The 72089-nt window shown below is 40.0% G+C and overlaps 1 protein-coding gene across 1 annotated transcript; it reads right to left on the bottom strand.

The window, feature by feature from the left end:
• Nucleotides 1-14883: 14883 nt before the first annotated feature.
• Nucleotides 14884-70515, bottom strand: LOC115458168 (vomeronasal type-2 receptor 26-like). The gene is made up of 5 exons (XM_030188026.1): nucleotides 70000-70515; nucleotides 49777-50598; nucleotides 34443-34670; nucleotides 33563-33686; nucleotides 14884-15800 (listed from the first exon to the last, which is right to left on the bottom strand). The coding sequence occupies exons 1-5, from the start codon at nucleotides 70513-70515 to the stop codon at nucleotides 14884-14886; spliced, it is 2607 nt and encodes an 868-aa protein (XP_030043886.1).
• Between the last annotated feature and the right edge of the window lie 1574 nt (nucleotides 70516-72089).

The following is a 72089-nucleotide window of genomic DNA, read 5'->3' as shown; positions in this document are numbered from 1 at the left end:
CAATAAACCACCATATATAATCCAGGTCAGCACAATACGGAAAGGAGAAACAAATACAACAAAATCTTAGAGAATATATAGTGAGACTGGCTCTTTCAGTACCTGTGGATATCTATAGACCCCTGTGAGTATGGAAATTTCATGTGATATCTCTGAAGAGAGGCTTCCAATGAAACCTGCAACATGGCCCTGACGATGACATGTATAGCCAGGAACTGCTTCTTCTTTTCCAGATAATATACTCAGAACACCAGACAGTGAAAAACAAGCATCAGAGCAGGAGTCATAGATATGAAAACCCAGCGTGATATTGGGTAAGATGTCCGCATTTTGGTTGATCTCCTCAATGGCAAAAAAAAAGGCCAAGAGATGCTGAAAGTATTGTAGGGTGGTAGATCTGTGAGAAATCAAGCATATATTTAAAACATATTAATTCAATATAATCCTTATCTGCAGGAACCCATCCTTCTCCACTATCAAAACCTACCAGTCAGTTCTGTCACTGAATCTTAGCTACACCCTGCAGTACTTTATGTTTTTGTGCTTCTGAGAGCCCCCAAAGATCTGCTGAGGCAAATTCATTCTGAAAAATGTATCTGAATTCAGAAAAGCTTAGAACAGGTATATCACCCTTCAATTTCAACAATCCCAGGTCTTATTCTTCCAACCTCCTTTTTTCACACATTACAATTTTTCAATAAATCTTCAAGACTTTTAAATTCTTGCCTCAGTAGTGCAAAATTGCCCAAACTTAATTTTATGGCAATTCTAAACTGCACTTGAATCTTCATCGGCTTCTATTGTTCATATATCATCTTAAGACACTTATCTTAAATACATTCGGACTGGGGGCTCAAGTGTGTCCGACATGCATGTTTCGCCTCCCGGCTGTATCAAAGACCTTCCCCTTACGCCGATCTAGCGCCAGCTTGACCCATTTATCAAAGGAACAATTGTTTGGGCAATTTTGCACTACTGAGGCAAGAATTTAAACGTCTTGAAGATTTATTGAAAAATTGTAATGTGTGAAGAAAGGAGGTTGGAAGAATAAGACCTGGGATTGTTGAAATTGAAGGGTGATATATTAATTTTCCCAGTAAGTGACTGATTTAGAATACTGCCGTTATTTGGTATAGAACAGGTATATAACATCTCTAAGAAAGAGGAAGAGATAGTAGATGGCATGGATTGGAAAACTGGATAGGCCATATGATCTTGATCTGCCTTCATTTTTCTATGGGGTTGTTATTGAGACCACAGGAGGGAACCAGGCTAACCCACGCAGTCGGCAGCAAACCTGGAAATTCAATGCCGGGGCTGTATGATCCAGTGGTGTGCTGGAGCAGGCTTTCACAGGCTCTCGAGAGCCGTTTGTTAAGTTTTTAAGAATTTTGGGAGCCGGTTCTCCATGGCTACTTTAACAAATGAATCCCAAAATGTGGGCTTGGGCCCCTCCTGAATTCTCTTTTACTTTGCTGGCGAGAGAGAGCCCCCTGTTAACAATTTACCAGCACACCCCTGGCTGTATCCGACCACATGCATTGAATTTCTGTTTGTTTGGTGGGGGGGCTTGGGGGGGGTTGGCTGCTAAAAGAATAACCTGTTAAACTGATATTCATCATCTGACTGGCTAAGTCAAAGATAGACCTGCTATTTATGGGGGTCTATCTCACCACTAAACTCAGCCAGTCAGCAAGTGAATGTTGATATTAACCAGCAATGCCGTGCGACATCAGCTGTGACCAGGCTAGCTGCTAAGCGGTAATATTCAGCCAAGAAAATAGGCTATCTCATGCTGAATATTAGTGCTTAGCAGGCTTTAGGCTATTTAACCAGCCAGGAGCCGCTCTTGGCCAGTTAAATAGTTTTAAATATTGGCCAGTACGTTTTTTAAATATTTGTACTGCTTTACTCCAGGTTATTCCATTATGGTGACTCATAAATTCATATGCAAGCATGTGCTGTCCTAACCTGCAACAATGTTTGCTGTTTCCATGATGGACCTTAAACAACTCTTTGTTTCATACTGTCAGTTCCATTGCCTTCAGTAGGACATCAGAAACCAGGCTGTGTTGGGAACTGAGGTTTACAAACAAAGCTAGATCTCATGAAAGCTGAAATTCAGATTGATAATCAGCCCAAGTGTTCCAATATGATCGAAAGATGAATGCTCTGATTGGGACAGATATAGAGGACAATAATTACAACGGCTTGAGAGTAAAGGGATGTGATATGGGATAGAGGCCTTTAGGGTGCAATTTTATAAATTCTATTTCATGTTTGTGGCAACATATGTGAATAAATGGCATGCTGGAGTATCAAAATGTGCATTTACATGATGGCTTGTCCCTTTCTGGTGGCTGTGTGCACAGGTGGAGTTTTGGCAGAGTGTGATCAGAATTTCCAAGTTTACATGTTGATCATAAAACGTGCTATGTGCTAGGGGTAGACATTTATACTAGCACTCAAACAGGTATAAATGCTTGCACCTCCAATTCAGATGTGATTTCTGCTACATAAAAGCTTCATCAACCTTTAACTTCTTGTGAGGAGAACAGTTTTTATTCAGGCCACTTTGACCATACTAAAAAAAAAATAACCAAGGTCACTGTTTTCCTAGAACAATATATCACCCAGTTCTTTTGGTATCTTGTTTCTTGTTTTATTTCTTTTTGACCAGTTGATATATTGCTCTAATTAGCTACTAACCAGTGATTCACAAGTACAGTCTTGCAGAATAATCATATCAGAATAATTTGGACTTTCATACACTAGTTAGAACTTGGTTATTTTCAATTGCATGTTTGTAATATTTTTGGGAGAAACATGTAGAGTTTGTCTTTGCATGAGTCCTAAATATAGAATGCTAATTACTTTGGAGGAGTGGACTAGAAACCAAAATGAATATATTTCTAACCAATTTGGATTTGAAGAGGTTGGCTGGAGATCACTATCGCTACCACCAGTTGCCATCAGGATAATATTTTCCAAGTTTATTTATTTTTTAATTATTTATTTATAACTTTACATATATAATATCCAAGTAACACTAAAATATTGGAATATAAATGAAATCAGAAAACATAAAGGAAAAAAGGAAGTGTTAGAAATAATTATAACATTTTCTGTCCACAAAGCAGGAAATATGATCTAAGAGTAAGAAAACATAACAAACAAAAATAAAACTATAAGAAAACCCATCCAAAAGAACTACTAACCAAAGATTGCTTCTCAGCCCACCGTAAGAAGTGAACATGTGGGTTACATGGTTACATTTATCTCCTCTTTAGGTTTCAGAAAATCATCTAGTTGTTTGGGATCAAAAAAATTGAAGTTGATTACTTTTCCCAAGTTTATTTAGCACTTATGGGTCATTTTAATAAACCACAGCAAAAAGTGGCCTGCAGTACTGTGTGTATGTGTTTTTGGTGTATACAAACAAAGCAGATCAATCAGTGATATGGTTCAAAACTTTATTTTCAGAGATTCGCCCGACACAGACTGTGTTTTGCCCACAAGGGCTGCGTCAGGGGCTAATAGTCCAAGCAGGACATGAGGTTGAAACGTAAAAAACCAGCAGGGTGCTTTCCTCAATCAAGGTGAGCACACCAGTGTTTCCATCTCCCATCTCCCTGCTGGTTTTTCACGTTTCAATCTCATGTCCTGCTTGGACTATTAGACCCTGACGCAGCCCTTGTGGGCAAAACACAGTCTGTGTCGGGCGAATCTCTGAAAATAAAGTTTTGAACCATATCACTGATTGATCTGCTTTGTTTGTCTCCACGTTGGATTTTGCAGATCACTTGCCATCTTGTTTCTTAGGACTGTCTTTTTGGTGTATGCCAGGCATTTGGGGAAAAAGGGCTTTGTTTTAAAGGGCTGGAGAAAGTCCTGCTGTAAAACTGAAACCAACGCGTGCCTAATTCTGGCCTGAGCCCTTAAACCCACCCGTTGATCTAGCAGTAAGGGCTCACGTGCCATATCTGGCCGCTCGGAGCTCGCCAACTGCTGATTTACAGCAGAAATGCCGTGTGTGGTAGGAAATAAATAAATAAATCATCCAGCCAGGACGGGTGCACCGCAAATCTGAAATTACCACCAGGGGGCTTAGTGTTACACCCCCTCACCTCTGGGTAAGATGCATGTTAAGCTCTGGGTTCTATTCCGCCTATTGTGTGTAGTCGTGGCTCAAAAACCCAGCACCCAGACGTGGAGGGAGAACAAATACACTAACCTCGTCTTGTGCCCTCAAAGGACACAAGAGGAAAGTAATCTAAATGTAGGGATTTTTCTCAGATTTTGATGGAACACACCAGTCAAATCTTCAGTTAATTAAAGAACATTTAATGATGTGATATTTAACTTTGTACATAAATTTGGTACCTCTGCAAACTCTAGCATATAACATGGAACAGTAACTGTACAACAATGTTTCTAAATTTTAACTAATATTCAGCGTATATTAGTGAAGATTCTAAATATAACCATACTCATTTGATCTCATATATTCTTTTCTTTTCCACAGGATTCAACTCAACCTTTCATCCCCATCGGATAAGTGCTGTTTTAAATAATACATATTTTCCATTTATTTCCTCAGACTTAGAACCACAGCTCTTTTGATTTCTCTCTATAAAGAATTTGATTCTTTGTTATTAACTTTCTGTTTTCCAGATATTCAGTTTCTCATCTGAAAACTCCGAACTCGGACCAGGAAACCCCAGTAAGTATGTTTTGGTTTCTCTCCTCTCTCTTTCACACTGCAACCTACTTGTAGCTTTAGTATACACCCCCTAACCCACTTCAGTCTCTTTTAGCTTTGGTGGGTCAAATGCCACTTAGCTGAGGAAGCTTGACTCCAGCCTTGCTTGCGTGGGGGCCCAGTTGTCCAGGTGGGTTGTCCTCCGGATTTTTCTTCTCCCTAAACCTTCCTTAAGCAACTAAAATGGGAGGCAAAATCCTTACTCCCTATTTACACGAAATGCCTTTTACCTGGTGACATTACTTTTAATTTTATCAACACTGTGGGCTGGTTTTAGCTGAAACAAAATTTAAACAATTTCCTATCTCTTACAAACCTAGGCTATTTTACTGGGACCCTACTCTGAGGAGCGGTCCTGCAGCTCATCCGCTCAGTTCCTGCAGCCACTCTCTCATTCCATCTGTTCACTGAACAGTCTACCATTCAAACTTATGTCACTTGCTATCCTTTGCATTACTTTATAGATCTATATGGCACTGATTTTCTCTCTATCCTCTCCAGGGTCACAACTTTCCCCTCACAAAAGTAAATCCTATCTGGTTCACTCACACTTTCACATTTTTATTACAAAACCCAGGAGGCTATTCCCTTTTTGGGTCAATAAATACTTTAGCTTTCAACAGGCCATGACACACACACTTTAAAACCCACTTTAACGTATTCCCCACTATTTTAAACCCTTCTCATTCCTTAATAAGAATAAAAACCCAATTTCTCTATCACACAGACTCTGCCATCCAGCCTCTCACATCCTCACTCTTCACAGCTGCTGCTCCATCTCCCAACTGCCAGCCAGAGAGCCTCTCTGTAACAGTCAGCAAAGCTCAGCTCTCAGCTAATTCTAAAGACCTGCGCTGCTGGCCACAATGGAACTCTGGGACAACTTGGGTAATTTTATTTCTTTTATTAACCCCTAGGTTACATTAGTAGCCTGGCGGTAGTCTCATTTTGGTGCAGGCTGCATGTGCGTAGAGCCTAACGCCTTTGTAAAAGGGTCCCTTAGTATCCTGTACATCATATATAATATCTGAGTGGCTAACAAATCTACCCCCCGTTTACTAAGCCTCACAAGTAGCTGCCGAGTGCTAATGCCGACACAGTCCATTCACTTCGAATGGGTTGTGCCGGCATTGCTGTGTGGCTTAGTATACAAGGGGCTAAAGTATAGGAAAGATTCTAAAAAGAGAAAAAAAAAGAAGAAAGGGGGAAGGGGGAAGCAGTATACGGAGGGAGGGAGGGCGGGAAAGGAACTAAAATAATTGATAGGAAAGAAGGGTTAGTAGGTGTAAAAACTAGGGGTAGTTATAGTGGTAAGAAGGCTCATATCAAGGGCAGCCCCAAGTTCAGCAAATTCAACAGCTATTGGGGAAGGCATCTTCAAAGAGGAATGTTTTAAGGTCACTTTCATTTTTATCAAAGAGGTTTGTGATCTGATTTTCTCTGTTGTCTACCAATAATCAAAGCTACAAATTTGAGAACTTCATAGGCAGCAGCAGAGCCCACTCTGTTGAATAATTTACAACAGAAAGTTACAGAAAATGTTAGATGATACGTGTGTTTATAAAAGATTAAAATGCTGTTCTTTAAGATAGTTCTTAATTAAGCGTAACATAGGATTGTAGAATATTAACTAAAATATATGGGATGTGACAATTCAGTATTCTGAAGGAGTTTACTTTGTGAAGTGTGTATTTTCTAGGTAGAAACGATATGTTGTCATATACAATTGTGAAATTTGACCTTTGTTTCATGTGATTGATGAATTTTAATCTTTGCACAGTACTGATGGACAGTTGCCTTGGATTTGTGGTTTAGAAGACTATGGGCAAAAAAAGGGAAATGAATACAGTACTTACGGAACACAGAAACTGATCTCACTGCTACTTGTAAAGCTTAAGGTCCGAGTCCACATAGATTTAGTGATTGCAATTATTCCGCCCAATATCAGGTCTCCTTCCTTAAAGTAGCTCTGAAATTCACCATAGGTAGGTCTCTGGCATCGACTAACTACTGCAGAAACCATCATCAAGATCCCACTTGGTCCCAGAAATAGAAAGCAGAGAATCATTTTCTCGTTCAAAAGTCTTCTATACCAGATCCAGTTTCACCTCCTTCACAGTTTAATCATAGCTTTCTTTGCCTTCACACAGACACAGTCATCCTTTAGTGTGAGAAGAAGGAATGCAGAGCTTCTCCTTAAAATAATGTGCTCTCCTGCTGTCTCCCTTGACTCCATGGGTTTGTTGTTTGATTTGAATGGACACCTATTTCAGGAAATTGCTATTAATGCCACTGTCCTTGGTCCCTGCTGCACTCTAATTGTAGGTCAAATGTAAATAATTAGTCCAGCTCTCCAGTGGAATGGCTTCTGATAGACTAATATAATTATCAATCTCAACAAATTCAACAGAGGAAAAAACGAACTTTTGATGTTATTGGTATAAAATCTAATTAAAATTCTGTGTTCCTACAACTATGAGAGATGAATGTCTCTTTGACCTTGAAAGTAGAGGAAAACAAGTCACAGAAAAGGACGTCATTCTGGATTTTACCACTAGGTTACTTTACAGAGTTAAGAGTAAGAAATAAAGGTATTTCAGTTTAATTTTCTTTTCATTCACATCTTTGTTCCTCTTCTCCTCTCCCTCGTGCACATTTAGTCACATCTCACACTTATATTTTTTTACATACTACTCATTTTGTTGGTAACTTTTCAACACTTAAGAGCGTAGGTAAAGTCACCCTCCAAAAGATATTTAGCTACCTGAATATTCCCACTTTGAAAGCAGACTTCTACCAAACCCTACATTTACTGGATTGAAAATTCAGGAAGAAAATGTAAATTTTTATATGAATAAAACTGTCTGATATTCAAAAGCAAATAGTTTGGGACCAATTAAAAAAAACAGCAAGGATATAAGTTAACCAGATAAAGTTATGAGTATATCTGTCAGTGAGAATTATGAACATTAGTCTATCAATTGATATCTCTGCCTAAAGAGATGCATGCTAGTTTAGAAGGTGAACTTAGGACTTCCTTATCCATGAACAGTTTTATGTACATAAATTTATAAAAAGAACATGGAATGCTTCCAGCCCTGCTTTTATTAACGCATTAAGGAAACACACCTTGATTTTGAAGCATATTTATTTGGTCTTCAATAGTTCCTATCACATCAGGGGCGTAGCCAGACAACAGATTTTGGGTGGGCCTAGGCAAGAAGTGGGTGGGCACCAAGTGTTCTCTCCCCCTCCCCTCAACCACCACCCAAAAAATATCTCAGCTGGTGAGAAAATGCTTCTTTCCATCTTGGCAGTCTACAGCAGGCATGCACTGAAAACTGAGCATGTGCAGGTGCCGTTATCGTGCAGAGTAGCGTTTTTGTTACCATCAGGGGGAAGTTCTTCAGCTGGCGGATCTTGGGATCCCCACCAGCTACTACTAAACATGTGCTACTGTTGGGTGGGCCTGAGCCCTATGTGGGTGGGCCCCTGCCCACCCAGGCCCACCCGTGGCTACGCCACTGTATCACATAAGTACATTTTTTAAATTCTTTGTAATTAAACATACAGTTTTGGATGCATATAATTATATAACCGCAGTTACCAATCCAAAAATGGGAGTTGGACTTGGGGCATTCTGGGAGCAGCATCACTTAGAAATATATCAATCAATTTTCTTCTGGCAGCAGCCAGTGTTTATAAGAACCACTTGCTAAATTCACTGGAAATTCAGTGACAGCCCTATCTAGATACCAGAATTGAATATCAGGGTCTCTGATGGCACCCAAAATCCATCCTGTTATGGCTGATATTCAGTGTTATACCTGCATAGATAAATGGGCATAGTTAGGACTGCTATTTGTGCAAAATTCCCAGTTAGCTGTGCAGGCACTGGTACTGAACATTATGGTTCCTGCATAACTCTTGGATCCACCCTGACTCCATGCCTGGTCCACTCCAGCACTAACCAGAGAGGGCTGTAGCTCTCAGAGAGGTTAAATAGCAGGTCCTGGGCCAGCCAGTGTGATTTATCCTGGCAGAAGCCCCGCCTGCCTGGTTACATCACATTGAATATCAACCACATTAGCTTAATAAGCCAATCAGTGCTGATAATATCCACTTAACAAGCAGTTTTTGACATTAATTGGCTTTAATTAGAATTTACATGCACGACTTGCTAAGCATATTCTATAAAGTGGCGCCTGTAAGTTCCACCATGCGGATCTCAAAAGTGGGCATGAACATGGGAGGAACATGGGTGGCACATGGGCATTCCTAAAATTTACACGTGGAGGGGCATAATTGAACAGCGCTGGTCATCTCCATGGCCAGCCATCCCCGGGGCCGGCTCCGCAACTGGCAGGAGGCAACTGTAGTTTCGAAAAAGATGGTCGTCCATCTTTGTTTTCGATAATACGGTTCGGGATGGCCAAATGTCAGAGATGGCTGGGTTTGCGATGGCCAGCATCAGTTTTTGTCCATAATGGAAACCGAAGCTGGCGATGTCAAATCTGGCCAAATCCAAGGCATTTGGTTGTGGGAGGGGCCAGGATTCATAGTGCACTGGTCTCCCTCGCACTTCTAAAAAGTAAAAAAAATGTTTTAAATAGCTCCCAGGTGCATAGCTCCCTTACCTTGGGTGCTGAGCCCCCCAACCCCCCCCCAAAACCCACTCCCCACAGCTATACATCACTACCATAGCCCTAAGGGGTGAAGGGGGGGCACCTAGATGTGGGTACAGTGGGTTTCGGGAGGGTTTTGGAGGGCTCCCATTTTCCACCATAAATGTAAAAGGTAGGGGGGATGGGCCTGGGTCCGCCTGCCTGAAGTCCACTGCACCCACTAAAACTGCTCCAAGGACCTGCATACTGATGCGATGTACCTGAGTATGACATTTGAGGCTGGCATAGAGGCTGGCAAAAAAAGTTTTTAAAGTTGTATTTTTGAGGATGGGAGGGGGTTAGTGACCACTTGGGGAGTCAGGAGAGGTGATCCCCGAATCCCTCCGGTGGTCATCTGGTCAGTTCAGGCACATATTTGCGACTTGGACCTGAAAAAAAGGGGCCAAATAAAGTGGACCAAATTCTCGTTACGGCCGGCTTTCTTTTTTCCATTATCAGGCGAAGCCGGCCATCTGGTAGCCACGCCCATGGCCGCCCATTTCCCACCTTTGCTACGCCACCAACACGCCCCCTTGAACTTTCGCCGGCTCGGCAACGGGAAAGCGGCAATGGTGTCAAAAAAGCAGCTTTCGATTTATGTCAGAAGATGGCCGGCAATCACTTTCGAAAATAAGCTAGACAGTGTTATAGAATACACCCGCTCATAGGAGCCGACTCTGTGGGTGCTGTGGGTACTTGAGCACCCCCAATAATTGAGAAAATTCCTTGTATGTGTCCAGGGAGGGGTTATTTCCACTGGGCTTAGCACCCCCAATAATTTTGAAAAGTTGGCTCCTATGCACCCGCTCCATGCCTAACTTAGGAGTGGGAATTTACAACAAGTTTTACTTGGTGTAAATGTCCATGCCTACATTTAGTCGCCACTAGGTATATTCTATAAACTACACCTAAAGTGAACTACAGTTTATAGAGTAAGACTAGGCATATTTTATCTGAGCCAAATGGAATCTAGTTCTAAGTGGGCAATTTTATATGTGGTCACCTCCTTATATATCCCTCAATGCTTTGAGTGAGGACCAATTCTCTGGCATCATTTGGGCGCCCAGGTTCTGTTAAAGAATAAGTACATAAGTAATGCCATACTGCGAAAAGACCAAAGGTCCATCCAGCCCAGCATCCTGTCCCCAACAGCGGCCAATCCAGGTCAAGGGCACCTGGCAAGCTACCCAAATGTACAAACATTTTATAGAAGTTATTCCTCGAAATTGTGGATTTTTCCTAAGTCCATTTAGTAGCGGTATATGGACTTGTCCTTTAGGAAACCGTCCAACCCCTTTTTAAACTCTGCCAAGCTAACCACCTTCACTACGTTCTCTGGCAACGAATTCCAGAGTTTAATTATGCGTTGGGTGAAGAAACGTTTTCTCCTATTTGTTTTAAATTTACTACACTGTAGTTTCATCGCATGCCCCCTAGTCCTAGTATTTTTGGAAAGCGTGAACAGACGCTTCACATCCACCTGTTCCACTCCACTCATTATTTTATATACCTCTATCATGTCTCCCCTCAGCCGTCTCTAACATTTACATTCTTGCAGTTATACCAGCCATAGACCTGGTATAATTGTGGGCCCATAAATGAGCAGGGCATGCCTTACTTACAGTATTCTGTAACACTGACTTTTGTCGGCAAAATTAGCCCAGGATATGAAGTGCTGAGCCACATCAGCACCAGCACTGAATATTTGGTGTTAATTTAAGCGGGGCTTGCCATGGAGCTCATGTGGGTCCCAGCCTATATTTAGCCAGGGCCACAAAAGAAAGCTATGTGGGCCCTGGCTCAATATTGGCCAGGAAACACATTACCTTTTTAAAGTCAGCAGTCGTTGTGATCTCCCACCAGAACATCTCCCCGTTCTGATTCCACTCCCACCCACTTGAAACAGTCACCATCCTTTGGATCCCCCCTCCACTGATCTCCTACCCCCTCCCTTGACAAGGAAGGAAAACAAAGTACAGCAAGGCTCCTGCTAGAGGTTGCAACAGCCACTTTGCTGTGGCTGCAGCAATGGCAGGATCGAGTGGGTTTCATTTCTGCCTTCACCATTCCCACTCCCACTGAATAAAAGGGATCCCAGATAGGCCCAGGGTGTGGAAGAAGGGTATCCTTTACAAACATAAATGAATGGCATCAATGTTTCAAAATGAACATTTTCAAACAGGACTCCAAATTATAATCTTTAGGTTTCACCGCAAGAATTCTTATATAATCCTCTGGATTGCAGAACTGGATGCTACAGTTGTATACTCTTGGCAAAGTCTTTCACAGCAAACAGATCTGGGGTTAAGATTTAGATGGCAGATAGAGTGACTTCTTCAGCTTCCCTCCCTTCCTTTCCCATCTACTCACTTCCCCCTTTCCATAAAATTTAAGATCTATTTATATTTTATATATTTTAGGGCTCATTTTCAATTGATGGTTTTTCTCCATACAATGCATGCCTAAAGGAGCAGTCAATATTTGTTTATTAAGTCTGCTTTTGTGTTCTGTTAAGTGAGTTTTGATCTGTCTTTTGGTACGTCCCACATACCATGGGCATACAATTGCATATATAGCATATGTAGACTCACATGTAGTGTTAGTCTTCTGTCTATAGATTTTCTCATTTCTCAAAGGATGATGCCATTGAGTGCCCACAATCGTTTGAGCACAATACTGGCAATGTCCCTATGCTTTATGCCCTGTTAACACAACTTCCTGATGGATAGGAATTTGATACATAGAATGAACCAATTTATCTCGCAGATTTTGACCTCTACGATATGCTATACAGGGACGCTGTTGGAAACCAGAGAGAAATGAAAGCACATCTCAATATTGGTTGATGGTGCATGCTATTTGGGCAGCAAGGTCAGTATAGGTCAGGACACAAACAAATTTATCCAATGCTTCTTCAGGCTTATCCAATAATAATAAAGGGCGCTGTGCAAAACCAAGCTTCTGTCAAGATACCCTCTCTCTTTTAAGCGTTCAGATAAATATGTAGCCTAATACCGGAATGTTTCTTCAGAAGAGCAGGTGCACCGTAAGCATAAAAACTGTCCCACAGGTAAGGAATCCTTCATACGCCAAGGATGATGGCTATTATACAGAAGAAGAGAATTGCGATCAGTGGTTTTTCAAAATACAGTTACTGCTATCTTCGCCTCAGTCTTGTATACCAAAGTATGCAAAAAAGAAATGCTTTCATTACTGCACTGCATGGTAAATTTGAGATGTATATCAAGAGAATTCAACCATGCTATAAACTGTTATAGAGAATGGTGAGACGCTATCCAAAAGAATAAAATTTTGTCAATAAAACAATGCCAAATTTTAATGTGTTGAAACCAGACAGAAGTACATTGATGGATTTCTTCAAAAGTACTCATATATAAGTTCACTATACTCAGAGCTGCAGCTGTACCCATGGCGACTTCGTGTACTTGTATGTAATATGTAGATTCAAACAGAAAATTGTTCCTCAATAGAACCATCTTGGTCAACTGCATCAAAAAGGGTGTAGGCACACGATCTTGTAGTTGGTCTTTGTGATAAGGTTCTATGTACTATTTCCAAAGTTGAAGGGGGCATGTCGGAGGCATAGCGAAGGCGAGACTTGGGCATGCCTAACATTTGGACGTCCTTGACCTATAATCGAAAAAACCAAGGACGTCCCTGACGAACATTTGGACGTTTTCACTTGGACCTGTTTCTCTTATGACTAAGGCACAAAAAGGTGCATGAAATGACCAGATGACCACTGGAGAGAATCGGGGATGACCTCCCCTTACTCTCCCAGTGGTCACTAGCCCCCTCCCACCCTCATTAAACATCTTTAAAAACATTTTGTGCCAGCCTCTATGCCATCCTCAGATGTCATACTCAGGTCCATGACAGTGCATGCAGGTCCCTGGAGTAGTTTTGTAGTTTTGCACTTCAGACATGTGGACCCAGGCCCATACCCCCCCTACCTTTTACATTTGTGAAGGAAACAGCGAGCCCTCCAAAACCCACCACAAACCCACTGTACCCACATCTAGGTGCCCTCCTTCACCCATAAGGGCTATGTTAGTGGTGTACAGTTGTGGGCAGTGGGTTTGGGAGCTCAGCACACAAGGTAAGGGAGCTATGTACCTGGGAGTAATTTATGAAGTCCACTGCAGTGCCCCCTAGGATGCCCGGTTGGTGTCCTGGCATGTCAGGGGGACCAGTGTACTTCAAATGCTGGCTCCTCCCACGACCAAATGGCTTGCATTTGGCCGTTTTTGACATGGACGTCTTTTGTTTTGAAAATCGCCGAAACATCCATGACTAGGGACGACCAAATCAAGGGATGTCCAAATTTAAGGATTTAGATGTCTTTGATGGTATTTTCGAAACGAAAGATGGATGTCCATTTTCAATGGCCTTCTCTGTACATTTTCTAATTGCAGTATATCTTTTTTGAGATGTGGTGACCAAAATTGCACACAATATTCGAGGCGGAGTCAAACTGTTTACTAAGCAGCGTTTCAGGCGCGTTAACATTTTTAATGCGCGTTAACCATGTACGTGCCTATAATATCCCTATAGGCGCCTACATGGTTAGCATGCGTGCTAAGTGTAGGCACGCTAAAAACATTAGCACACCTTAGTAAACAGGACCCTATGTTTGTTGTTCCTATTTACATCTTACTTTGCAGTTGATGGTGTTAATTTTCAATCTTTTGTCTGATTTTTATTTAAAGACACTTGGTATACTATGGTCTCTATTGCAACCTCACTATCGGGATATCATGTCTTCCTGTTTTGGTGATATCTTTGAAACATACCTTGTTCCGAAACATGTGCTTTTGAACGACTGTCAGCCTTCCCCCAGTTTCTATTTTTAAAAGCTGCTCTATCTCCTTTTTAAATGTCGATGCCAGCAGCCTTGTCCCACCCTGGTTAAGGTGGAGCCCATCACTCAAGAATAGACTTCCCCTTCCCCAGAATGTTGCCCAGTTCCTTACAAATCTAAACCCCTCCTCCCTGTATCATTGCCTCATCCATGCATTGAGTCTCTGGAGCTCTACCTGTCTCTTGGGCCCTGCGCATGGAATGGGGAGAAGTTCAGAAAGTGCTACTCTGAGGTTCTGGGTTTGAACCCACTTCTTTGACTGTCTTAATCCCCTTTGCAGTCTACAAGTGACACAATCACAGAATATAATCAAAGGACTAAGAATGTCATATTTCTCAATGTATTAAGAGCTGTTTGATGTGAAATTAGAAAGAAAAATTCACTACAACTATAACCGGTTGGGCAGATTCAATTGAGCCAATTAGATTATATTGAGCCTTATACTATTTGTATAATGAATGAAAATGTATGGATAAAGAATTCATAAGCATTCAGATTATAAAATTCAATCACTTTAAATAATATCAAAAGAAAAGTTCATCTTTCCACCAATGAAAAGTGGAAGAAATCCTCTCTCATGTGGTATTTGTTGGATGTGGTTTTCCAATTAAATGCCCCCTTGTGTTCAGGTCAGGCCTGAGCAGCATAATGTAGCACTTGGGGGTGAATATACAGCCCAGAAGCCCAGCACTAGAAGCCAGGATAGCAAATATCTCTACAGCCACCATGTATTTGCCTTTGGTGCTCAGATAGGCTGGAATGAAAGATACCCAGACACTGCAGAACACCAGCATGCTGAAAGTGATATGCTGAGCCTCATTAAAACAATCCGGCACCTTCCTTACTAGGAAAGCCACAGTGAAACTTAGAAGAGACAAAAAGCCCATGTACCCAATCACACTATAAAATGCAGTGGTAGACCCCTCATTACACTGCAGTATTATCTTCCCTTTTTCTGACTCTGTATCATATTCAGGGAATGGAGGAGAGATGAGCAGCCATACAATACATATCATTATTTCACCAGAGGTGGAGAGAAGGACTATATAGCTGGACACTCTTGTCCCAATCCACTTTCTTAACTTGCTGCTGGGCTTAGTGGCACTGAAGGCAATGACAACTGTAACAGTTTTTGCCAATACAGAAGAAACAGCAATGGTAAATAATATCCCAAATACAGATTGCCTGAGAAGACAGGTCACTGCTCCAGGCTCACCAATGAATAACAAAATACAGAGAAAAGACAACATGAGTGATATGAGGAGGATGTAGCTGAGATTCCTGTTATTGGCTTTCACCACAGCTGTGTCCTGATATTTAACAAAGATTCCCAACAATAGGGCAGTGATGATGAATAAGAGAATAGAAATGGATGACAAAGTTGCACCCAAGTTATCGTCATAGGACAAGAATTCAATGACTCGTGGGAGACATTCATTCTTCTTCTCATTAGGCCATTGATCTTCAGGGCATTTCATACAGTCATTGGCATCTATGGAATATAACATATCTTTATTATTACTTTGTAAATATTTTTATACCAAACAAACCAGGTTTTTTTTAGAAGAAGGAAACAATAGCTTATATAGATGGGTCTGACTGGCAGGCTACATGTACCATCTGTGAAGGATGCAAGTACCTAGATCAGTTGTTGGTGTGAAAGGTAATGGATGTCAATTTTTTTAAGGCAAAAGGTCTGCCCTCAGAAAACAAACAAAGCAGATCAGTAATAAAAAAATGAAGTGATTTATTAATAGTTACCCAATATGGTCATATTTCACCCACAGGCTATGTCATTGGTAAAACTGAAACTAAAAACATACATAAAATACAATTTAAATAATATAATATTAATGATAATAAATAAAACACATTTAAAAAATCATATATTAAAAAAAAAGGTTAGAAAAGAGAAACTACTTACATATATAGGACATGTATGTTCAGGGTGAATGTATGTGCATAAGAAGAATGAAACAGTCAAGTTTAATCAATGATAACATGCATCTGTGCTCATGTGAAAAATGCCAATCCATTTAAAATGCATAGGTATAGTGTGAAATAAAGCCTATTTTTGTGTAATCGTGCACAGTATAGAAGGAAACAACTTCATAAAATATCTCAAACTTGACTATAACAAAGCGCTATTTCAATGTGACTGTGCTCTGTGGAGGATGAGATTTTTAAAAAAAACTTCCATAAAAAAATTAAAAAGATGCCTACCTAAAAGGGGGTAAAAATCAATATACCCCTAATAGTCAAACTATTTCAACCACCTGCAAATATAAAACATTCTTCTTTTGAGAATTCCAAAGAAAAGGTGGCTTGATCAAAACATTTAAGACATGATAGTTGCAAAAACGAATGCAAATGAAAAAGTAGGGATTACTTACATATAGCACTTCTCTCCAAAAGACCAAAGAAAGCAAACATTTGGCCTTCAGGATTGAGAAAAATGTAGTTCTTTATTTATTTCTCAATCCTGAAGGCCCAGTGTTTGCTTTGTTTGGTTGTTTGGTTGTTCTTGTATACTGTATTCCCTCTCTTTTGTGACTTCTCTCCAATAGGCCAGACAAAGCAACGTGGATTTGCCATACCTATTACATTGGTCTTTCCAATGTATATTAGTTTATATGGACACATGACCATATTCACCACATGTGTTATTCTACAGTTGGAGAATTGTCTCAGCTGATACCGATCTCCTGAGTCAGGTTGTACAAAACATTTTGTCTTCAAATTTACATGACAAACAGAGCATTGTAAACAGAGTTCATGTCCTCAAATCCTTTTTTTTGTGTGCGGTATGGGAAGTGCATGCAAATGTGGTATAAGCAGTCATTTGCCCCATGTAAGACCATGGAAAGACCACGAGAGCACTAAAAAAATGAATATTGAATATAGAAGTGCTATAAGAAGAAAAATGTATGAAAACCTACTAGTTGAGCATATGAATGAACAGCAGCAAAAATTTGATGATTATGTTTCATAGTGATATTAAAAATTCATCAACACTGGAGAGGAGGGGATATCAATAGGGCATTATTGCAGGCTGAACAGAGATTCATTTCAGGTTTGACATTGTGAAACCCAAAGGATTGAACCAAGAGAGAGAGATTTGTCAGTGTTTATATGATACTAGCAAAACATGCCCATTTCTGGAGGAAATGAAACGGGCGCTAGCAAGGTTTTCCTCCAGAACCCCCCCCCCCCCCCTCCTTACCAACCCCTTCGGCATTGAAAGGTTTTCCTCCCGAACTCCCCCCCCTCCCTACCCACCCCTTCGGCGTTGTGAAGCCACTGACCGCCGTTGGTCCGCTGACACCATTGCTCCGCCCTCGATGTCATCACGTTTGACGCGAGGGCGGGGCCCGGTGGCTTCACCACCACGAACCTTCGAACCCAAAGGAACTGACGTCAGTGTCCTCAGAACGTTGAGGGTGAGTTTTATTATATAGGATGTTCGGCCATTAAAATATTTTCAGATTTTTAATGGTTACGAGATTTTTTATGATTGTCTATGGGGCTCATTTTCAAACGAGAAAAACCTCTAAAAAGTGGTATAAAGAAGCAATTGGATGTTTCTCTCACAAAAACATCCAAATCAGTATTTTCAAAACCTATTTTTACATGGTTTTCTATGAAGTCCATCAGAAGTACATTCAAATCACAAGTGGGTGTATCAGAGGTGTGATAAGGGCAGGATATGGTGGTTCCTAGCACTTGGACGTTTTTCAGAAATAATGGAATAAAATAAAAATGTCCAGGACTAAAACCAAGACGTTTTGGTCTGGATCTGTTTTCAGAACAAATAAGGCACAAAAAGGTGCCCTAACTGACCACATGACCACTGAAGGGAATCAGGGATAATCCCCAAATACCATCCCAGTGGTCACTGACCCCCCCCCCCCCCCCCCCAAAATATGAATAAAAATATGACTTACCAGCCTCTGTGACAGCTGCAGATGTTAAAGTCAGGTCTATTAGAGCAGCATTCAGGTCCCTGGAGTAGTGTTATGGTCTCACTTGTGGTGGAAACTGTGACCCCTCCCAAGGTCACCAAAACCCTACTGTATCTATATATAGGTGCCCCCTTCACCCATAGGGGCTAATGTAATGGGGGACAGTGGATTTTGGGTGGGTTTTGGAGGGCTCAAATAAGGAATAAAATGAGATAAGATATGGGAGAAAAGGTGAGATGTGTACCTGGGAGCATTTGTATTAAGTGCACGGAAATGCTGTCCAGGGTCCTCCATTGCTCTCCTGGGATGTCTGTGAGACCAGTCTACTAAAAATGCTAGCTCCTCCTACATCCCAATGACATGAATCTCTATGTTTTGCACCTATTCATTTTCTTTTTAAATGGACCAAAAAACAAAATGTTCAAATCACAAATCCTTGTTCAAAACAGTATTTTTAGAACAAAAAACCATAGTTGTTTGTCTATTTTGAAAATGAACTTCTTTCCTATTCAGACTTAGACATCATATCAAAAATGCCCCTCCACATCACTGTTTTGGGTGCAGTTAGGGACCCTTTTACCAAGCTGTGAAAAAAGGGGGCCTGTGCTGGCTTTGGCACGAAGTGGGTAAAAGGTAGGTCTTTCTTTTTTTGAGACATTTTGGGGGGTGAGCCCTTACCATCACCCACTGAGGTGGCAGTAACCAGGCAGTGTGAGGCACTACCCAATTACCATTGGTGCTACAAAAATAAATATATTTTTGTAGCACTGGCTATGACATTGCGCTGGGCTTGGGAACTCCCGCCGAGCTACTGCTTTTTAGTGAGTGGTAAGTCTGCGTTGGGCTTACCGATGCTTTGTAAATGGGGTCCCTATTGATTTGACTTTTATTAGTTGCTAGAACATTTTTGTGTTTCCAAGTATGTATGTTATGTATGTAAGCATGTATGCCCCGCCAGCATTGTCCGCCTCCAGCTGCTGTCGTCTGCCTCTGGTGATCACTACCACTCTCCTGGCCGCATACTGCTGTTTCTTCTGCGCTTCATCTGCACTTCCTGGGTATTGCTACAGTTTCCCAATTATGGTCGCCTTGCCGAGAACTGCTCGAGCCACTCTGGTCCATCTCAGCATCTGGATTTCCACCGTCTATCTTAGTCTCTCTTCCCTTTTCCTTTTCCTTCTTACCCTGTTCTTTCTCCCCTATCTAATGCAATTGTAATTGATTCTTCTGTGCATTGTAAGCCACTTTGAGTCTGCTTCAAGTGGAAAAAAGTGGGGTATAAATGTTCATAAATAAATATACATAATTTGTATTTTTAAGTTTGAATATTTATTGATGTTTTATTTATGATAGTATCTATTTCCTCATTTATGAATTTATTGTTCATATTTAATACTTAATCATTTGTTTTATATGGGCTTTAATGTGGGGTCTTGTAAGTTTTGTGATTAGTTTTAATAATTTTGGATGTTTGGGGTCTTGGACTAACATTTTAACCATCTTTTTATACATTAAGATACTCTGATGATGTCGCTAGATTGCATAAAAAGATGGCTACTGGAAAACATTGATTTTACAGCATTTTTAAAGCTCTTTTCATGATCCAGCAGTAATTTCAGTCATTTTTGAGTGATTATCGATTGTGCATTTGCCTACTTTTGGATTTTAGCATTTCTGTAAGACTGACATTTTTAAGGACCCATTTTGAGCTTAGATGTTTGTCATAGTTTGGGGGGATTTGGTTTACATTTCTTTTATTGCGTGGCAGTTTATTTTGACCTTTGACCCAAGCAAATGGATATAAAAGCAGCTAATAGAAGTAAGTATGGGAAATCCACATTGCTTTGTCTATGGAGAAAGAGTTCTATCCTTTTGGAGAGACAGTCTGTATGTAACTCCTTCTTTTTCATTTGTATTCATTTTTGTAATTATCGTATCTTAAATGTTTTGTCCAAGTCCCCTATTCTTTGGAATTCTCAATGGAAGTATGTTTTGTATTTATAGGTGGCTGAAATAAGATCTTATGTATGATCTATATTTTTGTCCTGTCTAGATTTAGTTTAGGTGAATGGTTTAGTTGTTATGTAATTGTCACGACTGTGACTTTATTCCATGCCTACGCTCACCTTGCCTCCAGGTGACCGGGTCCTGTGGTTGCTCTGGACTGTTTTTTTCCCGTTTCCCAGATGTTTTCCAGGTTCTATTCCGGTCCTGATGTTCCAGCTTTCCAGACTTGCCCCGGTGGTTCTGCTGTCAAGCCTCACCGGTGACATCATCCCCCCCAAACCCACCTCCCCGCTCCCCCCGTTTTTGATTTCTGTTGATGGCTCTCTCATTCTCCCTGTCTCCTCAGCTCGAAACCTTGGGCTCATCTTTGACTCTTCTCTCTCCTTCTCTGTTCATATCCAGCAGATCGCCAAGACCCGTCGTTTCTTTCTTTACAACATCCGTAAAATCCGCCCCTTTCTTTCCGAGCACTCTACCAAAACCCTCATCCACACCCTTGTCATCTCTCATTTAGACTACTGCAATCTGCTTCTTGCTGGCCTCCCACTTAGTCACCTCTCCCCTCTCCAATCGGTTCAAAACTCTGCTGCCCGTCTCATCTTCTGCCAGGGTCGCTTTACTCATACTACCCCTCTCTTCAAGTCGCTTCACTGGCTCCCTATCCGTTTTCGCATCCTGTTCAAACTTCTTCTACTAACCTATAAATGTACTCACTCTGCTGCTCCCCAGTATCTCTCCACACTCGTCCTTCCCTACACCCCTTCCCGTGCACTCCGCTCCATGGATAAATCCTTCTTATCTGTTCCCTTCTCCACTACTGCCAACTCCAGACTTCGCGCCTTCTGTCTCGCTGCACCCTACGCCTGGAATAAGCTTCCTGAGCCCCTATGTCTTGCCCCATCCTTGGCCACCTTTAAATCTAGACTGAAAGCCCACCTCTTTAACATTGCTTTTGACTCGTAACCACTTGTAACCACTCGCCTCCACCTACCCTCCTCTCCTCCTTCCTGTACACATTAATTGATTTGATTTGCTTACTTTATTTTTTGTCTATTAGATTGTAAGCTCTTTGAGCAGGGACTGTCTTTCTTCTATGTTTGTGCAGCGCTGCGTATGCCTTGTAGCGCTATAGAAATGCTAAATAGTAGTAGTAGTAATTGCCTTATTAAGCACCTGGGAACTTTCAGGCTTTGCCTTTGCAACAGAGGTCTTCAGATGTGCTTTTGTCTGAGAGTGTTTGTTGCTGCTCTAGCTCTGCTAGTATCTGCTTTGTGTGTCCTTAGCTTTAGTTTCTTCTGTTTGTTTTTGCCTTGTGTCTTTAACTTTAGTTCCTTGCTGCTGTATCTGCTCTGCCTAGCTTCAGTTCCTTACTGTTTGTTGCTGTTTTGCTCATTGTCAGTTCTAGGTTCCCTCCTGCTGTTTCAGCCCTGTGTGTCTTTAACTTTAGTTCCCTGCTGCTGTATCTGCTCTGCCTAGCTTCAGTTAAGTACATAAGTACATAAGTACATAAGTAGTGCCATACTGGGAAAGACCAAAGGTCCATCTAGCCCAGCATCCTGTCACCGACAGTGGCCAATCCAGGTCAAGGGCACCTGGCACGCTCCCCAAACGTAAAAACATTCCAGACAAGTTATACCTAAAAATGAGGAATTTTTCCAGTCCATTTAATAGCGGTCTATGGACTTGTCCTTTAGGAATCTATCTAACCCCTTTTTAAACTCCGTCAAGCTAACCGCCCGTACCACGTTCTCCGGCAATGAATTCCAGAGTCTAATTACACGTTGGGTGAAGAAAAATTTTCTCCGATTCGTTTTAAATTTACCACACTGTAGCTTCAACTCATGCCCTCTAGTCCTAGTATTTTTGGATAGCGTGAACAGTCGCTTCACATCCACCCGATCCATTCCACTCATTATTTTATACACTTCTATCATATCTCCCCTCAGCCGTCTCTTCTCCAAGCTGAAAAGCCCTAGCCTTCTCAGCCTCTCTTCATAGGAAAGTCGTCCCATCCCCACTATCATTTTCGTCGCCCTTCGCTGTACCTTTTCCAATTCTACTATATCTTTTTTGAGATACGGAGACCAGTACTGAACACAATACTCCAGGTGCGGTCGCACCATGGAGCGATACAACGGCATTATAACATCCGCACACCTGGACTCCATACCCTTCTTAATAACACCCAACATTCTATTCGCTTTCCTAGCCGCAGCAGCACACTGAGCAGAAGGTTTCAGCGTATCATCGACGACGACACCCAGATCCCTTTCTTGATCCGTAACTCCTAACGCGGAACCTTGCAAGACGTAGCTATAATTCGGGTTCCTCTTACCCACATGCATCACTTTGCACTTGTCAACATTGAACTTCATCTGCCACTTGCACGCCCATTCTCCCTGTCTCGCAAGGTCCTCCTGTAATCGTTCACATTCCTCCTGCGACTTGACGACCCTGAATAATTTTGTGTCATCGGCGAATTTAATTACCTCACTAGTTATTCCCATCTCTAGGTCATTTATAAATACATTAAAAAGCAACGGACCCAGCACAGACCCCTGCGGGACCCCACTAACTACCCTCCTCCACTGAGAATACTGGCCACGCAATCCTACTCTCTGCTTCCTATCTTTCAACAGTTCTTAATCCATAATAATACCCTACCTCCGATTCCATGACTCTGCAATTTCTTCAGGAGTCTTTCGTGCGGCACTTTGTCAAACGCCTTCTGAAAATCCAGATATACAATATCAACCGGCTCCCCATTGTCCACATGTTTGCTTACCCCCTCAAAAAAATGCATTAGATTGGTGAGGCAAGACTTCCCTTCACTAAATCCGTGCTGACTTTGTCTCATCAGTCCATGTTTTTGTATATGCTCTGCAATTTTATTCTTAATAATAGCCTCCACCATCTTGCCCGGCACCGACGTCAGACTCACCGGTCTATAATTTCCCGGATCTCCTCTGGAACCTTTCTTAAAAATCGGAGTAACATTGGCTACCCTCCAGTCTTCCGGTATTACACTCGATTTTAGGGACAGATTGCATATTTCTAACAGTAGCTCCGCAAGTTCATTTTTAGTTCTATTAATACTCTGGGATGAATACCATCAGGTCCCGGTGATTTACTACTCTTCAGCTTGCTGAACTGACCCATTACATCCTCCAAGGTTACAGAGAATTTGTTTAGTTTCTCCGACTCCCCCGCTTCAAATATTCTTTCCGGCACCGGTGTCCCCCCCAAATCCTCCTCGGTGAAGACCGAAGCAAAGAATTCATTTAATTTCTCCGCTACGGCTTTGTCCTCCTTGATCGCCCCTTTAACACCATTTTCGTCCAGCGGCCCAACCGACTCTTTGGCCGGTTTCCTGCTTTTAATGTATCTAAAAAAGTTTTTACTATGTATTTTTGCTTCCAACGCTAATTTCTTCTCAAAGTCCTTTTTTGCCCTCCTTATCTCCGCTTTGCATTTGGCTTGGCATTCCTTATGATCTATCCTGTTACTTTCAGTTGGTTCTCTTCTCCACTTTCTGAAGGATTGTTTTTTGGCTCTAATGATTTCCTTTATCTTACTGTTTAGCCACGCCGGCTGACGTTTAGTCTTTTTTCCCTTTTTTCTAATACGTGGAATATATTTGTCCTGAACCTCCAGGATGGTGTTTTTAAACAGCATCCACGCCTGATGCAAGTTTTTTACTCTGCGAGCTGCTCCTTTCAGTCTTTTTTTCACCATTTTTCTCATTTTGTCGTAATCACCTTTTCTATAGTTAAACGCTAGCGTACTTGATTTCCTAGTTTCACTTCCTTCAATGCCAATATCAAAACCGATCATATTATGATCACTGTTATCAAGCGGCCCTCGTATCGTTACCCCCTGCACTAGATCATGAGCACCACTAAGGACTAAGTCTAGTATTTTTCCTTCTCTTGTCGGCTCCTGAACTAGCTGTTCCATGAAGCTGTCCTTGATTTCATCAAGAAATCTTATGTCCCTTGCGTGTACAGATGTTACATTACCCCAGTCTATATGCGGGTAATTGAAATCCCCCATTATTATTGTGTTGCCCAGTTTGTTTGCGTCCCTGATTTCCTTTAACATTTCCGCATCCGTCTGTTCGTCCTGGCCAGGCGGACGGTAGTACACTCCTATCACTATCCTTTTCCCCTTTGCACATGGAATTTCAATCCACAGTGATTCCAAGGAGTGTTTTGCTTCCTGCAGAATTTTCAATCTATTTGATTCAAGGCTCTCGTTAATATACAATGCTACCCCTCCACCAATCCGATTCACCCTATCACTACGATATAATTTGTACCCCGGTATGACAGTGTCCCACTGGTTATCCTCCTTCCACCAGGTCTCAGAGATGCCTATTATATCTAATTTTTCATTTAGTACAATATATTCTAACTCCCCCATCTTATTTCTTAGGCTCCTGGCATTCGCATATAGACATTTCAAACTATGTTTGTTGTTCCTAAGTACATCATGCTTAGTACTTGACAGTATTAATTGGCAATCTTTTGTCTGATTTTTATTGTTATTTAAAGATACCCGATCTACTACAATCTCTTTTGCAACCTCACTATCAGGATACTCTATCTTCCCTGTTATGGTGATATCTTTGAAAGATACCTTATCCCGAACCATGCTCTTTTGAGCGACTGTCGGCCTTCCCCCCATTTCTAGTTTAAAAGCTGCTCTATCTCCTTCTTAAACGCCGATGCCAGCAGCCTGGTCCCACTCTGGTTAAGATGGAGCCCATCCTTTCGGAATAGGCCCCCCCTTCCCCAGAATGTTGCCCAGTTCCTAACAAATCTAAAGCCCTCCTCCCTGCACCATCGTCTCATCCACGCATTGAGACTCTGGAGCTCTGCCTGTCTCTTGGGCCCTGCGCGTGGCACAGGTAGCATTTCAGAAAATGCTACCCTGGAGGATCTGGATTTCAGCTTTCTACCTAAGAGCCTAAATTTTGCTTCCAGAACCTCTCTCCCACATTTTCCTATGTCATTGGTACCCACATGTACCAAGACAGCGGACTCCTCCCCAGCACTATCTAGAATCCTATCTAGGTGACACGTGAGGTCCGCCACCTTCGCACCAGGCAGGCAAGTCACCAGGCGATCCTCACGTCCACCAGCCACCCAGCTATCTATATGCCTAATGATCGAATCACCAAGTACAACAGCTGTCCTAACCTTTCCCTCCCGGGCAACATTTGGAGATATATCCTCGGTGCGAAAGGATAATACATCCCCTGGTGGGCAGGTCCTGGCTACAGGAGTACTTCCTACTTCACCAGGGTGATGCTCTCCTTCTAGGAGACCTCCCTCCTCCAAGGTAGCACAGGGGCTACCTGACTGGAGGTGGGACTTCTCTACAACATCCCTGTAGGTCTCCTCTATGTACCTCTCTGTCTCCCTCAGCTCCATCAAGTCTGCTACTCTAGCCTCAAGGGAACGGACACGTTCTCTGAGAGCTAGGAGCTCTTTGCATCGGGCACACACATATGACACCTCACCAATTGGGAGATAATCATACATGTGACACTCAATGCAAAAGACTGGATAGCACCCCTCTCGCTGCTGGACTGCTGACTCCATCTTAGTGTTTTTTGAGTTTTTCCGTAATTTAAAACTTGCTAAAGTATTAAGGATATCAGCCTATCACTAACTTACAGTTCCTCCTTTAAACCCCTGATCTGTCAGTCTTCTGCTATAGTTCCCTGCCTGCTTGTTCCACCCTGGTTGTCCTTAGCTTTAGCCCTTCCCCGTTCCTATCAGCCTTGCCTGAGTACTTCAATCTGGTTCCAGTCCAGCCAAGCCAAGTCCGCACCAGCTTGTGGTTCCAGTCCAGTCAAGCCAAGTCCGCTCCAGCTTGTGGTTCCAGACCAGCCCAGCCACACACTGTTCTAGTGTGTGGTTCCTGTCTAGTCTGTTGGTATAGTCCAGCCAAGCCAAGTCTGCTCCAGCTTCTGATTCCAGTCCAGCCAAGCCAAGTCCGTTCCAGCTTTTGGTTCCAGTCTAGCCTGTTGGTGTTTGTCCGCGCTTCCCTGTTGAGTGGTCTTCCTGCTGTTGCTGGTCTCTGGCAGCAGCCCAAGGGCTCACTACTCCAGATCGCTTTCAGCGACGTGACAGTAATAGACCTTATTATTATGCCTGTCTTTATTGTACTCCTCACAGAAGACTATGATAGAGCAGAATATAAATTATTTAATAAATAAATAGTTTAACTATTAGGGGTATATTGATTTTTAACCCCTTTTAGGTAATTGTCCTTTTAAGGTTTTTGATTGAATTTTGAAATCTCCTCCTGCACTGAGCACAGTCACATTGAAATAATGCTTGAGATTTTTTAATGAAGTTGTCATTTCCTTCTGAACTGTGCATGGTTACTTGAAAATAGGCTTTGGTACATAAGTAATGCCATACTGGGAAAAGACCAAGGGTCCATCGAGCCCAGCATCCTGTCCACGACAGCGGCCAATCCAGGCCAAGGGCACCTGGCAAGCTTCCCAAACATACAAACATTCTATACATGTTATTTCTGGAATTTTGGAGTTTTCCAAGTCCGTTTAGTAGCGGTTTATGGACTTGTCCTTTAGGAAACCGTCCAACCCCTTTTTAAACTCTGCTAAGCTAACCGCCTTCACCACTTTCTCCGGCAACGAATTCCAGAGTTTAATTACACGTTGGGTGAAGAAAAATTTTCTCCGATTTGTTTTAAATTTACTACACTGTAGTTTCATCGCATGCCCCCTAGTCCTAGTATTTTTGGAAAGCGTGAACAGACGCTTCACATCCACCTGTTCCACTCCACTCATTATTTTATATACCTCTATCATGTCTCCCCTCAGCCGTCTCTTCTCCAAGCTGTATAGCCCTAGCCTCCTTAGTCTTTCTTCATAGGGAAGTCGTCCCATCCCCGCTATCATTTTAGTCGCCCTTCGCTGCACCTTTTCCAATTCTACTATATCTTTCTTGAGATGCGGTGACCAGAATTGAACACAATACTCAAGGTGCGGTCGCACCATGGAGCGATACAACGGCATTATAACATCCTCACACCTGTTTTCCATACCTTTCCTGATAATACCCAACATTCTATTCGCTTTCTTAGCCGCAGCAGCACACTGAGCAGAAGGTTTCAGTGTGTTATCGACGACGACACCCAGATCCCTTTCTTGGTCCGTAACTCCTAACGTGGAACCTTGCATGACGTAGCTATAATTCGGGTTCTTTTTTCCCACATGCATCACCTTGCACTTGCTCACATTAAACATCATCTGCCATTTAGCCGCCCAGTCTCCCAGTCTCGTAAGGTCCTCTTGTAATTTTTCACAATCCTGTCGCAATTTAACGACTTTGAATAACTTTGTGTCATCAGCAAATTTAATTACCTCGCTAGTTAGCATACATTAAATGCTAGAAATGCCCATAGGAATATATGCAACTTCCAGTGTATCCTAGATATCTTTAAAGGAGGGGGTTCCTCACATACAAATTCTTCCTATTACCCAGCTCCACTTGTATCTTAAACAGTACTTATACAATCTTTAAGGGACATAAAGATTAGGATCTATGCTCATGTCACCACCATTTTGGCTTTAAATGTGAGCCATGCACTATCTTATGGTGGGCATGTATTCATCATTCGATCCATATTTTCAAACTTTTTTTTAGACTTTTTTTTAAACTTCAATCAACTTAATTCAATCCAATATTCAGACTTGCAGAATTGTACTTAGCTTGAAATGAACTCTTTTCTTCTTATTTTCTATAGTTTCATTCATAACGAACGTTCATCTCGGAGACATATAATCCGACATGAATTCATGTTTCGCACATAGTGCTGTATCAAGGTTCCGTCTCCTCAATCGAAGCTGGAAACATGTCCGTCGCTTTTTCAGTGATTCTGTAAGTCTGAATATTGGATTGAATTAAGTTGATTGAAGTTTTATAAAAAGTCTAAAAAAAGTTTGAAAATATGGATCGAATGACAAATACATGCCCACCATAAGATAGTGCATGGCTCACAATTAAAGCCAAAATGGTGGTGACATATCTGATAGATCCTAATCATTATGTCCCTTAAAGATTGCATAAGTACTGTTTAAGATACAAGTGGAGTTGGGTAATAGGAAGAATTTGCATAGGAATATATGGGCATCTCTAATGTTTAGGACACGCTTATTTTTAGCACATGCTAAAAACACGCGCGCCTTTGTGATAGGGGCACTAACCCCCAGATTATATATATGGCAGCTAGATTTGCACAGAAATAAGCGCGTAACTTAATTGACAGAATAAGATAATCAGTGTTTTTAACAGCACTTAAAAAGAAATGATGAGTGATAATTGGCAATAATTACAATTTATGTGCGAAAATCGCTAAGGTATTCTATAAAGAACTGCACCTAAATTGCAAAGTGCACAGTTTAAAATAAATGCGCATAGCTGAAAAGAGGCATGTTTATGAGTGTGTTTATGGGCGTTTTGTGGATGTTCTATAATTTCCACACGTAATTACAGAATACGGGCCAGGGCGCCTAAATCTACACACATGGATTTACAGCAGGTTTTTACTGGCGTAAATGAATGCACATAGATTTAGGTGCTGCAGTATTGATAAGGCATATTCTATATACTGTGCCTGAATTTTATAGAATATGCTTATTTCCATGCGGATTTTTTAGGCGCCATATATAGAATCTAATCCTATCACGCTTATTTTGGAAAAAGAAGGGCGCCCATCTTCCGACACAAATCGGGAGATGGGCGTCCTTCTCTCAGGGTCACCCAAATAGGCATAATCGAAAGTCGATTTTGGGCGTCCCCAACTGCTTTCTGTCACGGAGACGACCAAAGTTCCCGGGGATGTGTCGGCAGTGTACCGAAGGTGGGACGGGGCGTGGTTAACGGATGGGCGTCCTCGGCCGATAAGGTAAAAAAGAAGGGCGTCCCTCACGAGCATTTGGACAACTTTACTTGGTCCAATTTTTTTCACGACCAAGCCTCAAAAGGGTGCCCAAACTGACCAAATGACCACCAGAGGGAATTGGGGAATACCTCCCCTTACTCCCTCAGTGATCACCAACCCCCTCCCACCCAAAAAAAATTAAAAAAACATTTTTCAGCCTCTATGCCAGCCTCAAATGTCATACCCAGCTCCATCACAGTAGTGGGTTTGGGGGGGGGGGTTGGGGAGCTATGCACCTGGGAGCAATTTATGAAGTCCACTGCAGTGCCCCCTAGGGCATGTGAAGGGGTCCAATGCACTGGTCCTGGCATGTGAGAGGGACCAGTTCACTATGAATGCTTGCTCCTCCCATGACCAAATGGCTTGCATTTGGTCATTTTTGAGATGGGCGTCCTCAGTTTCTTTTTTTTTTCTTGTTTATTTATTCAATTTAATCAGATTTACAAGAAACACCTTGATTGTTAAAGCATCATACAAATAAAATATAATATAAGAAATTAACAGTCAATTAGGTAAAAATTGACACTCAAGTCCATAAACTAGGGATCCAAAATTCAGGAACTCAAGGGGAGCAAAAATAATAGGAAATTATTAAGGATTACAAAATCTCTACTGAGAAGAATTACTTATTCATTAAATGCTTATCCTTTTTCACCGAGGCTATAAGAGCTGATAAATGTGCTGGTTCTGTAAATACATATTTCTTCTCATCAAGTCTCACTATGCACTTGCAGGGGTATCTTAAAAAGAAGGTAACCCCCAAATGCAATATTTCGGGCTTAAGGAGCAAGAATTGTTTCCTCCGTCCCCGTGTCTCTTTGGAGACATCAGGAAATAAAAGTATTTTATAACCCAAAAAGGGTGTGTCTTTATTTCGGAAAAAATAGGCGGAAGATCCAATTTTTTGTCAGGCAATAATGCAACAGTCGCAACCAAAGTTGCAGCCGTTGCTAATTCGGAATCAGAAGTGTCAATGGGCTTTCAGGTATTTGATTCAGTTCTTTTCCTGGGATATAATAAACCATAGTAAACGGTGGTAAATTCTGCTCTGGTATATTCAAAATGTCCCGCAAATAACGTTTTAACATATCAAGAGGAGCAACAGTCTTTATCCTAGGAAAATTAACAAATCTTAGATTGTGATTTTTTGTATAATTATCAAACATTTCCATTTTTTTTCTAAGATTTGTCAAATCATTTGTCATTAAAGGTTCAATCGTTTCCAGTTTCATAATCCTTTGATCCATTTTTTTCAGTTTTATCATCAATAGCTTTAATCTTTTCCTCTGTTTTTTGTAAGTCATTCTCTAATAGGTTTATTTTAGGTGCAATTTCATTAACTTGTTTCAAAAAAGTTTGGCCCAGGATAGCAACTAAGTCCCGTGGAGGGGCATAATTGAACGAAAACGTCTATCTCCATGGGCATTTATCTCCGAGAACGGGTCCGTGAAGGGGCGGACCGAACCGTATTTTTGAAAAAAAATAGACGTCCATGTTTTATTCGACAATTTGTGAGCTGGGCGTTTTGTTTTTCAGTAATAATGGAAAATGAAAGCGCCCAGCTCAAAAACGAATAAATCCAAGGCATTTGTTCGTGGGAGGGGCCAGGATTCGTAGTGCACTGGTCCCCCTCACATGTCAGGACACCAACCAGGCACCCTAGGGGGCACTTTTACAAAAACAAAAAAAAAGGTAAAAGAGCTCCCAGGTGCATAGCACCCTTCCCTTGTTTGTTGAGCCCCCCAAATCCCCCTCAAAACCCACTACCCACAAGTCTACACCATTACTATAGCCCTAAGGGGTGAAGGGGGGCACCTACATGTGGGTACAGTGGGTTTGGGGGGGTTGGACGACTAAGCATTAAGCAGCACAATTGTAACAGATAGGGGGGGGGGGGGTGGGCCTGGGTCCACCTGCCTGAAATACACTGCACCCCCTAACAACTGCTCCAGGGACCTGCATACTGCTGCCAGGGAGGTGAGTATGACATTTGAGGGTGAAAATAAAAAGTTGTGAAACATCATTTTTTGTGGTGGGAGGGGGTTAGTGACCACTGGGGGAGTCAGGGGAGGTCATCCCCGATTCCCTCTGGGGGTAATCTGGTCATTTAGGGCACTTTTTGGGGCCTTATTCGTGAAAAAACAGGGTCCAGGAAAAGTGCCCTAAATTCTAGCTACAAATGCATACTTTTTTTCCATTATCGGCGAAAGGCGCCCATCTCTCCTCGGCCGATAACCACGCCCCAGTTCCACCTTCACCACGCCTCCGACACGCCCCTGTCAACTTTGTACGCTTCCGCGATGGAGTGCAGTTGAAAACGTCCAAAATCGGCTTTCCATTATACCGATTTATTCGTTTTTGTGAGATAAACGTCTATCTCCCGATTTGGGTCGAAATCTAGGCGTTTTTCTCTTTCAATTATAAGGTGAATAACGTGTCCATTGTAACCTCCTTTGGTTTAACTAGTAATTCCTTTGGAATTTCAAACCTTTCAGAAGTCTTCACACGTTCACTCTGTCCTTCGGCTCCTCGCCCCTCAATTCGTGGTGGCGTCTCTCCCTTCTCTGATGGAAGCAAGACCTCAATTTGACGCTCTTCCGGGTCCATAACACCTTCGCAGGGAGACCCCGTCGAGTCAGTGAAAAAGGAGCTTGCGCCTACCGGCTGGGGAGGTGCGGAGCTCAGGGTGACATCAAGGCCAGGGGAGCCCGATTCTCCCAAAACGCCGGAGCTTCCTACTGGCTGCATTCCGCTACTTTGTAAAGCTCCCTGCTGCGGTCTCAAAAAACGATCAAGTGGACCAGCTAAGGAGGGAGTTAGTGGCGAGGTCCTGACCACCAATCTCCCTCTGCGTTTTGGCATCGTGTAACAATAGGATTGAAACTCGCAGCGTCTCAGTAGAGTGCGGCCATCTTGGATCCCCCAAGCACCCTCGGTTTCCATTATCGGCGAAAACCGAGGTCGCCCATCTCTAAGGATGACCATCTCAACATTTAGGTCAACCATTTCTTAGGTCAACCTAAATGTTGAGATTTGGGCATCCCCAACCGTAATATCGAAATGAAAGATGGACGCCCATCTTGTTTCGATAATACGGGATGCCCCGCCCCTTCATGGGGATCTTCAGAGATGGACACCCTTAGAGATGGGTGCCCCCATTCGAAAATGCCCCTCCATGTGTTTTAAATGGATTGACATTATTCATATGAGACCAGATGCATGTTATCATTCATTAAACTTGACTGTTTCATTCTTCTTATGAACATGCAACCACCCTGCGCATACATGTCCTTTATATTTAAGTAGTTTCTCTTTTTTTAACCTTTTTTAAAATGTATGTTTTTTAATGTGTTTTGCTCATTATCATTAATATTATATGTATTTTATATATAGTTTTGTTTTTAGTTTTACTCCTGACGAAGCCTGTGAGCAAAAAGTGGCCATGTCGTGTAACTGTTAATAAACCACTTCTCTTCTCTTTTTTTTTTTTTTTAAAGTACTGATCTGATTTCTTTGTTTTTTGTTTAAGATGATTGATATATGTGAAATAATGGGTGATACTATACTTTGGTCATGAGGATTTACACCACCTAAATCTAGTGTACATCCTGGCACACAAGTTTGGCATGGATCCTCCACATTCAGTAACACTGCACAGATCTTCAGTGAACGCCCTGACCCGCCCATGCCCCTGCCATGGCCACCACCTCTTTTTCAGTTTTGTGCTAAAAGATTTGTGTGTGCGGATCTGTATAGAATAGTGCGTAGCAAGATGCATGTGTAAATCCAAAAAATTGCCAATTAACACCAATAGTTGATTGTTAGCACTTGATTATTGTGCTAATTGGCTCATTTGCCAATTCAGCATCTTGCCACATGTATGCAATGTAATTTCTATGGGCTTCCTTTACAAAGCCGCAGTAGTGATTCCTAGCATGGCAAATGCAACAAAGCCCATTTAATTCCTATGGGCTTCATCACATTTGCCATGTGGGAATCACTACCATGGCTTTGTAAAAGGAGCCCCGTGTTTGCAGTGAGGGTAGATGTTCATATGTGCCCATATTAAGTTGATGACTAGATGTTCCATAGTTATAACATAAAGAACAAAGTCACAGCAAAGGAGACAGAATGTTGAGTCCAGTTGAAGCTTTTTGACATCATCCATTCTGTCTCCTTCACTGTGACTTTGGTTTGATCAGTGCGGAGGATTGTTTTAATCTGTGTTTGCCCCCCCCCCCCCCCCCACACACACACACACCCACACCCACAGTTATAACATACCATTATGTGTTTTGTCTACCTGTTGTGTTAGAATATTCCCCTTCAGAACAAGGGACACAGTCAAAGCAGCAGACTGGCTTCTCACGTTCAAGAACTTTCCTGTACCCAGGTACACAGCTCTCAGAACACACAGAACGGGGGATCTGAGGAAAGGAAGAAATAGAGAAATAGAGTCACAGTCCTAAATAGCAATTGCTTGTGTCTTTAATAGTGATTGTCTGCTATACCTGCCTCCAAACCTTCTAGTGTTCTAATCAGAACATGCTTAAATTTTCTCCAGTAAAAAGAGCATTTCTGAGCTATCACGATACAGCTACATGAAAACTAGTTTAAACATTTATATTCTGAGGAGTCAATATTCTAAAGGCTTTAACCAGGCAGGAAAGGCTTCTGCTCAGTGAAACCATGCTGAGCAGACAATGCCTATATATTTAGCAGCACTTCTGAATAGTGGAAGTGAGTGCCAAAACAATAACTGGTTAGGTTAAGGGCGGTCTGGGATCAGAGCATGGGTGGAGCCAGTACTTAACTGGTTAACAGTGATATTCAGTCCACTAATTAGTTAACTGAAAGTGGTTAAAGTTAGACAGCTGAAAGGCTATGTTCTGGTTTCAAGATCAGCTGGTGCCTTATTAATATATGAGTTGTCATGCTAACCTGCCCCAGCATTGAATATCTGTGGTTAATTCTGCCCATGGCAGTGAGCAACTAAAAACTATCTACTACCACAGGCTAAATATCCACCACTGAATATTTTCAACAAAGGACAGGAACATTTATTCTAGTTATCAAAAATGTGAATACAAACTTTGACAAGTCCTTATCTTCCCCTGCTTGTTCTAAACTGCTCTGTTTCTACACTGTTTTCTCTACTATAAACAGATTAGAAAGTGTCAGGCCTGGTTAGAGGGTGTATTCCATATGATGGCAGTTTGGTTCACAAAGAGTTGCTTGTCCTTGGGAGCTAAGGGGTTGAAACTTCCAAAATGGATTATAGAGGACGACTGATTGGGGAACAGATGCAATTGTATGATGTCATAGTGAGTTGCAGCATGTCTTTTGTTATCAAAGAAGATCTCATTTCCATCTTGGGCTTTAAAACGAATCTCCTTAAGGTATTGGTTGAACTAGAAAAGAAAATAATGGTTAGATTTTGTTCTTTTTTACTTAGGTATAAATCGCTTATAATTTATCCTACAAGTGAGATTCAGACTTGTACTATTTCCATCCCTTTCCATGTTTGTTACCTTCTGTCCTAGATACTTGTATAACCCACAGCAGAGTCATTCTGAAGTCCTTCTCACCGTTCCCCCACAACACACACCAAAACTAGGGATGGGAACATTGAAAATGTTTGTGTTATTTCTATTTGGAATTTTTCATGTTTCTGACAAATATTGATAGAAATCAAACAAAATAAAACATGGAAAAAAAGGATGCTATATTGGAGAAACAGGCCAGATGCTTAAGACAAGATTCAATCTGCACAGACATCACATGAAAATAGCCGGTGCCAGTCAAGCCCCCAGCCCTGTGGGCCAACACTTTACAAGACCAGAACACTGCACCAGTGATTTCACAGTAAGAAAACTGAAAGGTAATTTTAAAACAATACAGGAATGTAAGACGTTTGAAGTAAGAATGATTGAATATTTTGACACCCAACAGACAGGACTTACATAGTAACATAGTAGATGACAGCAGAAAAAGACCTGCATGGTCCATCTAGTCTGCCCAACAAGATAAACTCATATGTGCTACTTCTTGTGTATACCTTACCTTGATTTGTATCTGCCATTTTCAGGACACAGACAGTAGAAGTCTTGCCCAGCACTAGCCCCACCATCCAAACACCAGCCCCGACTCCCAATCTTGGCTAAGCTTCTGAAGACACAGACCGTAGAAGTCTTGCCCAGCAGTAGCCCCATCATCCAAACACCAGCCCCGCCTCCCAATCTCAGCTAAGCTTCTGAGGATCCATTCCTTCTGCATAGGATTCCTTTATGTTTATCCCACGCATGCTTGAATTCCGCTACTGTTTTCATCTCCACCACCTCTCGCGGGAGGGCATTTCAAGTATCTACCACTCTCTCCGTGAAAAAGTACTTCCTGACATTTTTCTTGAGTCTGCCCCCCTTCACTCTCATATCATGTCCTCTCGTTCTACCGCCTTCCCATCTCCGGAAAGGTTCGTTTGCGGATTAATACCTTTCAAATATTTGAACGTCTGTATCATATCACCCCTGTTTCTCCTTTCCTCCAGGGTATACATGTTCAGGTCAGCAAGTCTCTCCTCATACGTCTTGTAACGTAAATCCCATACCATTCTCGTAGCTTTTCTTTGCACCGCTTCCATTTTTTTTACATCCTTAGCAAGGTACGGCCTCCAGAACTGAACACAATACTCCAGGTGGGGCCTCACCAACGACTTATACAGGGGCATTAGAACCTCTTTTCTTCTGCTGATCACTCCCCTTTCTATACAGCCTAGCAACCTTCTGGCTACGGCCACCGCCTTGTCACACTGTTTCGTCACCTTCAGATCCTCAGATACTATCACCCCAAGATCCCTCTCCCCATCCGTAACTATCAGACTCTCCCCGCCTAACACATACTTCTCCCGTGGATTTCTACTCCCTAAGTGCATCACTTTGCATTTCTTCGCATTGAATTTTAATTGCCAAACCTTAGACCATTCTTCTAGTTTCCGCAGATCCTTTTTCATGTTTTCCATTCCCTCCGGGGCGTCCACTCTGTTGCAAATCTTAGTATCGTCTGCAAAAAGGCAAACTTTACCTTCTAACCCTTCGGCAATGTCACTCATAAATATATTGAACAGAATCGGCCCCAGCACCGATCCCTGAGGCACTCCACTACTCACCTTCCCCTCCTCCGAGCGAATTCCATTCCCCGCCACCCTCTGGTTTCTGTCCGTCAACCAGTTCCTAATCCAGTTCACCACTTCAGGTCCTATCTTCAGCCTGTCCAGTTTATTCAAGAGCCTCCTGTGGGGAACTGTGTCAAAAGCTTTGCTGAAATCTAAGTAGATTACGTCCATAGCATGTACTTGATTCAATTCTCCAGTCACCCAGTCGAAGAATTCAATGAGATTCGTTTGACACGATTTCCCTTTGGTAAAACCATGTTGTTTCGGATCCTGCAAGTTATTTGCTTCCAGGAAATTCACTATCCTGTCCTTCAGCATCGCTTCCATTACTTTTCCTATAACCGAAGTGAGGCTTACCGGCCTGTAGTTTCCAGCATCTTCCCTATCTCCACTTTTGTGAAGAGGGACCACCCCCGCCGTTCTCCAATTGCATGGAACCTCTCCCATCTCCAAGGATTTATTAAACAAATCTTTAAGAGGACCCGCCAGAACCTCTCTGAGCTCCCTCAATATCCTGGGATGGATCCCGTCCGGTCCCATGGCTTTGTTCACCTTTAGGTTTCCTAGTTGTTCATACACACTCTCTTCCGTGAACGATGCTAAATCCACTCCACTCTCACGTGTAGTTTTGTCAGTCCATCTTGGTCCTTCTCCAGGATTTTCTTCTGTGAAAACAGAACAAAAGTATCTATTTAGCAAATTTGCCTTTTCTTCATCATTTTCTACATAGCGGTTCGCAGCATCTTTCAGTCTCACAATTCCCTTTTTAGTCATTTTCCTTTCACTAATATACCTGAAGAAATTCTTGTCACCCCTCCTTACCTCTCTAGCCATTTGTTCTTCCACACGCGCTTTCGCCAGACGTATCTCTCTCTTGGCTTCCTTCAGTTTCATCCGGTATTCCTCTCCGTGTTCCTCTTTTTGAGTTTTTCTGTATTTCTGGAACGCCAACTCTTTAGCCTTTATTTTCTCAGCCAATTGCTTGGAGATCCATATCGGTTTCCTTTTTCTCTTGCTTTTATTTACTCTCCTTACATAGAGGTTTGTGGCCCTATTAATAGTTTCTTTCAGCCTGGACCACTGCCCTTCCACTTCTCGTACGTCCTCCCAGCCCATCAGCTCCTTCCTCAGGTATTCCCCCATTTTACTAAAGTCAGCACGCTTGAAATACAGGACTTTCAGTTTTGAGTGGCCACCCTCCTCTTCAGCCGTCATATCAAACCAAACCGTTTGATGGTCACTGCTGCCCAGGTGGGCACCCACTCGGACATTTGACACACTATCCCTAATCGAGAGTACCAGATCCAGCGTCGCTCCCTCCCTCGTGGGTTCCGTCACCACTTGTCTGAGCAAAGCACTTTGAAAAGCATCCACGATCTCTCTACTTCTTTCCGATTCTGCAGATGGAACCTTCCAATCTACATCTGGCGGATTGAAATCTCCCAACAACAGCACCTCTCTTTTCTTCCCCTACTTTTGAATATCAGCGATCAGATCTTTATCTAGTTCCTCCAATTGTGTCGGGGGTCTGTAGACAACACCCACGTGGACAGAGGTTCTATCCTCTCTTTTTAAGGTGATCCATATTGCTTCTTCCTTTCCCCACTTTCCTGTCATTTCAGTCGCTGTGATATCATTTCTCACATACAGAGCTACTCTTCCACCTTTACGCCCCTCTCTATCCTTCCTAAAAAGATTATAGCCTGGTATGTTTGCATACCAGACAGGACTTAATAAGTGGAGGAGTGGCCTAGTGGTTAGGGTGGTGGACTCTGGTTCTGAGGAACTGAGTTCGATTCCCAGCACAGGCAGCTCCTTGTGACTCTGGGCAAGTCACTTAACCCTCCATTGCCCACTGCATTGAGCCTGCCATGAGTGGGAAAGCGCAGGGTACAAATGTAACAAAAAAAAAATTATAAAGTTGTATTTCTCTGTTTATCACCCTCCTCTCACCTACCAACACCCATCCTGTTAGAATATCAATGAAATGCTTTGATGTCCTCATGCAAACTCTCAGACTGTCAAAGTAATGCTTTGATGTTTCTCTTAAATATACTATCTGATACCACATTTGCTTATTTCCGATCTGACGAAGAAGGGCAACCTTCGAAAGCTAATCAAGAAATGTATTAAGTTATGTCCAATAAAAAAGGTATCATGTTTCCATGTTTTATTTTGTTTGATTTCTATTGATAACCTTTAAGAGTGGACTAACATGGCTACCACACCTCTCTATTTATGACAAATATTGTTAATAGTACTTCTTAAAGAGGGTGCATTTCCTCAGATTCTACATATGCCCCTGGATTCTATATAGCGTGACTCAATTAGTTAACATGCCAATCAGCACTGATAATTGCCAATTAAAAATCAATTATAGACACTAATTGGCAATAATTAGAATTCACACACACAATTGTCTAAGTGTATTCTATAACGTGATAAGCCTAAATTCTAAGTTGCATAGTTGAAAAGGGGTTGTGGCCATGGGAATAGAATGGGTGAGTCATGGGTGTTCCTAAAATCTTTGCTCTTTGATGTAGAATACACCTGGTCCACTTAAAATTTAGGCATCTGCATTTACATCAAGTAAAAATAGGTTCATTATGTGCACATAGAGGGGTATTTTCGATATGACGTCTAAGTCCGACTTTGGACATTTTGCAAAAAACGTCCAAAATCTGAACAGCAAAGAAGGTCATTTTCAAAAAAGAAAAATGTCCAATTACAAAATGCACAAAATCAAGCCATTGGGATGTAGGAAGATCCAGCGTTTTTAGTACACTGGTCCCCGTGACATCCCAGGAAAGCAATAGGGCACCCTAGGGGGCAGGGCCTCTGAGAGGGGGGGCTGGGGGGACAAAATTCCTCGGACCCGGGCCTCCAAGGGGGGCCTGGCGCCGGGGTCTCTCTCACAGGCTGCCGACACTGCAGTCCCCTGTCTCACCTGCCCGCCCTCGGCTCCGTCGATAGCCCCCCTCCGTCCGCCACCATTCAAATCAGCATGCTTCACCTCCGTGTGATGGCGGCACATCGCCTCCCTTCAGGCCCTCCCTCACTGTGCCCCTCCCTCGCAGAAACAGGAAGTGATGAGGGCAGGACACAGTGAGGGTAGGCCCGAAGGGAGGTGATCTGCTGCCTTCACACGGAAGTGAGGTGCTGCTGATTTGCAGGGGGCCTGGTAATGGTGGCAGACAGAGGGGGCTATCGAAAGAGCCGAGGGTGGGCAGGTGAGACTGGGGACTTCAGTGCCAGTGGCCTGGGAGCAGGAGAGGGAGGCGACAGTGGTAGGGATTGGGGGAAGGGTTGCAGTGGTGGCGGACCCGGCTCAGTCTCTTCGCAGCCCTGCTAGGGGGCACTGCAGTGGACTTCATAAATGCTCCCAGGTACACATCTCACCATTGCTCCTTACCTTGTCTGCTGAGCCCCCCAAAACCCACTACCCCCAACTATACACCACTATCATAGCCCTTATGAGTGAAGGGGGCACCTATATGTGGGTACAGAGGGTTTCTGGTGAGCTTTGGAGGGCCCACAGTTTCCTCCACAAGTGTAACAGGTAGCGGGAGGCCTGGGCCCACCTGTCTGCAGTGCACTGCACCCACCACTAGACTACTCCAGGGACCTCCATGTTCTTCTAATGGACCTGAGTATAACATCTGAGGCTATCAAGTAATGCTTTTCATCACATGTTTGGGGGGTGGGAGGATGTTAGTGACCACTGGGGGAATAAAGGGAGATCATCCCTGATTCCCTCCAGTGGTCATCTGGTTATTTAGGGCACCTTTTTGCGCCTTATTTGTTAGAAAAACAGGGCTCAAAATGTCTAAGTTTTAGTCCTGGACGTTTTTGGTTTCTTCCATTATGGCTGAAAAACATCTAAGTCTCAGAAACGCCCACGTTCCACCGTGAGCACGCCCCTGATACGCTCCCTTGAGATTTGGACGCACTTCTGACGGACTTCAAAGAAAAAATGTCTAAAAATAAGTTTTGAAAATACTGATTTGGATGTTTTTGTGAGAAAAACGTCCAAATGCTGCTTTATGCCACTTTGTAGAATCTGAAGAGCAACAGAGTGGAATTGGCCATGAGGTGGTACAATTAAGGATGTTATTAATACTGCTTACATTTCTCCCACCTTGTGACCCACTCTACTCTGTTACTTGGATGTATTGAACAAATCTCAGTGGGAAGATCCATTTCCCCCTGCTGACCCACAGAAGAGATGGGAATCCCCGTGCCTATCAGACTTGCAATTATTAATGGATCTCATCTCCAGAAATTGCATAAACTGTTTTTAAACTTACATTTAATATTATCCTTTACAACACCTTGTGGAAACACATTTCTTTTATATTCTATTCTAAACAAGAATGCCTAGGCATTTTCCAAACTAATATATATAAACATTTTTCCATGAAATTTTATTAAAGTTTAAAAGTTATATCAGAGAGAGAACCAAACATGAACAATGTATAAATACAATTCAAGGACAAAAGCAAATATACATCAGAGACATATGTTAGCAACATAAATGAATATTATTAAGAGCTATCTACGTTTATTATTAACAATGGAATAATCATATTATTTACGTAAGTCAAATGGCTTAAGATACTCATTTAAAGGGGACCAAATTAATTGTTTTTTTTAATGAAGAGACCCAGCAGCTAATTCGTATTTATAAGACTGATTGCCTCCAGAAATGTTCATTTAAAAGCTTGGAATTCTTCCAATTGGTCAATATGAGTAGTTATGCAATGGTTATTAATATGTCAAAAAGTGGTTTGATTATCAGGGAGAGGGCTACGAGGAGAATAGGACTTGAAAACTACTATAGAGACAGATACTGAGTAATTGAGTTTGAAAATCTTACTGATATTGTTCCAAATGAAGGTCCAGAAATGAAGGATTGAAGGGCATTCATACAACATGTGAATTAAGGTACCTATATTAGAGTGGCAATGCCAACATAAATTAGAGGAGGCTAAACCAGCACTATGTAATTTCCTGGGGGTCCAGATAGCTCTATGGTAGAGAAAGAGCATGGATTGTGAGAAGTTGACTGCAGATAATGGCTTGAGAAGAGAAGACCATAGTGAAGTGTTGGAAAGGTCAGGGATAATTACTCAAGAAAAATGTCAGGAAGTATTTTTTTCACAGAGAGAGTGGTGGATGCTTGGAATGCTCTCCCGCGGGAGGTGGTGGAAAGGAAAACAGTAACGAAATTCAAACATGCATGGGATAAACTTAAAGGAATCCTATTCCGAGGGAATGGATCCTCAGAAGCTTAGCCGAGATTGGGTGGCAGAGCCGGTGGTGAGAGGGGGGGCTGGTTGGGAGGCGGGGATAGTGCTGGGCAGACTTATACGGTCTGTGCCAGAGCCGGTGGTTGGAAGGCAGGGATAGTGCTGGGCAGACTTATACGGTCTGTGCCCTGAAAATGACAGATACAAATCAAGGTAAGGTATACACAAAAAGTAGCACATATGAGTTTATCTTGTTGGGCAGACTGGATGGACCGTGCAGGTCTTTTTCTGCTGTCATCTACTATGAGAAGAGAAGACCATAGTGAAGTGTTGGAAAGGTCAGGGATATTTGTGTTAGTGTCAGTTTCCCATAGTGATATAGTAGAAATTTTATTTTTATATTTTTACGAGAGTATTAATTTGTAAATAGATGAGTGAATGTGTCCATTGTTTAAACGAGTATTGGTTAATTGATAAACTGTGAGGGTAAGGACAGGCTTAGATTGTTTAGTAATTTAGATTTCTTTAGACAGTGTGTTAGCTGGAGCCATCAAAAATATTGTGTTGAGCTTATTGAGAACGTTGATTGTAGTTTAGAGAATGGTAAAATGGTCTTATGAGTGAGATCCAATATATCATTTAGAGACCAAATTTTATTGTTTGACCATAATGGCCAATGACACACATTGTTATTAATTTGTATATTAGGGTTATACCATAGAAAGATATGGAAGGTTTTATGCATTGGTATGTCTAAAGTACGATCCAGTTCTTGAAGGCAGAGTTTGGTGTTAACAAGAATTATATTATCTTTTAAATGATGGAGCATTGTGATCGTTAGTAGATGTGTAGGTATAGTAGAAAAGAGGGATGATTCTAATTGTAGCCATAAAGAAAAGTATTCAGTTGGAGTGGAGAACCAATGGCAACCTTGTTGAGTTATAAATGCTTTGTGATATAAATAAAAGTCAGGGAATAGGACTCAAGTTTCTCTTTTGGAGCTTTAAGTTTTATCATGGATATGCATGGGGATTTAGATTTCCAAAGGAAGAGAGAAAGGAGTTTGCCGATATGTTTATAAAAGTTGTAAAAGAGGCATGGGATCATGCTTAGTATGAAACTGATTTTAGGAGAAATCATCATTTTGATTGTTTCTAGTCTTCCCCACCAAGACAGATGTAAGGGGTGCCAATTAGATATTAGATGTTTTAGAAATTTTAGAATATTTTCACTATTGATATTTAAGGCATTAGTTAGAGTGCTACTAAGTTCAATACCTAAATATCTAATTTTAGAAGGGGACCAAATTAACCTATACGGATGGATGGAGTCTGAAGTGGCATGCACATTAAGAGGGAGTACTTCTCTTTTAGATTGGTTTAATTTATAACCAGAGATTTTTTAATAAGATTCAATTAATGAGAAAAGAGTTGGGAGAGAAGAATTGGGATTAGTGATATATAATAAGATACCATCAGCATATGCCATAAATTGAGGAATTAAATTGGAGACCAGTTATTTTTTATTGGGAATTAATTGAGAGTAGAAGGGGTTCAAGAGCTATATTGAAAAGATAATGAGAGAGAGGGCATCCCTGGCGAGTGCCTCTGTTTAAGTGGATATAATCAGAGAGATGATTGTTAGCTAAAATGCGTGCAATCAGATTAGCATATAAGACTTTTGTTTTCTCTATGAACGCTGCACTAGCACCAAACCACTTCATAATATGAAAAAGATATGACCATTCTACTATGTCAAATGCCTTTTTGGCGTCTAGAGCAAGGGCCAAAGCTGGTTGTTTAAGGGATTTGGCAATATTCAGAAGCTGAAAAAAAAATCTGGAGTTATCTGTGATGAGTCTGCCAGGCATAAATCCTACTTGGTCGGGGGATATGATTTTACTGATAACCTTTTTTATTATTAGCAAGGATTTTTGCATAAATCTTGTAATCGGTATTCAAGAGGGAAATAGGCCTGTAGTTTTGAACTAGTTGTGAGTCTTTATTTGGTTTGGGAATAACTGTGATTATTGCTTCAAAGAAGCGACTATTAGCTACTGTGGCTGGAGAAAGAAAATTAAATAAAGTGCTGAGAAAAGGGTTAAGGAGGGGTTTGTAGGCTTTGTAAAATTCTACAGGAATACCATCAGGACCTGGAGCTTTATTTGAAGGTAAATCTCTGAGAGCTTGTGTAATGTCATCCAGCATTGAGCATTGAGAATATTGAATTCTTCATAAGATCTTCATTGTCAGATGCAGTCCATTGGGGACAAGAGAGAGAGAGTTGTTAGAAAGTTATTTATATCAGAAAGGTCTCCACTAACATCTGATTGATAAAGAGAGGAATAAAATTTGTGAAAGGATTTTAATATATCAGATGATGAGGTAATGATATTGTTGTTTGTGTTTTTTAATGAAGGTATTTGAATTTTGTTTTTTTTTTCCATTTTAAATAATTTGCTAGTAATTTACTACTTTGGTTGCCTTCAGAGTAGTATTTGGATTTTGAGTTAAAGATTTCTTGATTGGCTTGTTCACTAACTAATTTGTTGTAAGAGTATTTTAATTGACATATAGTATTGAGAACTAATTTGTCATTAGTATGGAAATAAAGTTGCTCTTGTTCCTTAATTTTATTCTTTAAGTCTGCGAGTTTGCTGAGTTGTTCTTTTCTTTTGTATGAGGAAATGGATATGAGTTCACCTCTAAGTGAAGCTTTGAAAGCTTCCCATATTGTCAGAGATGAAATATCATCAGAGAGATTAAATTGGAAAAATTTGAGAATAAAATTTCTTAGTCGCATTTGACCTTCCTCATCATCTAATAATTTCAAGTTAAGTTTCCAAATGGGAGATTTAAATGAGTTTTGAGTAGGATTAATGAATGAGAGCGTTATAGGAGTATGGTCAGATATGACAATTGGTTGAATTGTGGTCTCACAAACTGATGATATTTGAGAAGCAGAAATCAAAAAGTAATCTATATGTGAGAAACTAGAGTGGGGAGAAGAAAAATGAGTGTAATCTTTGGTAGTTGGGTGGCTAATTCTCCAGGTGTCGACTAAATGGTATTGAGTAATATTAGCTTTGGGAATGATTCTAGGACATAAGGTATGTTTGTCCATCCAGATATCTAGAGGAAGATTAAAGTCCCCAGCGATGTAAATAGGTAGAGGGGTAAAGGAGGCTATTATCTGGAAAAGGGAAATAAATAATTCTGGAGAGTCACAGTTAGGGACATATAAATTCATTAAGATGAGTTGTTCATTGGATATTGTGATTTTGGCAATTATCCATCTTCCCTCTGGATCACTAATATGTTCTGTTATGGTAATATTTAGGTCTTTATGAAAAAAGAATTGAAACTCCATGTTTACGACCAACTGAGGAAGCATCTATAATGTGAGATATCCAGGGGAAGGTAGATTTGAAGTTGGCTACATCAGGGATGTGTGTTTCTTGTTGGAAAATTATTGAAGGCTTTAATTTTTTAAGGTGAGTGAATATTTGTTCCGCTTAATTGGATGTTTTAAACCATTTATGTTCCAGGAAACTAATGTTAGTGCATTAGGCAAGTGGGTATTAGCCATTATGAAGAGGAGAGCTGAAATAAGTGTTGTAATATAGAAATAGATACCATAGATTGATTGAATACAGTAAATATGATGTTAGAAATGTGTGCCGCTGATATGTATTAACAATGAACGACATAAAGAGCAAAAAAAGCTCAGTAAATGTGAGTCATTAAGCATGCTTGTTATGGAGATTTAGCATCTTGCTCAAAGGTGAGCTTGAAAAGAAATGGTGATAATCAAGTCATTAACAGATAGACTGAAGCAGTGTGACATGCCGCTCTAAAATTTAAACAGCGCTGTAAAAAAAGAAGGAAGAAAACACAGAGGATATATTATGCCTTTCCTTAAGTTATATATATATAAACTTATTACATACAGACATAAATATAACCAATAATTTTATGGGTATATATAAAACACTGGCTGTTGAAACTAAGATGTGCGGCAACATAGTATCAACCCCCAAAGATAATAATCACTGAGCAAGGCAGTGAAAAGATGGGTTAAAAAAAAGGCAACAATCTCTACAGTTCCAAGGTAGCTCTGTTTTATCAAAGTAGTTAGGAATTGCAGAATTACTCTTATGAACAGGACATGACCTTTAAAGAAAGAGGTCAAAGAAGACGTGGAGGGGCATAATCGAACGGGGCGCCCAAGTTTTCCTGAGGACGTCCTCGCAGGATGTCCCAGCGAAGGGGCGGGGAAACCCATATTATCGAAACAAGATGGGCATCCATCTTTTGTTTCGATAATACGGTCGGGGACGCCCAAATCTCCACATTTAGGTCGACCTTAGAGATGGTCATCCTTAGAGATGGTCGTCCACGGTTTTCAGAGATAATGGAAACCGAGGACGCCCATCTCAGATATGACCAAATCCAAGCCCTTTGGTCGTGGGAGGAGCCAGCATTCGTAGTGCACTGGTCATCCTCACATGCCAGGACATCAACTGGGCACCCTAGGGGGCACTGCAGTGGAGTTCAGAAATTGCTCCCAGGTGCATAGTTCCCTTACCTTGGGTGCCAAGCCCCCCAAAACCCACTACCCACAACTGTACACCATCTCTAAGGTTGACCTAAATGTTGTGATTTGGGCGTCCCCAACCATATTATCGAAACAAAAGATGGACGCCCATCTTGTTTCGATAATATAGATTTCCCCACTCCTTAAAGGAGCCGTCCTGCGAGGACGGCCACAGGAAAACTTGGGCACCCCATTCAATTATGCCCTTCCAGGTCTACCCAGCCAGTCCTCTTTCTTTTTTGCAGCGCCCACGTGGTTTCTCCTTGCTCTTTCTCTCCCCCGTTCAGGCCGCACAACTCTCACTTCAGGGCTGGCATCGAGTCCTGCAGAGTGCTCCACTGCTCCATTAATCACTACGCTACCAGTAGTGATACTGTAGCGATTGATTCGATTAGCAATCTCATCTGCTTCAGTGCCTGCGCCTCAGCCTTCCCTACCAGGGCTCCTGTCATTTGATGCATCATGCAACTTCTTGTTCCGCAAAAGCAGGGAACGTGCGGGCGGAACCCGTAACATCACCATCAGTAGGGAAGGCTGACTAAGAGTGGCTGTAATACTTTCCCACACCTACTAAATTCAGAAGGAAATTGTGGCACACCGCACATACATTGGATTTCAGGAGGAGAGGTGCTGACTCTGAGACAGGTTTAGTTTTATAAGTCAAAATAAAAAATAAATATTTTGTTTCATGCAGATCTCTTTTGCTTAAACATAACTAAATGGGCTATAAGCCCCTAATGCAGTCCATTGGTTTTTTATATTTTGTTTGTGATGACTTATACTGTGCCAAAATTGAAATTTGACAACTCTTATCTCTATCTGGTTGTTAATAAAAGGAGCTCATTGTGGCTGTACATGAGAATTGTGATATGATCCCTTGTTTCATATTGTTGACAGTCTGTGATGTTGTCCGTATGGGTGGTATATTGGTGTATTAGGATCTGCCCAGTGTAATATTTATAGTACAGTAAGGTTCTCTGTGTGTTTTTGCACAAGTTTGTGCATAGTGTTTTGCAGTTGAGGGTTTGTTGGCCTTATTGAGGTGACAAACATCAACACTTCAATTTAATTTTAGTTTGTCATAACACCAGACATGGTTTGGTTTTAGAATATTTTGGAGGATCTGGTGTTGAATTGAGTTTAAAACATGATATGTCATTTATGATATATAAATCCATTTTTAGATGCACATAGAAGCATTACTTGTCAATAACCAGCAGCCCTTCCTTGGGACGCAGTCTCTTCTCCATCATGACAAATTTATATACTGAATACACTGTAAGAAATTTTTCACTTGCTAACCTTCAATCTCACTAATTAGAGTGGTTTTTGTAACTTTTCACATTTGGGATGGGACGCCCTTCTCTCCCCTACAGTAGATTTATGGTGATGCACAAGTAAATAAGGTAATTATGGATGTAAGCCCCACCCTTGGCCCCATCCCTAACCCCGCCCTCTTTAGTCTCCCCAAACAGTTGGGCCACTGACGACCTATGGGTTAAGTACTGCTGAATATCATGTGCCGGGTTGCTCAGAAGGGTTTAACTGGGCAGGAACCTCTTCTTCTGAGTATCAGGTGGTATGGTTTTCTTGTTATTTAAGGTTTAAAATGGCATGAGAAGACAAGGGAAATGTTGATAATTTCCTTGTCATTTTTACAACTAATGCATTTTCATAGACTAACCTCAAGTTGCATGCTGCTTTAGCTTCTTCCTCTCCCCACAGCTTTGGTATCACTCAGGTGCAGATATACAACGTTTATTGTTCTGGGAACGTTTGCTTTAAACTGGTTGTAACTAGTCTAAAGCAAATGTTATTTAGTCAGTAATATGTAAAGAGGTTTTCCTTGGCTCTAACATGTGCTGTTGTCAGACATTGAGAACCACATGCAAATGTATTACAATGAACTCATTAGTATTCTAATGAGCATTCTGGGGGATGCACAACTCCAGAGTACCTACCTCTAGTGAGAAACTTTTATGGCTCATCTGGAGGTGTTGGGAAGGAGGAAAGCACAAGCAAACAGCTGCTTGTGCCTCAAATATCCCCCCCACTCCGCTTGACCCCATTCAAGCAATTCCCTGGTGATCCGGTGAACTCCAACCCCCCCCCCCCCCTTCACCCCTGACAAAATTCCCTGGTGGTCCAGTGGACCCTGAACCTTGTACCTCCTGACCTTCTCCCACACCACGCCCCCAACAAATTCCCTGATGGTCCAGTGGACCCTGGAACCCCCCCCCCCCCCCCGTGCCTCCTGACCCCATGCACACCTGATAAAATCTGGTGGTTCAGTGGACCCTGAACCCTCCCTGTATCTCCTGACTCCCCCCCACATACACCCTGACACCTCTAAAAAACTCCATTGGTTGTCCAATGGACCGCACCTAGGGCACCCTGGCAAATGACCCTGGTGGTCTAATGACCCCCCTCCCCTCTTGGGTACCATAAAAAAGTTGGGCAAGAGGGCAGGAGCAACACCTTCTCCCTCATGCCTTGGGCCCCACCACTTTCAAACTGGAATCACCCAGCCTCTACCCGGTATATTCTGTGATGCACCAGGTGGGGCTAAATACCATATTAGGAGTTTTTCTCCTTATATGGTGTTTAGCTCCACCTGGTGCATCCCAGAATGCACCAGGCAGGAGGTGGGTACCACCATTTTGAAAGCAGCAGGGCCCAAGGCAGGAGGGAGGATGTGTTGCTACTGCCCTCCTGCACAACATTTTTAAGGTACCAGGGAATGGAGGGGATCACTAGACAACCAGAGTAATTTGCCATGGTGCAGGAGGGTACAGTCTGCTGGACCACCAATAGGTTATTTGGGGGAGGGGGTGATGAGATCCAGGGTCCACCTAGCCACCAGAAAATTTTGTCAAAGGATACAGGGAGGTTGGGAGGCATGAGGGAGGTACAGGGTCCACTGGACCACCAGAGAATTTTGTCAGGGGAGTAGAGGGTATAGAGGGGTGGAGGGTAAGGAGGCAGTCCACTGTACCACCAGGGTTATTTGTGCAAGCTGTCTAATGTATTTGATAGCTTCAAGTCATGAACAGTGACCAATGTATGAATGGGAATCTATGCATCTCATTTGCATAGAATCCCCTTTGTGCATTGGCCATTGTTTGCAACTAGGTAAATTTTACTAAGGCAGCTGTATGGCTGCCTTTGTGCATTGGGCTGTTAGACATTTAGGCCAAGACCTCATAGCCCCAGACCCCCACCCCAAGGTGGAGAAAGTCAACAGAAACATAGCTCCAGGCTACGTAGGGTTTCCCCGCTATCCAATAGGAATTTTTGCAGTTTTCCTACTATTGATTTTAGTCCATTCTACAACAGTTAGAAAGATTCTTTTATGCAATTTTCCTCAGAGATTTCTATTAATATAGTGATTGTTGTTTTATATTATGTACATCAATAATCCACAATATTTAGTAACAATAAATTTTACTGTAAAGAAAAAGAACATTATATTTGCTAGAAAAATAAACTTGGAGACTTTACCTGCCATGGGTGAAATTCCATGTTAAGACTCTCCCCAAACTGGGACTTGGTTGTGTACATGTTATGTAAAGCATGAGCCAGGGCATAGATCATGTTATAAAGATTATAAGAAAACTGGAAATGATCCATATAAAACTTTGAAGGAGGTAGGTTAGACAGTGTCTCCTGTCCTGTGCAATTGTTCTTATTCCTAAATGTACGCTTAAAGGGCAACTCACAACCAAAGGCAGCTCTCCAGGTAGACTGTAAGAAAGATGGCTCCGAGAATGTGGAAGGGGTGAGATTTTGGAGGAAATGTTTGAAACCTGGAATGTCTCTTGCAGGGATGGTAAACATTAGGGAACGATTGACTGTAGTACAGAAAGAGCTATTGAGGGTATGTAACTTCAGAACGGATGACGACTCCACAGAGAAGATCAATAGTTTGCTGTCAGTAATGTTGAAGGCAGAAGCACACAGAGGAAGTTTAATTTCACTACTGGTACTATGAATAATAATCACGTTGGCTTTTGAATTTTTAATCCTGTCAGTAATCTGTTCCAATCCTTCTTTAAACAGTTTTGGTAGAATTGGAATAAAGTTTGGTATTGTTTCCACAAACTCTACACAGCTTCCACTCCAGATAATTGCCCTCTTCAGTTTCTCACTGTGCATTTTATCATTCTTGTCATTTGAGGTGAGAATCCCCACCCAGTTCCATCCAAAGAGTTTCAGAAGCTGAATCATACCATGGTATTGAGAATAATCATTTGGAAAAGTGTGATAGAAGAATGGGAACTCAACGTGGCCATTCAGTGATGCTTCTGTAAATCCATAACTGATCTAGAATGACAAAGGTCAGAGGTCTTAATCTGTTTTAAGATTTTAACTCCTGCTTTGGAGATTTTCTACAAATCACACAATTTTTACAGTGAATCAACCAGATAATGTAATTTTTGCTACATTTTGTAACCCGCACTTTCCCACTCATGGCAGGCTCAATGCGGCAGGCAATGGAGGATTAAGTGACTTGCCCAGAGTCACAAGGAGATGCCTGTGCCGGGAATAGAACTCAGTTCCTTAGTTCCCCAGGATCAAAGTCCACCATTCTAACCACTAGGCCACTCCTCCATACATGAAAATACAGAAAAAATTAACACCTGCATGGCTTGGTACCCAAATTAATCCCTGCATAGGTAATAGAGTACTCACCCTTACAAGCATATGATACACACCTATGCATGCAATGTAGTGGAGCATTAAACAGCCTTATATAATTTACATGCACAACTTGCAAAGTACTAAAATGTAACAAACGTTCAAAGGATCAAGGTATGAGCAGGTCAAACATTACAGAATAATGTAAGTTACGTGCTAAAGTGCCACATTTAGGCATGAACATTTACACCTACTACTGACATGGGGTAAGTGGGTGCATCTAAATATAGATGCATAGGTGACAGTAAATGATAACAGAAAACCATGTCTCTTTCACACATGCAAACACAGATAGCCCCTCACCCAGTATATAATAAGTAATCACAAACTAAAAATAGAAATACGTGGACAAAAATTAAACTGAACTCCCAAGAAGCCAGACTCTGCATACATTTAACACCAGTGAAAGAGAAACAGTGATGCATCCCCACCTGTGCTTTGCAAAATATAAAGATTGCAGATGATATAATGCCATCAATACATCACTACTACTACTACTATAAATCACTTCTATAGCGTTACCAGTCGTACGCAGCGCTTTACAATTGAACATGAAGAAAGACAGTCCCTGCTCAAAAGAGCTTACAATCTAAATCAGGACAAACAGACAGGATCAATAAGGATAAGGGAAGGACAAACAGAAGGACACAAGGATAAGATAAAAGTGACAAGTCAGGAGTCGAAAGCAGCATCAAACAGGTTGGCCTTTAGCCCGGATTAACAAATACAATTAAATGGAAAATATAATGATACCATTTTATTGAACTTATTAGATTTTTTTTTATTTAGCTTTCAGGAGCAAAAATCACCTTTCTTAGGTCAGGACTGTATACTTCTGTTATGGTGTCCTGAAATGACCCGAGGAAGGAGATTTTTTTAAATCTCCAAACGTTAGTTAAAAATGTATTAAAATTAGTCCAATGAAAAGATGTCACCTTATTTCAATTTTCTATTTTTATTTATTAATGTCTACTAAAACAACTACAATATCAAACAAGAAAAGAGCGGGTTTATATGAATGGGAACCCTGTTCAAAAACAGTGATAAGGAAAAGTGGAAAGGACCTCAGATAAGTGACATACAGCAATAATGCTGAACAAGTTGTGCTCTACATGAGCGTCACTACAAATCAATCACTGGTCACTTTCTCACCATCCTCCTATGTGCTCAAATTTTGTAACAAACAAATCAAATATTAAATATCAAATATTAAATATCTAAAGCTTCGGCGAAGTTTACCCTTCTCACAGTTCTTGAGGTTTTGCAAAATTTGCACTTCTTTGAAGGACTTTAAAACTCACTCCAAGAGGTTGTTTCAGGAACTGTTGGAGAGGGGTTATCCATTTAGTACTTTGAAGACTGCGTACAAGAGGGCACGATAGTTCAACAGAGATATGCTTTTCGTCCCACGAGCAAAAGATGAAGACATAAACAAGATGGTGTGTGTGATGAGACACACTGTGAAAGGAGAGCAGACGGCACAAATTCTACATCAACATTGGGATGTGCTACGCTCCCATCCTGTTTTTCAGGACATGGACTTATTGGTTGCCTTTTCTCGGGGTAAAAATATTAAAGAATTGGTCAGTCCTTCTGAATTACCCCGGTTGGAAGAGACTAGACAAGAACAAGTCCCACTTGGTCACTTTTGTTGTGGTCGATGTATGACATGTGATATAACTGCTGTGGGAGATAGATTTGTTAATCCTATAGACCAAAAAGTTTATGTCTCTCGCTGGCTTATGGTTTGCCATTCTACACATGTCATATATGTGCTGCAATGTGCTTGTGGGAAGATGTATGTGGGCAAAAAGACTAGATCATTGAACATTCGCATTAATGAACATAGATCCAGTATTGCCCTCAGAAAAACAGGAGCTCCTCTTGAGGCTCATTGCCTTAGTGCATCGCATGTTTTTAATGACTTTACTGTGAAAGTTCTAGACCTGGTACTTTCAATTGGGTGGGGTGGAGATTTGAATAGACTTCTCCTACAGTTGGAACAGAAATGGATTTTTCGTCTCCATTCTCTTGAACTGCAGGGTTTAAACACCAAGTTGGAATGGACAGTATTTTTTTAATAAGACAAGTAGTTTTGAAGATTATGAGGGTAGGTTATGTAGCTAGTGAAATGTGGGATTTTTGTGAGTTCTCAGAGTGGATGTTTGATGTTGAATTGCTTCTGTGTATGTGTGTTGAAGATAGATATTCCTTTTGTTTGTTTGGTGGTTTTGAGATATGTGTGTGTGGTGGTTCCTTTAAGGTTAATTAAGTAGGTGACACTAGGTGGGGCAGTAAGGTATTTAAGTGGATAAAGCCCTTCTGGTGTGTGCCACTTTTTGCCTCCTTACAGAAAGACAGTGTTTTGGATGGTAGTTTGTAAGTATTTGAAATGTATATTTAAGATAGGTATAATTGTTGTTTAGTTGATGGTTTTGAGATATGTGTGTGTAGGTGGTTTTTAAGGTTAATTTAGCAGGTAGCACTGGGTGGGGCAGTAAGGTATTTAAGTGGACAAAGCCCTTCTGGTGTGTGCTATTTTTTGCTTCCACACACAGAGTTAGTAGTCTGGAAGGTAGTCTGTAAGTATTTGGAATTTTGGTTTGAGTTGAGTGGGTCCTTGTTCTTTCAGTGTGTTTAATTAATTGTGCTTTATGTTGTAGGCAAGATTGTCCAGTTGTCAAAGTACGGTCATGCTGAGGGTCCCCCCGTTTGCCCCTGAAGAAGCCCTGTGGTGGTGAAACGGGTCCATTGGGCAGGGAAGCCCGATGGCGACCGCTTTGCAGCTAAGTGATGTTTAACATTATGGGCAATGTAGCTTTTGGTATTTAATATTTCATATTTAATATTTGATTTGTTTGTCACAAAATTTGAGCACATAGGAGGATGGTGAGAAAGTGACCAGTGATTGATTTGTAGTGACGCTCATGTAGAGCACAACTTGTTCAGCATTATTGCTGTATGTCACTTATCTGAGGTCCTTATCACTGTTTTTGAACATGGTTCCCATTCATATAAACCCGCTCTGTTTGATATTTTGGATTTTTTGAGCGGTAGTTCCCCTACTGAGTATTGTTACTAAAACAACTACCACACTACTTTATTCTAAAGTAAAATTGTTCTACCTTGGTTGTCTGGTCATTCGGGATCCTTTTACCAAGCTACGGTAAAAAGGACCGGCGGAAGTCCCAGATTAGTGTGTGGTTAATCCCGCATTGGGCTTACCATCACTCTGTAATGAGCCCCTTACTTTTTCTAATTCTGTTGCTCCCAGTCTCTAGTTTCTGCTTTCCTTGTCTTTTCTTCCATCTTGATTTCTAGTCCATTTTATTACTTTTCTCTCCTTTCCCTTTCAGCTTTCTTCCATTTATTCTTCTGTCTCTCTGTCCAGACAATTCTTTATTACTATCTAGTTTCAATTTCTCTCTTTTTTACTGTCTAACTACAGCTTTGTATCTCCCTAACCCCAGCTCTCCTATTCCACTTCTTTTTAGTCCCTAGTCTCTTAATAACTCTAACATTTTCCTTCCTCCCTCCCATCCAGCATCTTATTTCCCCTCCTCCATTCAGCATCTGCCCTTTTTCTTGCCCTCTTTTCCATCCAGTATCTGCCCTTTCTCTGTGCCTCTTCCATTTTCTGTTCTCTTTTCCCCTAGCAGCTTCATTCTTTCTCTTCCCCTTGCATCTAGCATTTGCCCTCTCTCCCTCTTCCATCCAGCATCTGTCCTCCTCTTTCTCTCTCTCTCTCCTTCTATCTAGCTTTTGTGCTCTTGCTATCCCTCCTTCTTTCTAGCTTCTGCCCTCTTCCTTACCCTCCTTCTATGCAGCAGCTTCCTTCTTTCTCTTTCCCCTTCCTTTCAGTGTCTGCTCTTTCTCTCTCTCTCTTCTGTCTTCCATCCAGCATCTGTCCCCTACTCCCCCTTTCATCCAGTGTCTGCTCTCTTTCTCTTCCCCTTCCATTCTGTGTCTTCTCTCTCTCCCTCCAGCATCAATTATTTCTTCCCCATCCATGATTTGCTCCATATATGTTATGTTCCATGTATGTTACCATGTATGTATGCACCTTAAAGCAACACAGTTTGTAATTCTATTATCCGGAAATGGCAACCGCCATTACGGCAAATGTAAGCCACATTGAGCCTGCAAATAGGTGGGAAAATGTGGGATACAAATGCTACAAATAAATAAATAAATTCAGGGTCTGCCCTTTAACTTTTCTATCTTCAGTACAGTGTCTTATTTCTCTCTACATCTAGCATTTGCCCCCTTTCTCCCCTTCCATCATCTGCCCTTCTAGCATCTGTCCTCTTTCTTCCACCTTCCATTCAGCATTTGCTCTCTTTCTCTCCCCCTTCTATCCAGGTGTGCATTCTTTCTGTCCACCTTCCATCCACTGTCTTCTTTCTCTCCCTCCAGCATTTGTTCTTATTCCCCCTTCCATTCAGTGTCTTCCCTCTCATTTTCCATCCAGTGCCTTCCTTCTCCCTTCATTCAGCACCTGCCTGCTCTCTACCCACCTACCATCTAGTGTCTGTTCTTTCTCTTCCCTTCCATCCATCATCTTCTCTCTCCCCCTCCATCATCTGTTTTCTTTCTTCTCCCTTCCATTCAGCATCTGCCCTCTCTTCCATCTTCCATCAATGTCTTCCCTCTCCCCATCCAGCATTTGTCCCGTTTCTCTCCCTTCCATCGAGTATCTTCCCCTCCTTCTTATATCCAGCACCTGCCCACTCTCTCCCACAACCTTCCATCCATTGTCTGTCTCCTCTCTGTCTCTGCCTTCCCACTGCCACCCCTGCCACTGCTTCTTTAAACCAGCAGTGGCAACAAAATACATCTACTTTGGTTGCCTTCAGAGTAGTATTTGGATTTTGAGATAAAGATTTCTTGATTGGCTTGTTCACTAACTAATTTGTTGTAAGAGTATTTTAATTGACATATAGTATTGAGAACTAATTTGTCATTCATATGGAAATAAAGTTGCTCTTGTTCCTACAGCTACTACAGAAAAGGTGGAGGAGTGGCCTAGTGGTTAGGGTGGTGGACTTTGGTCTTGGGGAACTGAGTTCAATTCCCACTTCAGGCACAGGCAGTTCCTTGTGACCCTGGGCTAGTCACTTAACCCTCCATTGCCCCAGGTACAAATAAGTACCTGTATACAATATGGAAGCCACATTGAGCCTGCCATGAGTGGGAAAGTGCAGGGTACAAATGTAACAAAAATAAAGTTCTATTGTGTAGTGCCACACTATGCACAGGCACAGCTGCCAACTTCATCCCCTCTGAAATCACTTCCTGTTCTGGGGCATAGTCAGCAGCCACACTTGTACAAAGTGTGGCCCAGTGCAATGGATGTTTTTTTTTTTCCTCTGCTGGTTTAATGAGGCACAGCATCGGGGTGATGACAGTAGAGAGATGGGGAATGTCCAGGTGAAAATTTGTGGGATGCCAAAGCACCCATGGCTTCCTCCATTCTGATGCCTATGTTCACCAGCACTGCCCAATTTTAGTGCTGTTGAATATTAGGAGTTAAGCAGTCACAGGTGATTTGGCGAGGGGGGGAGGGCAGGAGCTTCTCTTGCCTGCTACAATTGCTTTGAATATCGGGGGTATATGTTTATTTTTTAGGGCTGCCCTAATCCCACCCAGGATGCAACCAGATAATGCTCTCTTTCCAGATGCATGTTTTTTTTTTAGTTTTAGTTGAGTATATCCTGTTGTTTCAAAATTGGGATTTAGATGATTATATAAATCAGTTTATAGTGATTAGTGTTTCTAAAATAAGCCCCTTAATTAGCGAGACAACTTGTTTCTTATTTTTCTCTTTGCTAGTAGTTTGAAACTGAAAAGAAGATGAATCAAAGAAATTACAATATCGGTAAAAAGTGGAGATGTAACCTTTGAAGGCAGATCCTTTATTAATCTCCTTCAGTAAAGGTGTACAGATTCGGTGCTACTAAAAACAATGTTGTTTTTTTTCCCAACATACTGCTAGCTGGCTGATACTGAATTGAGCTTGCTAAAGTTGAAGCAAAACATGGAATTGGTTAAAATAAAGCCAGCAGTGAATATTACTAGTAGATGCAAGGTCACACTGTACCAGCAAAGAGCGCTCATCCCCTCCCCTGGCAGAATTTGTGCCAGCTTGGACAAGGACACTTAAAGAATATACAGTTTGAGAGAGAAGACGTGTTGAGTCAGAACAGTGATAAGACCCTGGTCCTAGGCAAATTCCTGTACGAGATGGCGACTAGAAGTCATCAGTAAAAGAACTTTGGACTTATTTTAAGATGCTGCATTTTGTAAACATTCAGATATTGTGTTCTGTGTTCCAGAACATTCAGATACTATGTTTCATTCTAATTACCCTACCCAGCCTCAATTATATGCTGGTTTTACCATTGTAAGTGCTAGCATTCAAGGTATACAGTGTAGATGTAGTTACCATAATCACAGTAGCAATGAAAGGTCCAAAAGTTTCCACAGAAATTCAACACAAGAGAGAAGCAAGTGGAAACACAGTTTCAAGAGATCAAGCCAGGATCAGGGTTGAGATGCTCCAAAAAACTTTATTGAGGACCCAACACGGTCCGTGTTTCGGTTTTTTTAAAAAACCTTCATCAGGGGTCTAAAAGATAACAATCAATCATATATATTGTTAAATAAAAACAAATTAAATCAAATACATTACAACAAATATAGAAATGTAAAAATACACCACATATAACAAACATAATGTATAAATAAAAAGAATTTTAAAAAATTTTTCTATTATGAATCAAATTCATTGATCGAAAGTGTCGACTGAATCCATATATATATTGTTACTATCAAATGGATGTCATAGGGAACAAATGGTAAATCAATTATAAGTAATTAATTTATGAGACAATTAGTAAATTGATTATATGTAATTAAACCAACATTATAAAACCGTTTCCAAAAATATTATGTATTAAAATAACTTGATTAAGTATAAATATGACCCATAATATAGTGTATAAATTATGTATGATATATAACAGAACTGGTGTCTATGGATGGAAGAACAAAAAATATATATAAATGTCATGAATTTAACAGAAGGCATTAATGTCATGTATTAAAGAAAAGGCAATGATATGCTGAATAAGAAAAGGCAATGATATGCTAAATGAGAGATGAATAACTGGTAAATAACAAAAAGTTTACAGCAGATATTATCTTAATGAGAAAAAGCAATGATATGCTGAATGAAAAATAAATAACAGGTAAGTAACAGAAGATTTACAGCAGATATTTTCTTAATGCATATATATTAAATGAAAAGGAAAAAAAATCAATTGAACATACCAATCAGTAGTAGCACAGGAGATATACTGACAGACAAAGGAGCTTGTGAAAATGTGGTCTCTATAAAAAAATTTTAATAATTAAAAATCATAATCAATATTATAATAATATGTTGTATTAAAACGTTTAACGACCAAAATTTTGTTATGCTTAAAAGATATATAACTAACTCATGATAGCAAAAAAATGTTTTATCATATTAAGTGAAAATATATATAAATTCACCATCTATGAAATCATGAAGTAAAAATAAAAGGTTTTGAACGTGTGTATCCAAATGTCGGTAATTTTATCAACAAACGTAAAAAACCTAACCTCCAAAATCTGAGAGGACAGAAAAGGTCTACACTTACACATTCCAGCAAACCTAAAAGAGGACTACATGTCAATACAAATTATATACTTCGAATTATGCTAGCGCATAAGATATGTGTATATGTGCACATCCCTAACGAAAAGAGCACCGAAGGTATTGGCAGAAAGGGCAACAACTAAGGAATATATACATATATTCATGGTGTTGTATCAATCGGTCGTCGTGTTTTGATAAAAAACCTTGTATATGAATTCAGTTTGGTAAGGTAATAAAAAACTAAATGCCAAGATCCACTCCATGCTAATATGTGAGATATAGATAGATATATCAGTATGTACCTTACGTTTAAAAACGCCCAAAGTTCTAACAGAAAAGACATATCGATAGTAAAGTTATCATGTAGTCAGAATGAAAGCCAGCTACATATACATCAGTGATTCCGTGTCGGGTAAAGATGTTATGCTAAATAAAATCAGAAAAGAAGAATACCTTACCTTGAATGAAGAAAAAATGTAGCCTCGTACCAACTGGTATAGTTTGAAATTGTATTGAAAAGGGCGCCAAAAAAGACATTATTTAAATAACACTATGATGTAACGTGGAACCCGTGGATAGGGTATTTCAAATTTCAAAATAAGGATTGGCACATATACTAGCTAATGAAAAACGGGTGACAATTACATTAGACAATCATTGTAGGGGTAAGTGAATGAAATGGATGGAGGTATGAGGTGATAAATATGTCACACAATCATTTAAAAGATAATTAGATGAAAAGCTAAAAGAATTCATAGAAATTAAAAAGTTAATTGAGAAAACGATTTTGAAGAGCTCAATAGGATAATAAATTAATGAATTAATATTTAGGAAATAACCAAAAATAAGGGATGATAGAGTAATAACCAAATAATTAATCAAGTAATACTTAAACGATCATTTAAACAATACATATGTAAAGACGCCAAAATTTGTAAGCGATGTGTCAGCCTATTAGTAAGAAATGTCATAAGAAGTTAAACTGAGATGAGTACAACTCTGAAGGACTCGACAGAAAATATAAGTACATATAGCAGCAGTGGTAAATGGTTAAAATCATGACGTAGTAACCAAGGTATTTAATTAATTTAAATGGTACTGGAAAAAGATCAGATAAAAAATAAATGTATAGTAATTTAAACCAATAGCTAACAAAAGAAAGAATAAGCCTATAAATTAGCTCCTTGGAATCAATATATAAAACGAAAAATCGTTAAAACAAATGTTAATTGAATATTCGTGATGACAGGCACATTAGTACCTATTTGTATAACATCAGATATCTTTCTCTATTGAAACAAAAGGGTTATAGGGCTGTTAAAATCCTATAATGACAAAATAGTAATAAAGAAAAAATTGAAAATAAAAATAGGTCTATCATCACAAACAAAGTAGAATATTCATTATAAGAAACAAAGATCTAATCCAAGAATGAAAATAGTTTAATGCTTCTGCTAAGAGATAATATTTAAAAATGATTTGGTCATATATTGCAATAGAATATATTGGATACACATGGACAGAACTATCAATAAATTACTATCATGGAATAAAAATAAAAATAAAAATAATGATACTAATAATAAAAAGAGGTCTGTTATCGCAAATAGAATTTCATTATAAGGAACATAAATCTAATCCAAAAATGAAAATAAAAATAAAAAGTGGTTTTATGCTTCTACTACAAAATAATATTAAAATTTATATTTTGGATATATATGGACAGAATTATCAATAAATTACTATAATGAAATATTAAGATTGCTATTATGAAATATTAAAAAATGAAAACTGACATAAAAAATTGATACTGGTCGTAACGTAAACATATAAATAATATCAAAACGTATATATATATGAGTTTATAGCAAAAAATAGATCAAAATAATTGATGAATTAATGAAAAGATTTTTTTCAGAGAAAGTGTAAATATTCGATTTCTTTATTAAGACCTTTTGGAGCTACACATTCAGCTTGATATATAGCACGTTGTTCTGCTCTTAATAGTTTCTGGTCAATATTTCCACCACGGGGATTTTGTTTAATAAGCTGTAATACAAAGAATTTTAAATCATCAATGCTGTGTTCAGCATCGATCCAATGTTCAACTAATGGAGCTGATTTAACCTGCCTCCTGATGCAACTACGATGTTCAATTATCCGAGTTTTTATTTTCCTTTTAGTCTTACCAATATAGATCATGTTGCAAGGACATAAAATCATGTAAATCACATTATCAGAATTGCAATCACTATCAAATTTTAGTTCATATTTTTTACCTGTAGAGGGATGTATAAATAAATCTAACTGGAGGGAGTGGGCACAGACAGTGCAAGAATTGCATGGCCTGTGTCCACCAAATTTATGAATAGAATTATCTCTGATCATTGGAAGGAAAGATGGAACTAAATGATTTCTTAAATTAGGGTTTCTAGAAAGCGCAAAAATTGGAACGACTTCTTTGAAACATGGATGGATCTGAATGATATGCCAGTGTTTTAAAATAATTTTTTTAAAAGAATGGCTTAAGGATGAAAATCTAAGAGCACAGACTAAATCTGGATTAGAAAAGGATTTAGCGCCAGTATTCAACAGTTCTTCTCTAGTTTTCAGACTGGCTTTTTTAAACCCTTCTGTGATACATTTATTCGGATACCCACGTTGTCTAAATCTTTTCTTTAAATCTCTAGAATGTTTATAGTAATCATCTACATCAGCACATATTCTCTTAAGTCTTAAAAATTGACAAAATGGTAAATTATCTTTTAGTGCTCTATTATGGTAACTTGAATAATGTAAATAGCAATTTTTATCTGTGGGTTTTCTGTATAATGAGGTGGTAAGCCAATGTCTGTCCTTTTTAACCTCAATGTCTAGAAAAGAAATACAGTCTTTATCAAATTGCATTTTAAATTTCAAATTTAAATCACATGTATTGATCCATTCATGGAATTGTTGCAATAAAGCACTATCACCTTTCCACAGTATAAAGATATCATCTATATATCTCTTATACATTTTAACATGCTGTTTGTATGGATGATCTAATAGATATAAATCTTCAAATTTAGCCATATAAAGATTGGCTATATCGGGGGCCATAGATGCCCCCATAGCTGTGCCCTTAATTTGTAAATAAAAATTGCCATTAAAGTAAAAATAATTTTTTGTCAGGGCAAGAGTAGCTAGGGCTAAAATGAGCCTATTAGGAATCCGTATGTCAGTCTGCCTGTCACGTAGGGTTTCTTCAATGACAATTAGTGCTTCCAACTGTGGTATGTTAGTGTACAATGATTCAACATCTAATGTAACTAATAATAGATTTTCTACATCACCATTATATTCTTCCAACATATTAATGAAATGAGAGGAGTCACGTACATATGATTTGATTTTGGGAATATATGGTCTAAGAAAGTAATCTGTGAATATCGAAAGGGGTTCCAAAACAGAACTGTTTGCTGAAATGATAGGTCTACCTGGTGGATCAGTCATAGATTTATGTATCTTCGGTAGGATATAAATCGTTGGAATGACAGGGTGTTCGGTAATCAAAAATTGTTTTTCTTTTAGTGTTAAAAAACCCATACTATATGCATAGTCAACAATTGTAGTTATTTCATTTTTTAAGGTATCTGTAGGGTCATCACCAAGAGGCACATAAAAGGTAGTATCACCTAGTTGTCTCATTACTTCTTGTCCTTAGGGACATCACAACATTAGAAAAGAGCACTAAAAGACGCCCTTTTTATAATCTCACAAAAGATGAAAATCAAGCATTGCGTTCCCTATCATTGAATACAAATATTGTCATAAAACCAGCGGACAAGGGTGGAGGCATTGTCATTCTAGATCGAACATCTTATATACAAGAAGTAATGAGACAACTAGGTGATACTACCTTTTATGTGCCTCTTGGTGATGACCCTACAGATACCTTAAAAAATGAAATAACTACAATTGTTGACTATGCATATAGTATGGGTTTTTTAACACTAAAAGAAAAACAATTTTTGATTACCGAACACCCTGTCATTCCAACGATTTATATCCTACCGAAGATACATAAATCTATGACTGATCCACCAGGTAGACCTATCATTTCAGCAAACAGTTCTGTTTTGGAACCCCTTTCGATATTCACAGATTACTTTCTTAGACCATATATTCCCAAAATCAAATCATATGTACGTGACTCCTCTCATTTCATTAATATGTTGGAAGAATATAATGGTGATGTAGAAAATCTATTATTAGTTACATTAGATGTTGAATCATTGTACACTAACATACCACAGTTGGAAGCACTAATTGTCATTGAAGAAACCCTACGTGACAGGCAGACTGACATACGGATTCCTAATAGGCTCATTTTAGCCCTAGCTACTCTTGCCCTGACAAAAAATTATTTTTACTTTAATGGCAATTTTTATTTACAAATTAAGGGCACAGCTATGGGGGCATCTATGGCCCCCGATATAGCCAATCTTTATATGGCTAAATTTGAAGATTTATATCTATTAGATCATCCATACAAACAGCATGTTAAAATGTATAAGAGATATATAGATGATATCTTTATACTGTGGAAAGGTGATAGTGCTTTATTGCAACAATTCCATGAATGGATCAATACATGTGATTTAAATTTGAAATTTAAAATGCAATTTGATAAAGACTGTATTTCTTTTCTAGACATTGAGGTTAAAAAGGACAGACATTGGCTTACCACCTCATTATACAGAAAACCCACAGATAAAAATTGCTATTTACATTATTCAAGTTACCATAATAGAGCACTAAAAGATAATTTACCATTTTGTCAATTTTTAAGACTTAAGAGAATATGTGCTGATGTAGATGATTACTATAAACATTCTAGAGATTTAAAGAAAAGATTTAGACAACGTGGGTATCCGAATAAATGTATCACAGAAGGGTTTAAAAAAGCCAGTCTGAAAACTAGAGAAGAACTGTTGAATACTGGCGCTAAATCCTTTTCTAATCCAGATTTAGTCTGTGCTCTTAGATTTTCATCCTTAAGCCATTCTTTTAAAAAAATTATTTTAAAACACTGGCATATCATTCAGATCCATCCATGTTTCAAAGAAGTCGTTCCAATTTTTGCGCTTTCTAGAAACCCTAATTTAAGAAATCATTTAGTTCCATCTTTCCTTCCAATGATCAGAGATAATTCTATTCATAAATTTGGTGGACACAGGCCATGCAATTCTTGCACTGTCTGTGCCCACTCCCTCCAGTTAGATTTATTTATACATCCCTCTACAGGTAAAAAATATGAACTAAGATTTGATAGTGATTGCAATTCTGATAATGTGATTTACATGATTTTATGTCCTTGCAACATGATCTATATTGGTAAGACTAAAAGGAAAATAAAAACTCGGATAATTGAACATCGTAGTTGCATCAGGAGGCAGGTTAAATCAGCTCCATTAGTTGAACATTGGATCGATGCTGAACACAGCATTGATGATTTAAAATTCTTTGTATTACAGCTTATTAAACAAAATCCCCGTGGTGGAAATATTGACCAGAAACTATTAAGAGCAGAACAACGTGCTATATATCAAGCTGAATGTGTAGCTCCAAAAGGTCTTAATAAAGAAATCGAATATTTACACTTTCTCTGAAAAAAATCTTTTCATTAATTCATCAATTATTTTGATCTATTTTTTGCTATTAACTCATATATATATACATTTTGATATTATTTATATGTTTACGTTACGACCAGTATCAATTTTTTATGTCAGTTTTCATTTTTTAATATTTCATAATAGCAATCTTAATATTTCATTATAGTAATTTATTGATAATTCTGTCCATATATATCCAAAATATAAATTTTAATATTATTTTGTAGTAGAAGCATAAAACCACTTTTTATTTTTATTTTCATTTTTGGATTAGATTTATGTTCCTTATAATGAAATTCTATTTGCGATAACAGACCTCTTTTTATTATTAGTATCATTATTTTTATTTTTATTTTTATTCCATGATAGTAATTTATTGATAGTTCTGTCCATGTGTATCCAATATATTCTATTGCAATATATGACCAAATCATTTTTAAATATTATCTCTTAGCAGAAGCATTAAACTATTTTCATTCTTGGATTAGATCTTTGTTTCTTATAATGAATATTCTACTTTGTTTGTGATGATAGACCTATTTTTATTTTCAATTTTTTCTTTATTACTATTTTGTCATTATAGGATTTTAACAGCCCTATAACCCTTTTGTTTCAATAGAGAAAGATATCTGATGTTATACAAATAGGTACTAATGTGCCTGTCATCACGAATATTCAATTAACATTTGTTTTAACGATTTTTCGTTTTATATATTGATTCCAAGGAGCTAATTTATAGGCTTATTCTTTCTTTTGTTAGCTATTGGTTTAAATTACTATACATTTATTTTTTATCTGATCTTTTTCCAGTACCATTTAAATTAATTAAATACCTTGGTTACTACGTCATGATTTTAACCATTTACCACTGCTGCTATATGTACTTATATTTTCTGTCGAGTCCTTCAGAGTTGTACTCATCTCAGTTTAACTTCTTATGACATTTCTTACTAATAGGCTGACACATCGCTTACAAATTTTGGCGTCTTTACATATGTATTGTTTAAATGATCGTTTAAGTATTACTTGATTAATTATTTGGTTATTACTCTATCATCCCTTATTTTTGGTTATTTCCTAAATATTAATTCATTAATTTATTATCCTATTGAGCTCTTCAAAATCGTTTTCTCAATTAACTTTTTAATTTCTATGAATTCTTTTAGCTTTTCATCTAATTATCTTTTAAATGATTGTGTGACATATTTATCACCTCATACCTCCATCCATTTCATTCACTTACCCCTACAATGATTGTCTAATGTAATTGTCACCCGTTTTTCATTAGCTAGTATATGTGCCAATCCTTATTTTGAAATTTGAAATACCCTATCCACGGGTTCCACGTTACATCATAGTGTTATTTAAATAATGTCTTTTTTGGCGCCCTTTTCAATACAATTTCAAACTATACCAGTTGGTACGAGGCTACATTTTTTCTTCATTCAAGGTAAGGTATTCTTCTTTTCTGATTTTATTTAGCATAACATCTTTACCCGACACGGAATCACTGATGTATATGTAGCTGGCTTTCATTCTGACTACATGATAACTTTACTATCGATATGTCTTTTCTGTTAGAACTTTGGGCGTTTTTAAACGTAAGGTACATACTGATATATCTATCTATATCTCACATATTAGCATGGAGTGGATCTTGGCATTTAGTTTTTTATTACCTTACCAAACTGAATTCATATACAAGGTTTTTTATCAAAACACGACGACCGATTGATACAACACCATGAATATATGTATATATTCCTTAGTTGTTGCCCTTTCTGCCAATACCTTCGGTGCTCTTTTCGTTAGGGATGTGCACATATACACATATCTTATGCGCTAGCATAATTCGAAGTATATAATTTGTATTGACATGTAGTCCTCTTTTAGGTTTGCTGGAATGTGTAAGTGTAGACCTTTTCTGTCCTCTCAGATTTTGGAGGTTAGGTTTTTTACGTTTGTTGATAAAATTACCGACATTTGGATACACACGTTCAAAACCTTTTATTTTTACTTCATGATTTCATAGATGGTGAATTTATATATATTTTCACTTAATATGATAAAACATTTTTTTGCTATCATGAGTTAGTTATATATCTTTTAAGCATAACAAAATTTTGGTCGTTAAACGTTTTAATACAACATATTATTATAATATTGATTATGATTTTTAATTATTAAAATTTTTTTATAGAGACCACATTTTCACAAGCTCCTTTGTCTGTCAGTATATCTCCTGTGCTACTACTGATTGGTATGTTCAATTGATTTTTTTTCCTTTTCATTTAATATATATGCATTAAGAAAATATCTGCTGTAAATCTTCTGTTACTTACCTGTTATTTATTTTTCATTCAGCATATCATTGCTTTTTCTCATTAAGATAATATCTGCTGTAAACTTTTTGTTATTTACCAGTTATTCATCTCTCATTTAGCATATCATTGCCTTTTCTTATTCAGCATATCATTGCCTTTTCTTTAATACATGACATTAATGCCTTCTGTTAAATTCATGACATTTATATATATTTTTTGTTCTTCCATCCATAGACACCAGTTCTGTTATATATCATACATAATTTATACACTATATTATGGGTCATATTTATACTTAATCAAGTTATTTTAATACATAATATTTTTGGAAACGGTTTTATAATGTTGGTTTAATTACATATAATCAATTTACTAATTGTCTCATAAATTAATTACTTATAATTGATTTACCATTTGTTCCCTATGACATCCATTTGATAGTAACAATATATATATGGATTCAGTCGACACTTTCGATCAATGAATTTGATTCATAATAGAAAAATTTTTTAAAATTCTTTTTATTTATACATTATGTTTGTTATATGTGGTGTATTTTTACATTTCTATATTTGTTGTAATGTATTTGATTTAATTTGTTTTTATTTAACAATATATATGATTGATTGTTATCTTTTAGACCCCTGATGAAGGTTTTTTAAAAAAACCGAAACACGGACCGTGTTGGGTCCTCAATAAAGTTTTTTGGAGCATCTCAACCCTGATCCTGGCTTGATCTCTTGAAACTGTGTTTCCACTTGCTTCTCTCTTGTGTTACCATAATCACACCATACTGTTCTCTTCCTGTCTCACAAAACTTGAAAATTCTTGGAGTCACCATTGATCGAAACCTCACTCTTGATGCCCACGTGAAAAACACAACGAAAAAGATGTTCTACTCCATGTGGAAACTCAAAAGAGTAAAACCATTCTTCCCGAGACACATCTTCCGTACCCTGGTACAGTCAATGGTAATAAGTCATCTGGACTACTGCAACGCACTGTACGCTGGCTGTAAAGAACAGACTACCAAAAAACTCCAAACTGCCCAGAATACTGCCGCCAGACTCATATTTGGAAAAAACAAATATGAAAGTGCAAAACCCTTAAGAGAGAAACTTCACTGGCTCCCACTTAAGGAACGAATTGCATTCAAGATCTGCACGATTGTACACAAAATCATTCACGCAGACGCCCCAATATACATGTTAAACCTCATGGACCTACCTCCCAGAAACGCCACAAGATCATCCCGCAAATTTCTCAACCTGCACTTCTCCAGCAGTAAAGGACTAAAATACGAGCTGATGCATGCCACTACCTTCTCTTACATGAGCACGCAGTTATGGAATGCACTACCTACAGACCTGAAAACAATCAACAAAATAACCATCTTTCGCAAAGCCCTGAAGACATACTTCTTCAACAAAGCCTACAACGAGAACCGATAACCGATAACCTCACTATTCCACCTCACCAACCTACTCAGTTATGAAAACCCACCTTCTATTACTACCCTAATCACTCTCTTCCTCTTCTCTCTTCCCTACTTAATCTCGGCACAATACTAACTGTATCTGATACCCTAGTATGATAATGTTAATAAAACTATGTAAGCCACATTGAGCCTGCAAATAGGTGGGAAAATGTGGGATACAAATGCAATAAATAATTAAATACCCTATCTAGCAGTCAGGTATGTTCTTAGCTGGTGAACCTAAAGTGACACCAAGTTGAACATCAAAGCCAATGGAGACTCTGTACTGATAGAAACGTAAGAACTGCTGTCATGAATTATGTTGCCGAAGCCCTTGGTCAATAGCCTCATGCTTGTCGCTAAGCATTTTCGACCTCTTGCCCTAAATACCATGTACTGAATACTGGTTTAACCACTGATTTCTTGATGTACATTCTAGTTAACCGCAGCAGGTTTCCCAGTGCGAAGCTAGTTATGCTAGTTATACTGTATGTGCACCACAGCATATCAATGGAGGTGTAACACCAAGGATCTGAACTGGGGCCCAGAGTTACATGTGAGTGCGTGCATGTAAAACTGAATTGTGAAGATGTAGTATGATCTGACTGCTATTCAGTGGTTAGTTGCTGATGTGCGTGTGTATGTAGAATGCCATCTGTCATGATCCAAGCCATGGATACTTTTTAGTCGGATCTGGCTCCCTCCTGCAGGCACCATACGGAAAAGGCTGTATATGTTGGTATGTAAAATATGTGTAGATGTACCGTGCCCCATGAGTCAGAATGCTATTAACATAGCATAGTAACATAGTGCCAGGAGATAATGTTCTGAACGGTCCATCCCGTCCACCCAGCAGTCACATTCATTATCTATTCAAGTTTAAGTCAACAATAAGCATTAGATAATATACTTACTGGGAGCGTGTCAAGATGGCGGCCTGAGCGGTTGTGGATCGAGTATGGGGGATTTGCTGGTAGCCTTGCTTTCCCTTTTTTCTTACTTTTTAGCTGGAAATGCCCCATACCAAAAGGAAGGGGATAGTTAAGGGCCTGATGCCAGCGGCCCGAACTTCCTCCCCGTCCCAACAAACACTGGACCGATTCACGACGCCTATCCCTGTTACAATGGCGAGTGATGCCAATTTGGGAGCCGTTGGAGGAGCCATGACTCCCTCGGAATGGGAACTATCACTCTCGCCGCCAGATAATCAACCTCCACCACCAGCGATTCCGGGGCGGAGAGAGGAGGATGAGTCTACTACAGAGGGCTTGTTAGACCAAACCTCAGATGGTGCTAACTCCCCCCCCCCCCCTCGAACGCTAAGGAAACTTCTTTGTAGGGGAATCCTCTGGCGGAGATAAACCTGCAGATGAAATGGAAGATATTACAGGGTTTAAACCAGACGGTTACAAAATCTGCCCAGGAGACTTCTCAATTAGTAAGTAAAATTGACTTTTTGACTAATTCCCTTGAAAAAACCAAACAGGAATCGATTATACAAACTGAAAAACTTCAGCAAGAAGTAAAATCCTTAAAATCTGTGACTGAATCCTTGGTAACAGACAAAATGGTAACACACAGGAAAATTGAACAATTTGAAAATTTTAATAGAAGGTTGAACCTTAGAATACTAAATTTTCCTTGGATTAAAGAATTGAGCCCTACTGAAATGTTCAAGAAGTATTTACAAGAAATTCTACTATACCCGGATTCAGCTATTCCTCCTTTCAATAGAATATACTATTTACCTATTCCTTCGCAAGCTGAACCAGGAGATGGTGGTAAGAAAACCAATTTGAGGAATATACCCCAGGATTCTCAAGCACAGTTGGACATTTCATTAATATTAGAGACATCTCTTTCTGAAATTGAACAACGTACCACATATAGGTTAGCCAGATTGGGGGCCATGGTAGATCCCATGGCTGTCCCCTTAATTTGCTGATAAAAAGTATCTTGGAATAAGAAATAATTCTTGGTAAGAGCCAGAGTTGCAAAAGTTAAAATAAGGTGGTTAGGGATTCTTTTGTGTGTAGTCCTCTTCAGAAGGGTTGTTTCAATAATTTTGAGTGCTTCCATCTGGAGAATGTTGGTATACAGTGATTCTATGTCTAATGTAACCATAATTGTATCTGCCAGAGGTCCTTCATAATCTTGTAATATATTTATCATGTCTGTGGTATCCCGTACATAAGAGGGGATTTGAGGGACAAAAGGATGAATGAAAAAATCTACAAAAATAGACAGAGGCTCCAGCACAGATCCATTTCCAGATACGATGGGTCTGCCTGGAGGATTCTCTAACGATTTGTGAATCTTTGGAAGCATATAAATGGTGTGAATAACTGGATGCTTAACCTGTAGGAATTCTTTTTCTTTCTTGGTGAGGAAGCCCATACGTGATTATATGTCTATAAGTTCTTTAATGTCCTCCTGCAGCACTGCAGTGGGATCTTTTTCCAGGGGGATATAAAATTTGAGGTCTGAAAGTTATCCTATGACCTCTTCTACATAGTCTTCACGATTCATAACCACAATTCCTCCTCCCTTATCTGCTGGTTTGATCACTATTTCTTGATTGCGGCTGAGATTGGCAACAGCGTCTTGTTTTTTTCTAGTCGTATTGTAGTAACATAATCGTTGCTTCTTTTCTAGTTGCATAACATCATTTTTTACACATGCGGAGAATGCTTGTATAAGTGGATGAGCTGGACCTGGTGGAATCCAGGTAGATGGCTTCTTTACTATGGACATATCCATCATCGGAGTTGTAGTGTTGGAAAAGGTTTGGATGATCTGTAATTTCCAACTAAATTTAAAGAGGTCAATCCTGGTCTGAAAGGCATTGTATTTGACCGTAGGTACAAATGACAACCCTTTTTGTAAAACATCCATTTCTAACTGCGTAAGTGTGTTGCTGGAAAGATTAAAGATAGGGTCCACTTCCCACTTTTCTCTAACTATCATACCATACTACAAATCCCAGGGCAAGCAGTTACTTCCCATGCCTGTCTTAATAGCAGACTACAGACTTTTCCTCCAGGAATTTGTCCAATCCTTTTTTAAACTCAGATACACTAACTATTGTTAACCCTTTTTCCAGCAAAGAGTTCCAGAGCTGAACTATTTGTTGAGTGAAAAAATACTTCCTCTTATTTGTTTTAAAATTATTTCATGTAACTTCCTCAAATGTCCCCTAGTCTTTGTACTTTTGGATGAGTAAAATTAGATCTACTCGTTCTACACTACTCACGATTTTGTAGAGCTCAATCATATCTCCCCTCATCTGTCTCTTTTCCAAGCTGAAGAGCCCTAACCTCTTTAGCCTTTCTTCATACAAGGGGAGTTCCATCCCCTTTATCATTTTAGTCACTCTTCTTTAAACCTTTTCTAATTTCTCTATTATTATTATTATTATTTTTTGAGATATGATGACCAGAATTGAATGCAATAATCAAGGTGCGGACGCACCATGGAGCGATACACGGAGGAGCATTTTTGAAAGAAACGTCCAGGTTACGTTTTGCACATCTTTGCAAAACGTTGACATCCAGGGGCGGGGAAAACCGTATTTTTGAAAAAAGTTGGACATCCATCTTTTGTTTCGAAAATACCATCAGAGACGTCCAAATCCTTAAATTTGGATGTCCCTAGATTTGGGCATCCTTGGATTTGGACATTTCTGACTTTCTGTGATTTTCGAAACCAAAGATGTCCATGTCAAAAATGTCCAAATGCAAGCCATTTGGACATGGGAGGAGCCAGCATTTGTAGTGCACTGACATGCCAGGACACCAACCGGGCAACCTAGGGGGCACTGCAGTGGACTTCAAAAATTGCTCCCAGGTGCATACCTCCCTTACCTTAGGTGCTGAGCCCCCCAAATCCCCCCCAAAACCCACTCCCCACAACTGTACACCACTACCATAGCCCTTATGGGTGAAGGGGGGCACCTACATGTGGCTACGGTG

Source organism: Microcaecilia unicolor, chromosome 14 (assembly GCF_901765095.1).
Source record: "Microcaecilia unicolor chromosome 14, aMicUni1.1, whole genome shotgun sequence".
Classification (NCBI taxonomy): Eukaryota; Metazoa; Chordata; class Amphibia; order Gymnophiona; family Siphonopidae; genus Microcaecilia; species Microcaecilia unicolor.
The sequence above is the reverse complement of the archived record's forward strand: the minus strand, read 5'-3'. Positions and strand labels throughout refer to the sequence as shown.

Excerpts from the sequence above, each read along its gene's own strand:
- LOC115458168 (XM_030188026.1), bottom strand. The coding sequence starts at position 70,515 with ATGGGCTTCCTCACCAAGAAAGAAAAAGAATTCCTACAGGTTAAGCAT. Across the intron at positions 50,599-69,999 it reads ATCTGGCTAACCTATATGTG|ATCAGTTATGGATTTACAGA; the intron begins GTACGTTGTTCA and ends TTGTCATTCTAG. Across the intron at positions 33,687-34,442 it reads GGAATACACCCTCTAACCAG|ATCCCCCGTTCTGTGTGTTC; the intron begins GCCTGACACTTT and ends TCCTTTCCTCAG.